Source organism: Carassius gibelio, chromosome A6 (assembly GCF_023724105.1).
Source record: "Carassius gibelio isolate Cgi1373 ecotype wild population from Czech Republic chromosome A6, carGib1.2-hapl.c, whole genome shotgun sequence".
Taxonomy (NCBI): domain Eukaryota; kingdom Metazoa; phylum Chordata; class Actinopteri; order Cypriniformes; family Cyprinidae; genus Carassius; species Carassius gibelio.
The window spans coordinates 4,288,373-4,360,461 of record NC_068376.1 but is presented as its reverse complement, the minus strand read 5'-3'; the positions used below and the strand labels follow the sequence as shown (position 1 = coordinate 4,360,461).

The window sequence follows — 72,089 nt, the reverse complement described above, 5'->3', positions numbered from 1 at the left end:
AGTGAGAGGAGCATGAGCAGTGAGAGGAGCATGAGCAGTGAGATATGCAGTGAGAAGAGCAGGAGCAGTGAGAGGAGCAGGAGCAGTGAGAGGAGCAGTGAGAGATGCAGTGAGAAGAGCAGTGAGAGGAGCAGTGAGAGGAGCAGGAGCAGTGAGAGGAGCAGTGAGAGGAGCAGGAGCAGTGAGAGGAGCAGTGAGAGGAGCAGGAGCAGTGAGAGGAGCAGGAGCAGTGAGAGGAGCAGTGAGAGGAGCAGGAGCAGTGAGAGGAGCAGTGAGAGGAGCAGGAGCAGTGAGAGGAGCAGTGAGAGGAGCATGAGCAGTGAGAGGAGCACTTAGAGGAGCAGGAGCAGTGAGAGGAGCAGTGAGAGGAGCAGGAGCAGTGAGAGGAGCAGTGAGAGGAGCAGGAGCAGTGAGAGGAGCAGTGAGAGGAGCAGGAGCAGGAGCAGTGAGAGGAGCATGAGCAGTGAGAGGAGCATGAGCAGTGAGAGGAGCAGTGAGAGGAGCAGGAGCAGTGAGAGGAGCAGGAGCAGTGAGAGGAGCAGTGAGAGGAGCAGGAGCAGTGAGAGGAGCAGTGAGAGGAGCATGAGCAGTGAGAGGAGCACTTAGAGGAGCAGGAGCAGTGAGAGATGCAGTGAGAGGAGCAGGAGCAGTGAGAGGAGCAGTGAGAGGAGCAGGAGCAGTGAGAGGAGTAGTGAGAGGAGCAGGAGCAGGAGCAGTGAGAGGAGCATGAGCAGTGAGAGGAGCATGAGCAGTGAGAGGAGCAGTGAGAGGAGCAGGAGCAGTGAGAGGAGCAGGAGCAGTGAGAGGAGCAGTGAGAGGAGCAGTGAGAGGAGCAGTGAGAGGAGCAGGAGCAGTGAGAGGAGCAGGAGCAGTGAGAGGAGCAGTGAGAGGAGCAGGAGCAGTGAGAGGAGCAGTGAGAGGAGCATGAGCAGTGAGAGGAGCAGGAGTAGTGAGAGGAGCAGTGAGAGGAGCAGTGAGAGGAGCATGAGCAGTGAGAGGAGCAGGAGCAGTGAGAGGAGCAGTGAGAGGAGCAGGAGCAGTGAGAGGAGCAGGAGCAGAGAGAGATGCAGTGAAAGGAGCAGTGAGAGGAGCATGAGCAGTGAGAGGAGCAGTGAGAGGAGCAGTGAGAGGAGCATGAGCAGTTAGAGGAGCAGTGAGAGGAGCATGAGCAGTGAGAGGAGCAGGAGCAGTGAGGAGCAGTGAGAGGAGCATGAGCAGTTAGAGGAGCAGTGAGAGGAGCATGAGCAGTGAGAGGAGCAGGAGCAGTGAGGAGCAGTGAGAGGAGCATGAGCAGTGAGAGGAGCATGAGCAGTTAGAGGAGCAGTGAGAGGAGCATGAGCAGTGAGAGGAGCAGGAGCAGTGAGGAGCAGTGAGAGGAGCATGAGCAGTGAGAGATGCAGTGAGAGGAGCAGTGAGAGGAGCATGAGCAGTGAGAGGAGCAGGAGCAGTGAGAGGAGCATGAGCAGTGAGAGATGCAGTGACAGGAGCATGAGCAGTGAGAGATGCAGTGACAGGAGCATGAGCAGTGAGAGGAGCAGGAGCAGTGAGAGATGCAGGAGCAGTGAGAGGAGCAGGAGCAGTGAGAGGAGCAGGAGCAGTGAGAGGAGCAGGAGCAGTGAGAGATGCAGGAGCAGTGAGAGGAGCAGGAGCAGTGAGAGATGCAGGAGCAGTGAGAGATGTAGGAGCATTGAAAGGAGCAGGAGCAGTGAGAGATGCAGGAGCAGTGAGAGATGTAGAAGCAGTGAGAGATTGTTTTTATTTACCCCCCCCCCCCCTTTTTATCTGGGCTTTTTGCTGTTGTTGTTTTTTTGTTCAGAATGCTCTTGTGTGTTTCATGGATATTTTGTTCACTGTAGGCAATACTGTCAAACCTGTTCTGTTCTATCATACCGTGTTTCTACTGTACTGCCTCCTGCAGTAAACAGTAAAGGGAAAAATAGCTTTTTACTGGAATGCTTTTGAATGTGAACATTACTGTGCATTTGGACATACAGTTCCTAACCAATAAATTTAGTGTAAAACAGTGAATTGCATGTTTAGCATGCAAATACCTGTAAAACTGAAGCATAAAAGTCTATGCAGTTTTTGTAATATCAACAATATCCAGTATTTTGAAACCTGGTGTACTTTGATTGACTGCATGTATCTTTTGAGGTGAAAACAAGTGTTATTCTTTGACAGGATAATTTAATTTTGAGTCAGATTTCCAGTGTTTTGGTAAAGTTGGTGTGTGCAGAGAAAGATGTGTTCTATTTTGAAATGAAGATTTAGTATATATTTAACAAAATGTGTTTTTGAGAAGAAAATTATCCATTTGGCCAATTGTGTTTTGTAGGTGTGAGTCTGTGTTAAGAGTTTAGAAAAAGTATCTGAAGTATGGTTAAGCGCTTGCTAGCAATTGAAAAAAACTGTAACTCTGAATCCACACTGTGTGTGTGTTTGTGTGGTGTGGTGTATGTGTGTGTGTGTGTGTGTTTGTGTGTGTGGTGTGTGTGTGTGTGTGTGTGTTTGTGTGTGTGGTGTGTGTGTGTGTGTGTGTGTGGTGTGTGTGTGTGTGTGTGTGTGTGTGTGTGTGTGTATGTGGTGTGTGTGTGTGTGTGTTTGTTTGTGTGGTGTGTGTGTGTGGTGTGTGTGTGTGTGTGTGTGTGTGTGTGTGTGTGTGTGTGGTGTGTGCGTGCGTGTGGTGTGTGTGGTGTGTGTGTGTGTGTGTGTGTAGAGTACAGGGTGTGGGTTCTGGAGCCGCGGCTGGTCCAGCAGTACACAGCCAGTGTTTCCATCCTGAATAAGAACTTCTCTGTGAGTCTGTCGAGTCACGAGAGCTCAGAGTTCAGAGCGGCGGCTGCGTCTGTGCAGAACATGGTGAGTCTGTCGTCCTCTGATCAAACCTGCAGCACACAGCTGGAGAACCAGCACGGTTTAGTCACCCATACAGTTAACTCTGAGTTTGAATGCATAGATGCAAACAGAACGTGGTTCATGACTGGATCTCTGTCTGACAGGTGGAGAAGCTGCTGAAGTCCACGGATCTGTCCAGATACTTCAACTCCAGCGCAGTGTTTGCATTCGGGTGAGGGTCTCTGCTCTCCGAGCGTCTGTGTGTCATGAGCGGAGATCTGCAGCATCTTCACCTGTTCCTCTGGTGTTCCTGTAGGAACGGCAGTGTGGTGGCTCATCTCTGGCTGCGTCTGTCGGTTCCTAGCAGCCGTGTGGAGACGGTGAGCGTCCAGCGTCTGAACGAGAGTGTGTTCAGAGAACTGCAGCGCTTCAGCGACGCTCAGCTGATCAGCAGATACGAGGGTTTCCATCTGCTGCTGCCCTCGCTCAGCTTCACCGGTAACACCGTCAAACACACGCTTGATGACTTCTGTCCTGCTTTTGTTCACTTGTTTTCACTGCTTTGTGTTGATTTGTGTTTTTCACTTTCCAGAAACCAACCCCAAAGTTATAGAACTTTTTAAAGCTACATTTGGTATGATTTTGATTCTCTTTTTCTTTTTCTAATTTTGCTGTGTGGTTTTTTAAATAATTCTTTTTTTTATTTTAATTCATTTTCATGCATTTCGATCACATATTTATATCAGTTATAAAACAATAAAGAGGCATAAAACAGTATTAAATCAACTTGAAAATAATTTATTAGATCACAAAATACACATCAGGGGCCCTATCTTGCACCCAGCGCAATTGACTTTGTACACCAATGCATGTGTCATTCCTATTTTGCACCCGCGCAAAGCGCGCTTTTCCCTCCACAGAAGCACGTCGCTAAACTAGTGAATGAACTTGCGCTCCCTGGGCGGTTCAGCGCAAAAAAGGAGGCGTGTTCCGGCGCAAACAATCCCTGGTGCTATTTTGCTGTTCCATTAAACAATTGCGCCACTGACCAGAAAAAACCTAGTCTAAAGTCAGTGGCGCGTTGCGCGTTGTTCATTATGCTATTTTAAGGGCGCATGCTTGACCATAATGTATAGCGTGCACAACGCGCATACACTTTGCTCGTGTAATCTACACAGATGCAACAGTTATTTTTGCAAATCATAAACTGTTACACTAAAAAAAAAAATATTAACACATGAGATGACGGAAATCATTGTGGTGTGCCACGAAGATGTGAAAAAATAGGCATAAATCTAGCTTACAAATGATTCAGGCTAATTGTAGTAATTAAGGATCAGACCTGTTTGCCCAATAGTGGCAAGACATATAGGCTATGTAAGGACATCTGACAAATATGTTTGTCCGTCAAGAACCAGGAAAAAAATCGATGAAACAATTGTGGCTATTTCCTCCCACGCCTGTTTAACCGACGCAATTTTGGGTGGGTTTCTCCCATCCCCATACAACACAACTTCTCTGTCTTTCACTGCTCTTACAAGAACATCAGTCTCCTCGGCTGTGAACCGCTCCTGGCGTGCGCCTGGTAAATACGCCATAATAATAGCAATCCATAATGGAACTTGCGCACCTGCTTTTAAAGGGAATGTTGGATGAAGTTCTGATTGGTTTATTTCAGGTTACGCCCAAACCACACCTATGAATAATGAAGCTACTTCAGACCAACCCATTTTAGATTTGCGCCGGGCGCAAGAGCCATTTATCCCGCCGGGAAAATAGCAACAGCGCCGAGACCCGCCCACAAACTTACTTGCGCTTCGCGCTTTGACACTTGCGTTTCAGATCGTTAAAATAGGGCCCCAGGTGTCATTTACTGCAAAGAAAGATAACAAACACACTTTAAGAAATTTGGCTTAATATATCCAGTAAATGTATGTTCATAGGAAAATATTTGTAGAAATGTAGCACTGCATCAGTGTCTCATCAATGGATGCTCTGCAGTGAATGGGTGCCGTCAGAATGAGAGTCTGATAAAAACATCACAATAATCCACAGCACTCCAGTCCATCAGTGAACATCTGGAGAAGACAAAACCTGAAACACATCCAGCATTACAGTTTTTTTTCAGTCGCTAACAAGCAATTGTCCAAGCAGTTGTCACATTTTCAAAACTCTAAACACAATTAGCGCAGCATCCGTCTATTGCGGCCATACCATTCATACATTTCATGTCGTTTTCACACAATATGGAGTCATTGAACACATTTCCACAATGCTTACATTTTCTGAACAGACAAGCTATACCTCCCAACAAAATTATGGATCTTTTTTGTAGTATTTACAAATGTTAACACACAACATCCCACAATAGCAAAAACAATGTTCCAAACCTTAGATACAGTATAAAAACCTCTGCTTCTGCAATGATATCAGTTCAAAAACAATATATCTTAGCTGATTTATGTTGTGTAAATTGGGCCAACCACAACTGATTCCAATCTGGCTTAGACTCAATGGCAGGGGTTATTTTTTTCTATTACATTGACACTTATACAATAAAAGGAGGACTTTCAAGAGTGATGTTTTTGGAAACAGAAACAGAAAAAGACAAACACTGTGTGAGAGGAGCAGGAGCAGTGAGAGATGCAGTGAGGGGAGCAGTGAGAGGAGCAGGAGCAGTGAGAGGAGCAGGAGCAGTGAGAGAAGCAGGAGCAGTGAGAGATGCAGGAGCAGTGAGAGGAGCAGGGGCAGTGAGAGGAGCAGTGAGAGATGCAGTGAGAGGAGCAGTGAGAGGAGCAGGAGCAGTGAGAGGAGCAGTGAGAGGAGCAGGAGTAGTGAGAGATGCAGGAGCAGTGAGAGGAGCAGGGGCAGTGAGAGATGCAGGAGCAGTGAGAGGAGCAGGGGCAGTGAGAGGAGCAGGAGCAGTGAGAGATGCAGGAGCAGTGAGAGGAGCAGGGGCAGTGAGAGGAGCAGGAGCAGTGAGAGGAGCAGTGAGAGGAGCAGGAGCAGTGAGAGGAGCAGTGAGAGGAGCAGGAGTAGTGAGAGATGCAGGAGCAGTGAGAGGAGCAGGGGCAGTGAGAGATGCAGGAGCAGTGAGAGGAGCAGGGGCAGTGAGAGGAGCAGTGAGAGATGCAGTGAGAGGAGCAGTGAGAGGAGCAGGAGCAGTGAGAGGAGCAGTGAGAGGAGCAGGAGTAGTGAGAGATGCAGGAGCAGTGAGAGGAGCAGGGGCAGTGAGAGATGCAGGAGCAGTGAGAGGAGCAGGGGCAGTGAGAGGAGCAGGAGCAGTGAGAGATGCAGGAGCAGTGAGAGGAGCAGGGGCAGTGAGAGGAGCAGGAGCAGTGAGAGGAGCAGTGAGAGGAGCAGGAGCAGTGAGAGGAGCAGTGAGAGGAGCAGGAGTAGTGAGAGATGCAGGAGCAGTGAGAGGAGCAGGGGCAGTGAGAGATGCAGGAGCAGTGAGAGGAGCAGGGCAGTGAGAGGAGCAGGAGCAGTGAGAGATGCAGGAGCAGTGAGAGGAGCAGGGGCAGTGAGAGGAGCAGGAGCAGTGAGAGGAGCAGTGAGAGGAGCAGGAGCAGTGAGAGGAGCAGGAGTAGTGAGAGGAGCAGGGGCAGTGAGAGGAGCAGGAGCAGTGAGAGGAGCAGAAGCAGTGAGAGGAGCAGGAGCAGTGAGAGGAGCAGGGGCAGTGAGAGGAGCAGAAGCAGTGAGAGGAGCAGGAGCAGTGAGAGGAGCAGTGAGAGGAGCAGTGAGAGGAGCAGGAGCAGTGAGAGATGCAGGAGCAGTGAGAGGAGCAGGAGCAGTGAGAGGAGCAGTGAGAGGAGCAGGAGCAGTGAGAGATGCAGGAGCAGTGAGAGGAGCAGGAGCAGTGAGAGGAGCAGGGGCAGTGAGAGGAGCAGGAGCAGTGAGAGGAGCAGTGAGAGGAGCAGGAGTAGTGAGAGGAGCAGTGAGAGGAGCAGGGGCAGTGAGAGATGCAGGAGCAGTGAGAGGAGCAGGAGCAGTGAGAGATGCAGGAGCAGTGAGAGGAGCAGGAGCAGTGAGAGGAGCAGTGAGAGGAGCAGGAGCAGTGAGAGGAGCAGGGGCAGTGAGAGGAGCAGTGAGAGGAGCAGGAGTAGTGAGAGGAGCAGGGGCAGTGAGAGGAGCAGGAGCAGTGAGAGATTGTTTTTATTTTAACCCCCAAGCCCCAACTTTTTTTATCTGGGCTTTTTGCTGTTGTTGTTTTTTGTTCAGAATGCTCTCATTGATATTTTGTTCACTGTAAGCAATACTGTCGAACCTGTTCTGTTCTATCATACCATGTTTCTACTGTACCTCCTGCAGTAAACAGTAAAGGAAAAAATTGCTTTTTACTGGAATGCTTTTGAATGTGAACATTACTGTACATTTGGACATACAGTTCTAACCAAGAAATTTAGTGTAAAACAGTGAATTGCATGTTTAGCATGCAAATACCTGTAAAACTGAAACATAAAAGTCTATGCAGTTTTTGTAATGTCAACAATAGCCAGTATTTTGAAACCTGGTGTACTTTGATTGACTGCATGTATCTTGTGAGGTGAAAACAAGTGTTATTCTTTGACAGAATAATTTAATTTTGAGTCAGATTTCCAGTGTTTTGGTAAAGTTGGTGTGTGCAGAGAAAGATGTGTTCTATTTTGAAATGAAGATTTAGTATATATTTAACAAAATGTGTTTTTGAGAAGAAAATTATCCATTTGGACAATTGTGTTTTGTAGGTGTGAGTCTGTGTTAAGAGTTTAGAAAAAGTATCTGAAGTATGGTTAAGCGCTTGTTAGCGATCGAAAAAAACTGTAAGATGATTTTAACTCAAACACATAGAGTCTATAATCCATAATATCACTTCCTCCAGTGAAAAAGTGTTCTGGTCTGAATCAGGAGAGAAATCTGCACAGATCAAGCAGTGTTTAAACAGATCTAAACTAATCTGTGAGAGACAACAGCAGATGCACTTGATTGACTGGAGTGCTGTGGATTATTGTGGATTATTGTGATGTGACTCTAACTAATCGTGCTGATCTGTATCAGTGGTAATATTTTGACTGTCCACCTGAACATCTGGACACTCGTCTGTCCGGAGGGTTATTTCTCCTGATGTCTCCTCACAGACTGTTATCACTACACGTCTCTGGACTCGGCGGAGCCGGTGGTTCTGGAGGGGCCGAACATGCAGCGCTCGTCGTGTCTGTGGCACCTGAGGGCCCCGGTGGGCTCCCGGCTGGAGCTCAGGGTGGAGTGGCTCCTGAGCGAGTGTCGCGATCGTCTGATCATCTACGACTCGGTCACGCCGTCAGACTCTCGCCTCATCACCTCGTGAGACTCGTACTCATCTCTGGTTCTGATCCTGAGTGTCAGACGCACAGATTCTGATCCTGTGACTGTCTCTCTCTCAGTCTGTACGGCTGCAGTCGATATGAACAGACGGTGCAGCTGCTGTCGTCTGCTGACTGGATGACGGTGGTGTGGAAACAGGGTCTGTACAGTTACAACGATCCGTTTTCACTGAGCGCACGAGCCTGGCCGGACCAGGGTAATCCATCACTAATCAATGAAATATTTCTGCATTTTTATTATTGTTTAATTTTGTATTTATATTTTAATAATTGTATTTGTTATTTGTATTTTTATATTTATATTTTCCGTAATACTCCATAGTTTTTGCAGGTTTTTTATCTGTATATTGCATTGCATTTTGGTGTGTTTTAGGGTTAAAGGAAATGTCCAGTTTCCACAACTCTACAGATTTGTTTCTTATAACGTGGAATTGATGCAGCTTGAATAGATATTTCATTAAATCACTGTAACTATTTTGTTGGAGGTTTTGTTAAGCGATCATGTTTTTGTGTATCAGATTGTTCCTACAGTGTTGTGTTAGAGACGACAGATGGCATCCAGGGCATGTTACAGACACCCTTCTACCCCAGTTATTACCCTCCCGACACCAACTGCACCTGGATCTTCACTGTAAGACTCTCATCAGACAATTCAGTGCATTTAATCATTCGGATCATTCACCCAAAAATGAAAATCCACTCACCCTCAAGTCATTCTAGCTGTACTGTATATGACTTTCTTCGTTCAGACGAATACAATCTGAGTTAAATAAAAAATGTCCTGGCTCTTCCAAGCTTTATAATAGCATTGAATAGGTGTTGAGATTTTGAAAGCCCAAAAAACTGAATCCATACATCATAAAAAAAGTGCTCCACACGGCACTAGGGTTTAAAAAGGCTGCTATCCTTCAGAATGTCTTTATTAACCCTCTGGAGCCTTGTGGAGCACTTTTATCTGCTTCAAATTCTAGATCCCCATTTATTGCCATTATATATTTTGGAACAACCAATAATAAATCATGGGTTATTTTCATTTTTAGGTGAACTATCCTTTTAACTGTACTTGCAGTCTTTAAAGTCGAAATCAGAATTGGCACTATTCATTTTCTTAAAGGGCTGAAGTGTAGCTTTCCTGTAGCTCAAACAGTTTGTCACTAGCAACACCAATTGGTTATAAAATTATTTTCAATCAAAAATTCCTTACATTTCACAAATTATTACAAAGAAGCAGCAAGTAACTTTGAATTAAATATGACATTTTGAAGAAGAAAGATTCAAGTATTTTTTTTTTTTTTTTGGAAACCATACCTATATAACATATGCAAAACTTTGAAAAATAATTTACAATGCAGTGAATGTAGACTGAGGCTTCAAGCTTCCAAAAGCACACAAAAGCACATTAAGTTAATTTGACTCATGCACTATTTTGCAGAGTATATGATGCTTTTCCAGTTGTTTTAATATGCATGATCTGTAACTGTATATGATGAGGGAATCGGCACAGTGTTTCACATCCGCGACTGTGTATCTGTGTGTTCAGGTGCCGTCGGTGGAGTTCGGCCTGACTCTGTTCTTTGAAGGATACGAGCTGAACCGTGCCAGTTACAGTCAGATGTGCACACAGGGCAGATGGAGCATCCAGAGCCGCAGGTCAGTCCATCAGAGCTCATCAGTACGGTGTGTGTGTGTGTCCATGTGTGTGTGTGTGTGTTGTTACGGCTGGCTCATATACCGCAACATAAAAAGGCAAACAAACAATTCTTCAAACAAAAAGAAAATAAATATTAGGGACAAAAAGATGTATAAGAGAGAGAAACATTGAAAGAGACTTAGGCTAATGTGCACCAATCTTTTATATGAACACCAGCTGATGGAATGCACCTGTGGCCCAACTAACATCTGCAATGTTTAGCCGAGCCAACAGGAGAAACTGGAAGGCGTAACAAACTTCCCCGCAAAAGTATTGCTCTAAGGAATTCAAATGAGGAAAAAAAAATCAGACCAGACATTCCTCACTTCACTTAATTCTGGCTTCCCTGGCCCTAGGAAACAAGACAGAAAGAAAACAACTGAAAAAATGGGGAAAAATATACATTCTCATTCTCGAGACTAGAGATGCTCCACTATCGCTGGCATCCACAGCTAAAGGCTGAGAAAAATCTGGTGCAACAAGCATGGGAGCACTAGCCAACAAGGCTTTGGCTCCATCAAATGCCTGTTGAGAAACAGTGGTCCACTCAAAAGGTACTTTGGTACTAATCAGATCGATCAAGGGTGCCACAATGGATGCAAAATTTGGGCAAAACCACAATAATCCCCAGCCATTCCCAGAAACCTACGCAATTCCCAATGGTTTGTAGGTACTGGAAAAGCACAGATAGACTCTATGTTTGCTTCAATTGGACGAACCTGTCCATTTCCCACTATTTTACCCAAGCAGTTGACCATAGCTTTTCCAGATTCACATTTTGCCAGATTTAATTTTAAAGAAGCCTCTGTCAAACGACAAAATAGCTCTTATTTTGACTAGGTGATCTGCCCAAGATGAACTAAACAAGACCACATCATCAAAATAAGCCTCACAACCAAACAATCCAGACAACACTTTATTAACAAGGAGCTGGAAGGTGGCTGGAGCATTTCGAACCCTGAATGGCACACGGTATTGGAGGAAATCATCAGGGGTCACAAAGGAAGAAAGTTTCCTTGCCCTAGCAGTCAGTGGAACCTGCCAGTACCATTTTAAAAGGTCAAATTTGCTCACAAACTTTGTAGACCCCACTCTGTCCACACAAACCTCTATGCGGGGTAATGGAAAACAGTTGGGTTTGGTGAATTTAGCTCACGATAGTCTGTACAGAATCTGTCGGATCCATCTGGCTTATTTACAAGAAGACAAGCTGAACTCCAAGCACTAAAACTGGGCTCAGCCAAGTTGTTATCTAATAAGTAAACAACCTCCCTTTTCATCAGTTCACGCTTCATAGGATTTACTCTATAAGCATGCTACTTAATTGGTAAAGCGGTATCCACATCAACATCATGTTCAATAACTGTAGTGCAACTAGGCACATTAGAGAACAAGTTAGGAAAAGAATGCACTAACTTAAGAATTACACTTTTCTCAGACAGAGAGAGATGGGGTAAATGATGGTCCAACTTTTCAAACATCTCAGAATTATTAAATCATCCCTCAATAACACCATGAGAAGGAAGATTAACTTTGTCATCCCCAAAGCAATCCAAGGAAACACTCTTTGAAGAGGAAATCCCCTTCCCACTCAAATGTGAAGAATCATCTGACACAGTAGTTACAAACCCAACAGAAGATGTAAGAGGAAAATCAGGCTTTAACAGATTTATATGGAAAACCTGTACTACCTCATGTCGTTCTGGGGTTTTCAGCAGACAATTCTGTCCAGGGAGGCATTTAAGGAGGGAATAAGAACTTGCAAAACAGCCTTAAAAGGGTTTTATTTACTAGAGGCAACAGCTAATACTTGGTCTCTAACCACAAAATTCTGAGACACTGCTTTTTTATTAAACAACCTCTCCATCTTACTCTATGACTTCCCCCAGTTTTCTCTGGGCAATTGCTCGAGCCTCATTCAGTCGATATCGAAAACCACTGACATTAATCCAGAAAATTTTTGGAGGGTTCAGTGGGGATCCAGTTATCAGCAAGAACCGCAGTGGGACCACGAACTTCATGTCCAAATACTAATTCATTTTGACTAAATCCAATTCTCTCCTGAGTAACCTCTCTAACACCCATAAGCAACCAAGGCAGCCTGTTCTCTCAATCAGACCCAAGTTCCACACAATATGACTGCAGCAATGACTTCAGGGTCTGATGAAATCTTAAGGGCCCCTTGACTCTGAGGGTGATATGCACTGGAAATGTTATGATTGATTTTCAATTGTCGGAAAAGCTTTAGTGAACTGACGGCTCATCAAATTAGAGCCCGGGTCCGACTGGATAATTCTAGGAATGGCAAATGTTAACAAAGTCAGTTAAAGCTTTGATGATAGATTTTGACCAGTCCTTGATTGAGGTAAAGGACCTACACAATCAACAAGCAAATACTCAAATGATTTTGACATTGCTGGAATAGGTTGGAGGGGAGCCACAGGGATTTTCTGGTTTGGTTTACCAGTAAGTTGGCACACATGACAAGTTTGAATAAACTTGGCCACATCTCTTTTTAATCCAGGCCAAAAGATTTTACTTTGCAATGGATCATATGCTTTCCTCACCCCCATATGTCTAGCCCGTCCATCATGAGCTAACCTGATCACAGACTGTCTAAATTTAAGAGCTACTACCACTTGAACATAAGCTTTAGCGACTGGTTCATGTTCGCTGACCCACTGTCTAAGCAACAACACTTCTATTAGAAAATAGCAGGATGGTAGCAATATCTCCTTCAATATGGATCATTGAAAACAAAGGTTAGAGTGTTACATTAGCTATCTGCTCTTGAATAAAATTCTACCTGAGGACATTAAAAACAGAGGGCAAAAAATCATCTGATACACCTTTCTGCTGAGAGACAAACTTCTCAGAAAAATTGTCAGATGAGTCCGAAGTAATGTTGTATGTTAAAGTCATACCAAGTGGTTAACCTTCAGCTCTCCCACCACCAACTTCATCTGATCAAAGACCACTCTCGCCCACATCATTTTCAGAATGAACAGGTAAAGTTTCCTCCATGGTTACCTCACTGTCAGGGTCTAAAGAAACTTCACCTTTCACACAGTCGGTCAGCTTTAAGTTGTTTTCTCTTGGCTCGGGTGACCACACAGGAAGGAAACACATGGGGCAATCTCTGGCCACATTCATCAGCACAATCTGCAGACACAGGTTAGGAAACTACAACGGTAGATGGTATAGGTTTTGATGTTCCCCAGACATTTCCCTGAGCAAGATCATTCCCCAGGATAAAAGCAACACCTGGCACAGGAAGAGAATATCTCACTCCAACAATCACACCAACGCTTACAAGATCAGAGGTAAGATGGACCTTGTGTAAGGGAACTTTTAATAAAGTAATTTCTATCCCTCTAATCAATACATCCTTCCCTGTTCCAGTCTAACCTGAAAGTGGAAGAACTCCCTTTAAACAAGAATAATTGAGCAGCCCCCGTGTCTCTCAGGATTTGCACAGAAAATATTCCCTCTTGTCCTGGCATAGACATGATGCCAGTATTGATAAATGGAGCATACTCTGTATAATTATCCCCAACATCTACTCATGTTATCACCTTCTTACCCACAGAATTCTGTTCATGAGGATTAATCATCAGCGGTCCAAGCCCAACTAATCCAACTGGTTTAGCTGACTTCTTTAAAGTGGTACATTCAGAAATTTTATGTCCAGCTTTGTGACAATAAAAGCAGACCACCTTACCTTTCCTATCTGATGAAAAATTCTGACTCATATAGTGTCGTCTGCCGCTGATCTGAAGAACCACGTTCAGTCTTGGGGTTTGTTTCCAGAAGAAAAGACTTTATTTCAAGGAGAATAAAACTGAGAGTTCTTTTCAAAGAATATCTTTCGAATGTTAGGTGCCTTTTCCTTTTATACAGTTTTTCTGTTTATACAGAGTCGTTTTCCATATATTTCATATAGTTTCCTTATGCTTACAACTCGATTCCTCCGTAGAGAGAAGGGGCCCCTTAGACTTGTTATGGTAAAGAACAAGGCCCACTTGTATGTTTTTCAGATGTTTCTCATCTGAGGGTCTGTATATTTCTGCCAGGCAGGGACATTTTTTTTACACAAAGGCTAGATGATTATAATGGAACTCTTACAGTATATATAAATGGGTAGATTCACCTTGATTATACCCGGGTTCGAATCCACTGTGAGACACCAATGTGTCCCTGAGCAAAACACTTAACCCCTAGTTGCTCCAGAGGCGTGCAACCTCTGATATATATAGAAATTATAAGTCACTTTGGATAAGAGCATCAGCTAAATTAATAAATGTAAATGTAACAAAAATCTTCTACATTCACAGGGGGCATACTTAACCCTTATGCATTGTTGGGGACATTTTCGTCCACTAGGGGATAAAGTTGAGTCTTATTTTGGCCACAACTTTCTGTGTGTTTGAGCTGTTTTGAAATTTTTCAAAAACTCAACAGTACACTGTGGGTAAATTCACTACCCTTTCGGTATGTATGTGGATGAAAACATCCACTCAATTAAACTGCTGTAAAAATGTATCAGATATTTTTTTTTTTCATAAATCTATTAATCAACCTCAGTCCTGATCAAAACTACCAAATGTTTAAAAAAAAATCCAAGATTTTAACTCTTTAATTACCAAGTTCATAAATCGCGGATCGCGGATCGTGAATCAGAATCCACTGGGAAATCGCGCGGCGGCGGGACATGCTTTTACATCAATGAACGGTGGTGTACAGATGTAACTGTGTTAAAGAAGACGTGCTGCTCAAATCTCGAAACACTCTTCATTAACTGCAAGCCGTTCTATTCGCCGCGGGAGTTTCACTCGTTCATTCTGGTCAGTGTTTACATCCATCCTCAAGCGCATGTGAGCTCAGCTTTACAGAAACTCGCTGATCAGATCACAGAGACAGAACAACAACACCCTGACTCTGTTTTAATCATTCTCGGGGACTTTAATAAAGCCAATCTGTCCCGTGAACTGCCAAAATACAGACAGCATGTTACATGTCCCACAAGAGACAGTAATATATTGGATCACTGTTACACCACAATAAAGGATGCATTTCACTCTGTTCCACGAGCAGCTTTGGGACGTTCTGATCACCTTCTGGTTCATCTTATACCGTCCTACAGGCAGAAACTAAAATCAGCTAAACCTGTATCAAGGACTGTAAAAAGATGGACTAATGAAGCAGAGCAGGATTTACAATCTTGTTTTGACCTCACTGATTGGAGTGTTTTTGAAGCTGCTGCCACCGATCTGGATGAACTCACAGAGACCGTAACATCATATATCAGTTTCTGTGAGGATATGTGTATTCCTACAAAGACTCAACTAATTTACAATAATGACAAACCGTGGTTCACTGCAAAACTCAGACAGCTCCGTCAGGCCAAAGAAGATGCTTACGTGAAGGGGGACAATGTCTTGTATAAACAGGCTAAATACACATTGGAAAAGGAGATCAAAGTGGCAAAGAGGAATTATTCTGAAAAAATAAGGACTCAGTACACTTCCAACGATTCCGCATCAGTGTGGAAAAGTCTAAAGAAGATCACCAATTACAAGACACCACCCCCCAGCACCGTAGAGAATCAACGACTGGCAGACGATCTGAACGAGTTTTACTGCAGGTTTGAAAGAACACCCATCACCTGCCCTGAACGCCTCCCCACACAACCATTCACACCCTTCACAACTCCTGCAACCAGCCCTGAATGCCTCTCCAAACTACCGTTCACACCATTAACAGCTCCTGCAACCCATCCTGAACACCTCTCCAATCAAGCACTCTCACCATTCTCACCTCCTGCATCCCCCCTCTCCCCCACACCTGCAATTCAGATCAGCGAGGATGCGGTGCGCCAGGTCTTCCGGAAGCAGAAAAGGAAAAAAGCACCAGGCCCAGATTGTGTTACACCAGCCTGTCTGAAATCCTGTGCTGACCAGCTGGCCCCCATCTTCACACAGATCTTCAACAGATCGCTGGAGCTGTGCGAAGTCCCTTCATGCCTCAAACGTTCCACCATCATCCCCATCCCTAAGAAACCCAAAATTACAGGACTAAACGACTACAGGCCTGTGGCTCTAACGTCTGTAGTCATGAAGTCATTTGAAAAACTGGTGCTGGCCCACCTGAAGGACATCACTGGGCCTTTGCTGGATCCTCTTCAGTTTGCCTACAGAGCAAACAGGTCTGTGGACGATGCAGTAAACATTGGACTGCATTATGTTCTGCAACACCTAGACAGACCGGGGACTTATGTGAGGATCCTGTTTGTGGACTTCAGCTCGGCCTTCAACACGATCATCCCAAACCTCCTCCTGTCCAAACTAAATCAGCTCTCCGTGCCCACCTCCGTCTGTCAGTGGATCAACAGCTTCCTGACAGACAGGCAGCAGCTAGTGAGGCTGGGAAAATACACATCCAGCACCCGTACAATCAGCACCGGAGCTCCCCAGGGCTGTGTCCTCTCCCCACTGCTCTTCTCCCTGTACACCAACGATTGCACGTCTAAGGACCCCTCTGTCAAGCTCCTGAAGTTTGCAGATGACACCACACTCATCGGCCTCATTCAGGACGGTGACGAGTCTGCTTACAGACAGGAGGTAAAAGAGCTGGCTGTCTGGTGCAGTCTCAACAACCTGGAGCTTAACACCCTCAAAACAGTGGAGATGATCGTGGACTTCAGGAGAAACACCCCTGCACTCCCCCCACTCACCATCATGAACAGCCCTGTGACTGCAGTGGAGTCATTCAGGTTCCTGGGAACCACCATCTCTCAGGACCTGAAGTGGGACATTCACATTGACTCCATCGTAAAAAAGGCCCAGCAGAGGTTGTACTTTCTCCGCCAGCTGAGGAAGTTTAACCTGCCACAGGAGCTGCTGAAACAGTTCTACTCCACCATCATCGAATCCATCCTCTCCAGAGTCTCAGAAGACTACAGAGAGTAGTCCGGACTGCTGAGCGAATCATCGGTTCAACTCTCCCATCTATTCAAGAACTGTACTTATCCAGAGTGAGAAAAAGGGCTGTCAAAATCACTCTGGACCCCTCACATCCAGCACAATCCCTCTTTGAACTGTTGCCATCTGGTCGACGCTACAGAGCACTGAGCACTAGAACGACCAGACACAGGACAAGTTTCTTCCCTCAGGCAATCCATCTTATGAACAGCTGACAATAATGGCGAACACACTACACTTTATATTTATATACACACACACTTTATTTATCTAACACACATACTTAGTATACACTTAAATTTTGCACACAATATATATGTACATACATAACTTCACTTTGTAATATACCTGCCTACAATTGTCATTTGTATATTGTCATTCACTGTCTACATATTTGTATTTTTTATTCTTTTATTATGTGTTTTATGTTCTGTCGCTGTCATTCTGTTGTACTGCGGAGCTTCTGTCACGAAAACAAATTCCTCGTATGTGTAAACATACCTGGCAATAAAGCTCATTCTGATTCTGATTCTGATTCTGATTCTGATAAATGATGTCACTGATTTGGAAAAAAACCCCCCACAAAATTGTTGTCTTTTTTTTTACCTTTTATCACAGTCTTGAGCATGTCAAAGATTAGTAACAAGATTGACTTTGCTGCATTGTTAGTTTTTGTGCAGCATTAGATTTTAAATTTTTCTCCCTCATTTGTTGTTGGTGGCTGTTTTTGCCCCATTGACTTCCATTATAACGACATTTTTTGATTGCAAAGTCATGACACCATATAATCATGTATTCTTGATTGTTTGTGGTTTTCCCTTTTGGGAAGATGTAAAAAAAATATTTTTACAGTTGATCACTAGGTGGGACCATTAACCCTTTAGATAGAACTGTGCAAAAAAAAGCTTAGTTTCTGACTTGTATATGGAGTTATATGGAGTATAAAAGCAAATTATAGTGTTTGTGTGTGTGTGAGATTCTTGATTGTTGGTGTTTTTCCCTTTTGGGAATAGGAGGTAACATTTGTTAATTTTTTTTACAGTTGATCACTAGGTGGGACCATTAACCCTTTAGATAGGCCTGTGCAAAAAAAGGCTTAGTTTCTGGCTTGTATATAGAAATATATGGAGTATAATAATAAATTATTGTGTGTGTGTGTGTGTGTGTGTGAGAGAGAGAGAGAGAGAGAAAGAGAGGGTGTGAGAGAGACCTTTGTGCCTTGATGTACAGTATCTGAAAAAATCAAAATATGCAACTCATGCTCTCAGAACTACATGGAGTAAACAATAAAAAAGAAGTGTGTTTATGCACCTGCTGCCTTTTGATGGTGAAAAGTACAGATGGCCTATATGTGAAATGCTCGTCTTTTCTTGATGGTAAAGCCAGTTTAAAACCTTAAAATCCTGTAAAAAAAAAAAAAAAAACTTTGCATCAAATTTATGAACAATCTATTATGAACCAAAATGCAATACCAACTTCAAATAAGCTGCAGCTCGCTGGAGGGGTCAAGCTGCATAATCATTTCTAAAACTTTGGTACAAGTCAAGCCCTTTCTCATGTTGCTTGCTGCTCTTCTCACCATTAAATATCCAGCATGACGGCATGCAAGTGCTTAAATCCACGTACTTTGCTTTTGTTTAGTCTATTCACTTGTTAAGTCTGACGTCACGTAGCAGCGCTTCCGTGTCCAAACGTTCTATCAGTTACCACGAGAAAACAACAAAAGGTGCTAACAAAAACTCACAATGTTATAGAATACTAGCGAAAAAGTTATAATCTTAACCTTTAACTCTATACCGAAGTCCCAGATAGCCAGACAATGAAAATATAAATATAAAAAAAATATATAAAAATTATTTGTGTTTGGGACTGTAGTGTATATCGTAAGTTTGAAAGCGTTTAGCTTAAATTATCAATATGAATAAACAGTGTTCATTAACGGCTCCTGAGGTCATATTCCCAAGTGAAGGGAGTTGAGGCCTGGACCCAGAAACAGCGCTTCTTAACAACCGAATACTTTCACCACCATTAAAAGGCAGCAGGTGCATAAATACACTTTTGTTTACTCCATGTAGTTCTGAGAGCTGAGGTGTACATTTTGATTTTCTGAAATACATCAAGGTAAGTGCACAAAGGTCTCTCTCACATAAACTTGTTAAATCATCTAAACCAACAACATGTATGTTAGACCCTATACCATCTAAGCTCCTAAAAGAGGTGCTTCCAAAAGTCATAGATCCTCTTCTGACTATTATTAATTCCTCATTGTCATTAGGATATGTCCCCAAAACCTTCAAACTGGCTGTTATTAATCCTCTCATAAAAAAAACACAACTTGACCCCAAAGAACTAGTTAATCTCGAATCTCCCTTTTCTGTCCAAGATACTAGAAAAGGTGGTATCCTCACAATTATATTCCTTCTTAGAGAAAAATGGTGTATGTGAGGATTTCCAGTCAGGATTTAGACCGTATCATAGTACTGAGACTGCTCTCCTTAGAGTTACAAATGACCTGCTCTTATCATCTGATCGTGGGTGTATCTCTCTATTAGTTTTATTGGATCTTAGTGCTGCGTTTGACACAATTGACCACAGCATTCTTTTGCATAGACTTGAACACTTTGTTGGCATCAGTGGAAGTGCATTAGCATTGTTTAAATCGTACTTATATGACCGTCATCAGTTCGTAGCAGTGAATGAAGATGTATCATATCGATCACAAGTGCAGTATGGAGTACCTCAAGGCTCAGTACTAGGGCCGCTACTCTTCACGCTTTATATGTTACCCATGGGAGATATCATCAGGAAACATGGTGTTAGCTTTCACTGTCATGCTGATGATACTCAGCTCTATATTTCTTCGCGGTGCGGTGAAACACACCAATTTGAAAAATTAATGGAATGCATAGTCGATATAAAAAATTGGTTGACGAGTAATTTCTTACTGCTAAATTCAGAAAAAACAGAGGTGTTAATTATAGGACCTAAAAACTCTGCTTGTAATAACCTAGAACACTGTCTAAGACTTAATGGTTGCTCTGTCAATTCTTCGTCATCAGTTAGGAACCTAGGTGTGCTACTTGATCGCAATCTTTCCTTAGAAAGCCACGTTTCTAGCATTTGTAAAACTGCATTTTTCCATCTCAAAAATATATCTAAATTACGGCCTATGCTCTCAATGTCAAATGCAGAAATGTTAATCCATGCATTTAATGGATTACTGTAATGCTTTATTGGGTGCTTGTTCTGCACGCTTAGTAAACAAACTACAGCTAGTCCAAATTGCAGCAGCAAGAGTTCTTACTAGAACCAGGAAGTATGACCATATTAGCCCGGTCCTGTCCACACTGCACTGGCTCCCTATCAAACATCGTATAGATTTTAAAATATTGCTTATTACTTATAAAGCCCTGAGTGGTTTAGCACCTCAGTATTTGAATGAGCTCCTTTTACATTATACTCCTCTACGTCCGCTACGTTCTCAAAACTCAGGCAATTTGATAATACCTAGAATATCAAAATCAACTGCGGGCGGCAGATCCTTTTCCTATTTGGCGCCCAAACTCTGGAATAACCTACCTAACATTGTTCGGGAGGCAGACACACTCTTGCAGTTTAAATCTAGATTAAAGACCCATCTCTTTAACCTGGCTTACACATAACATACTAATATGCTTTTAATATCCAAATCTGGATTTTTAGGCTGCATTAATTAGGTAAACCAGAACCGGAAACACTTCCCATAACACCCGATGTACTTGCTACATCATTAGAATAATGGCATCTACGCTAATATTTGTCTGTTTCTCTCTTGTTCCGAGGTCACCGTAGCCACCAGATCCAGTCTGTGTCCAGATCAGAGGGTCACTGCAGTCGCCCGGATCCAGTACGTATCCAGACCAGATGGTGGATCAGCACCTAGAAAGGACCTCTACATCCCTGAAAGACAGCGGAGACCAGGACAACTAGAGCCCAGATACAGATCCCCTGTAAAGACCTTGTCTCAGACGACCACCGGGACAAGACCACAGGAAACGGATGATTCTTCTGCACAATCTGACTTTGCTGTAGCCTGGAATTGAACTACTGGTTTCGTCTGGTCAGAGGAGAACTGACCCCCAACTGAGCCTGGTTTCTCACAAGCTTTTTTTCTCCTTTCTGTCACCGATGGAGTTTCGGTTCCTTGCCGCTGTCGCCTCTGGCTTGCTTAGTTGGGGTCACTTCATCTACAGCGATATCGTTGACTTGATTGCAAATTAAAACAGACACTATTTCAACTGAACAGAGATGACATAACTGAATTCAATGATGAACTGCCTTTAACTATCATTTTGCATTATTGACACACTGTTTTCCAAATGAATATTGTTCAGTGCTTTGACGAAATGTATTTTGTTTAAAGCACTATATAAATAAAGGTATTAAGGACAGTCCAGATATATTCTGGCCATTTTAGAGAAGCAACTCTTTCAAAATGGGGTAAATACTAGTCTACATCTCGCTCACCAAATGGAGGAACCATCTTAAGGTTTTGACCAACATTAGAGGACATCTACTCAACCTGTACAGATTTAGAATCTTCCGCTTTCTTAATTCCAGTTCAAGCTCTAGCTTCCTCATCTCATACTTCCTCCGTTCACATTCACTACGCTCACACTCCTGTTCAAGTTCAAATTTTTTTTAACTGAACCTGTTTTTCCCTTTCTTCAGTACCCTCAAAAGATATTCTCTCTTCCGTTCTACACAAACATCCAATTAATTCCTCCTTTAAAGTGGCATAACTAGCACATAGTACCAACACGTGGAAAACATGCTCTCTTTATAATATTTAACAAAGAACAGGGAGAAAAATAGAGAACTCACCAGGATTTCCATTGGCTTCACAGCTCCGATATGCCTGCTTGTTGAAACTATCCTAACTACTCTTCACAGTGCTGCTGGGCTCGAAGAAACTTGAAAAGCTGAACTTCATAATAACCCTTGTCCAAATGAGTTCAGCTGCACGAGAAGCCAAGAACAGGATTTCCTTCCAAAAACTCCAAAGAAAATACAAAGAAAATCAGCAAAACAACAAACAGTGTTCCTGATGGAGCGCTTATACGCAGCCCAGCTGAAACACTCTAACTAACCGGCGTGCAAGCCAATAATCACAGGAAAATACTGAAGAGACAAAAATAAAAAAAACAAACGCTCAAAACTCTGAGATAAACTCCCATTTTATTTTACGGCTGGCTCATATTCTGCATCTTAAAAGAGGCAAACAACCAATTCTTCAAACAATAAACCAATTTATTGTTACAAAACAAGAAAACTATGATTAAACAATCAAAAAATAACTGACCTCTAGGAGGGAAAAACATGCATGTGAGGTAACAAAAGATGCAAATATTCTGACTCTAAAAATCTATAAAAGGAAAGAAATATTAGGGACAAAAAGTTGAGAAAATTGAGAGAGACTTACACTAAGGCACACAAATCTTTTATATGAACACCATCAGTGGTCTAATTACTGATGGGATGCACCTGTGGCCCAACTAACATCTGCACTGTTTAGCCAACAGGGAGACACAAGAAGGCGTAACAGTGTCCATGTGTGTGTGTCCATGTGTGTGTGTCTGTGTGTGTGTTCCCATGTGTGTGTGTGTCCGTGTGTGACACTGGTGTGTTTGTGCACAGGCTGTGTGGTGTCCGAGGCTTACAGCCGTATGCTGAGCGAATCCACCTGCTGTCCAACACTGTCACTGTGTCCATGACCTCTGAGGTGTCTCTCACCGGCCCGGGCCTGCAGGTTCACTACAGCATCTTTAACCAGTCTGATCGTTAGTACACCTCTGCATTTAACTTTCTTAGTACATGTTTACAGGGGCCATGAAATGCAGTTTCTGATTTTTATCTTGTTTTAGTTTACACTATAGTTGCACCAAGAAATGCCAAATATTAGTAATCTTAATTTCAAGGTGTGATTCCTCTCACAGAAACTTAAGTAAACGCCCACTGCTGTGATTGGCTGATTCATTGCACAGTAGCCACGCCTCCTTCACAGCATGTGGCGTGTTGTGATACTGGAGATGGTGAGCTCTGTGACAGAACTGTATATGTTTAAAATAACTCGACCACAATGATTACAACAGTCCGTTTCAGCGTGGAAATGGCTTTTGCTTACATGATTGCGTCATTTTCAGTAGATAATGTAGTTTCGAAAAGTACTATTATTATTTGTTGTGTTACAAAACAGATTAAGTAGGTTTAAGAAAAGACTTTGTTTCTCATTCATTTGTCAACAGTTTAACATTTATTTTGGTTGCAACTTTCATGCTTAGTCACAAACTCTGAAACTTAAAAAGTTTTCACCCCTGGCTCTAAATGCATGGCGTTTCCTTCAGGAGCATCAGTTAATGTTTGAACCTTTTTTAATAGTTGTGTTTGAGTGCCTCAGTTGTCCTCAGTGTGAAAAGATGGATCTAAATTCATACATTTACTGCTGGAAATGGTTCAGACAGAAGATTTAGCATTTCTTAAAAAAATATACAGTTATAAGTGTGTATTTATATATAAATATAACCACAGGTAAGAAAGAACAGTAGTTATGCTTTGGTTTACAGGTGAGCACCACTAATCATTTATACTTTAAACTGAAGGAGTTAGTTTGGAGTTCTGAAACTCAGATGTGTAAAAGTCAAGATGGTTTTGATTCTCATCACATGACTGTGTGTGTGTGTGTGTTTGGTCAGCGTGTCCCGGTCAGGTGCTGTGTCATGTTAACGGTCTCTGTGTGCCGGCGTGTGATGGTATCAGCGACTGCCCCAACGGACTGGATGAGAGAAACTGCGGTAAATCCCTGTCTTCACTGCATGATGCTCGAAAACACTTATGACTAATAGAAAATGACATTTTCTTCTGAATTCTAAAAAAGGAAGTGAACAAATATGATCAGAAGAGTGTGTGGGCTCAGAGATATGAAGATCTCAGTCCAATGAAATTGTGAAATGCAAAAGAAAAGCAGTGAATGGAAAAACCTTCTAACTGAAACAAGAAACAGCTCCAGCGATCATAACTAAAGGTGTGTGTGTGTGTGTGTGTGTGTGTGTGCAGTGTGTATCGCTCAGTTCCAGTGCTCAGAGGACAGTCAGTGTGTCGATCACTATAAAGTGTGCGACCAGCATCCAGACTGCATCGAAGGCAGCGACGAGGACAACTGCACTCACGGTACCTCACACAAACAATCACTTCTGTAGTTTCTGTACTGAGCTGAAGATATTTCCTCTCCCCTCACCATCACAGAAACTCTCACATATCAGGATATTCATTCAACAAATATATGTGTGTTTCTAAACCTGTATTCTTTGACATTTGTTTCCCTCAATATAGATGAAACCTGTACAATCTTTATCTCACACACACTCATATATGGATGAAACAAATATTATCATATTCATATTCTACCTCAAAATCGAAAGAGAGAAATCATATTTTACATAAAATTAAGTCTTTTTCAGAAAGAGTTTTTGCATTGTGACATTCATTTCCTGATGATTCAACACATTCAATTCCTAAAATTGAAATTGAGCTTTATTTATCATCTGAAAACTGAATATAATATATTTTCATTGACGTCTGGTTTGTTCGGAGGACAATATTTGTCTGAGATACAACTATTTGAAAATCTGGAATCTGAGGGAGCAAACAAAAATCTAAATATTGAGAAAATCATCTTTAAAGTTTAAACATTATCTTTACTCAATATCCTAATAATTTTTGGCATAAAAGAAAATTTAAAAAGATCATTTTGCCCCTACAATGTTTTTTTTGTGGCTATTGCTAAAAATATACACCAGCGACTTAAGACTGGTTTTATAGTTCGGGGTCACATTTATGTATTTACATAAGCATGAATTTAATGCAGTAAAAAATACTAAGTGTAGAATAATGTGTGTGAGAGAGATGGACTGAGCGAGTGTGATTACTTCATTCATTCTTCAGCTCAATCTCATTTTCACAATAAAACATGAGTCTGAATGTCGGCTGAGGAAAGCGATATCTTTGTTGTACTATCCTTTCATCTGTTAAAGGTGATTTCTGATGACAGCGCTGGTCTGTGCATATGTTAACCACGTCTTACAAGCTGTTATTAAAAGTAAAAATAATTTCCGTTTCAGTCTCTTTCAATATAAAAGTCACTTGTTCGTCTAATGGCGGAGTAATGTCACAAAAATCACCATCACGAACACACACACACACACTGTTTCCCAATACTAAACACTACTATGTATATAAAATATTATTTATTAAATAATAAACAACAACAACAACAGCCAACATTAAAGTTACATAAAATATAACTTGATGAGATTTTGCCTTCAGTCGAAACTATTTGCTTTGGAACAAAAAATTGATTAAAGAGACCAAAGACTGTCAGTCAGAATTACCCAAAACAAATGATATGTTTATCCACTATAGAGAGATCTGAGCCAGCTGCAAACTTCAGAAGATCTGCTGCTCTCGACGGTTTCATGAGTCCCAAAACGCATGTGCAAATAGACTTTATCTTTATTAACAAACCTTGTATATTTGAAGTCCAAACAAGTACATTCTCACCTAAAAAACTCTGATACAAAAACAGTATTATTTAAAAAAATTTAGAGGATTTGGGCGTCCGCTATGACGCTCGCTGTGAGAAATACTGGAAGTGGAATAATACAATTGGGGAAGGGGCGTTCCTGTGGTGATACCAGTACAATATCTCACCCTTCTCAACCAATCAGATTTGAGAACCAGAACGAACTGTTGTATAAATATGTTTATAACTAGCTATATATATATATAAATAAATAAACAGAGGTCTGTGGAATGTACCCAGTAAGCAAAGTGAACATGTGTGTGTGTGTGTGTGTGTGTTCAGGTATACCATGTTCTGACTGGACGTATGTATGTGGGGATGGAACATGTCTAAAGAAGCCAAACCCAGAATGTGACTTTATCACCGACTGTCCTGATGAATCTGATGAGAAATACTGCAGTAAGAGCATCACATTGTGTGCGAGTGTGCGTGAGTGTGTGTGTGTGCGTGAGTGTGTCTGTGTGTGTGTGTGTGCTCTTGTTTTTGTATCATATCAGGACACAACTCTGTATAATGACATGGGTATGACACAGGTATTACAAGGAGAGGGTGACTTATGAGGACATAACCCATGTCCCCATTTTCAAAACACTTATAAATCATACAGAATGAGTTTTTTTGAGAAAGTAAAAATGCACAAAGTTTCGTGTCTATGGAATGTCCCCATTTTTCACAAAAACAAATGTGTGTGCAAATGTGCGTGCATGTATGTGTGGGTTTGTGTTTGTGCGTGTGAGTGTAAAATAGTATGTGTGTGTGTGTGTGTGTGTGTGTGTGTCTGTGTGTGTGTGTGCGTGAGTGTGAGCTAGTGTGTGTGTGAGTGAGTGCATGTATGTGTTTTGATCACGTTCTCTCTGCAGACTGTGGACTGAGGCCGTTCAGCAGTCGTGTGGTGGGCGGGACCGATGCAGTGGAGGGGGAGTGGCCATGGCAGGCCAGCCTGCAGATCAATGGGCGGCACATATGTGGGGGGGCATTAGTCTCCGCCCAGTGGGTGGTGTCTGCGGCTCACTGCTTCTCTGATGACAGGTGAGCGTCTGCATCTGTCTGTCTGTGGTCGTTCTGTCCCGCTGAACGCGTGTCTGTCTGCAGATTCTTCTCTCCATCTGTGTGGACCGTCTATCTGGGTAAACTGCGTCTCTATGGCAACAGTCAGACGGAGGAAGCCATCCGTGTGTCTCACATCCACCTGCATCACTACTATGACGACGAGACGCACGACTATGACGTGGCTCTGCTGCGGTTGGTGCGGCCCGTGTGGTCGGGGACTCTGGCTCATCCGGTCTGTCTGCCACCACAGACGCACCAGCTGGAGCCAGACGTGCTGTGCTGGGTGACGGGATGGGGAGCGCTGCGGGAGGGAGGTATCACATCCCAATAACACCTGCAGCATCTCAACAGAGACACCCTGTAGCCACTGTTCTTGTACACTTTGAAATGGATAGTTCTGAATCTGGATGTGAAGAGATGAGCTGTGGTGAAGTGTAGACACGACCTAAACTAACACGCCAGGTACCATGTAAATACAGACTGTTGCTAAAACCGAAGGGTGTAGTTCACTTAAAGCTGCGGTAGGGAACTTTTGACGCTCGAGCGGTTAATAAACAGAACTGCTTGCGTCTTGCTGAAGAACATCGTAGCCGGATCTACTTCTCTCTGTTTATGTCTATGAAGAATCACAAAGGTACTGGGTTACTCCGCCGCGGTATCCCCGAAGCAATCTAAAATAGTCCGAATATAAACACTTATTATAGGTGCACCCTAGTGATTCAGGACAAGCCAGAAACACGGTTTGGAAAATGGATTCATGGTGTACTCGCTTATTATATACATTTTTTTACATTTTGAACACAAACAAAGTTACGGACCGCAGCTCTGATTGGTTGTTTCTTACCGGGAGCGATGGAGTTTCTGCAAATGGCAATAGGACACTGGGAGGAGCCAGAGGAGCTTGATTTATACACAGATTATCTGTCTCATATTCTACTGTCAGGACATAATGACAGGTTTAATAAATATGTAAAAAATATTTTTTTACAAAAGTTCCCTACAGCACCTTTAAAAGAGAAAAACCTGTCATCATTTACTCACCCTCAAGTGGTTACAGACATGAGTTTATTTTTTCTGCTTAACACAAAAAAAGAAGTGAAACCAGACGGGTGACGGCAGACTTCCACCGGACATTAGTGGCTACCAACAAGTTTGGTTACTAGCATTCTTCAAAACACCTTTCTTAAAAATACTCACACTGAGTAGATTGAATATTGAGATGTGGGCGTGGCTCTCGGCGTGCAGGGGCGGAGTTTAAGAGCTTTAAATGATTGGAGAAATCCTGCAGAGAGAATCACTGAAAGATCCAGTTAGGAGATTTGAGTAACGATTACGAGCCAGAAAAATAAAAAATTAGAAAAATAAAACACATGCAGAGATCTATAACATGCGAAATGTCTGTTAAAATTTTCATGCCGAGTTTAAGGCCTCCCTGCAGTTTCCCACCAAAATAAAAGCTGTGGTTAACATTTAACAGCAAACAAATCAGACAGCCATGCGTTAGTATTGTAAATACTGTTGTTCTGCAAAATGAAATGATTACTATTATTTCTATAGTAATAGTATTAGTAATATTCGTTTAATTTTTAATAGTTTTTTATTATTTCTTTAGTTTAAATATTCCGTAAACGTGATGTAAAGTGTGATTGATGTGTTTGAGGGACCTGTAGAGTTTAGCTCCAACCCAAATCAAGTCTCGTCTTTTCCACCCTGGTGAATTTGCAAAACATGAATCCACCAAAACTGAGTTATGAGGAACAGAATCACGAGGTGTCCTGATTGTTGTGTGTCTGTCTCAGTAAGAGTGACTCCATCGGCTTCGAGGAGTGATGGTATTACTGTATCTCTCCGTCTCCTTCATCTAGGAGCGGTCAGTGATGTTCTGCAGAAAGTAGACGTGCGATTGGTCAGTGAAGATGCCTGTGTGCGTTCCTATGGTTACATGATCACGCCCAGAATGATCTGCGCTGGGTATCGCAGCGGAGGGAAGGACGCCTGTCAGGTGACCGTCTCGATCGTACGCTGTAACCCTGATGATGTGTGTGAGCTGCTGAATTACACGCGTGTGTGTGTGTGTGTGTGTTTCTCTGTCAGGGTGACTCCGGCGGGCCGCTGGTGTGTCAGGAGCCGTCTGGACGCTGGTTTCTGGCCGGTGTGGTGAGCTGGGGCCGAGGCTGTGGGCGTCCAGACTATTATGGGGTTTACACGCGCATCACCAAACTCAGCGGCTGGATCAAACGCCTCGTTTCCTCCTGAGCTCATCTGGGAACATTAAAGGGAAAACCCTCCAGCGTTCGGTCGCTGTGCTCTAAGCTTCATGGGAAATGTGGTTTGATGATTCAGCTGGATTAGCTGCTCTCCAAAGGACATGCTTTTATTTGTAGTTATTTAGATAAAAAATAGTCCAGATTAGTGTTTTAAGATGACCGTTCACCCAAAACTGAAGCCTCTGTCATCATTTTCTCATGCTGACCCAAACATGCACGACTTTCATTCTTTCGTAGAAACTGAAGCGAGAAATTCTGTAGAATTTCACAGCATCCGGGAGAATCAATGATGATGCAGTTTTATTTCACTTATTTCAGTTCTTTTCCTGTAAAGCAGAGCATGTAGAGTAGCTGACAAGTGGAAAGCAATGAAATGAATGTATGAGCAATACAGATTCATATTTGCTGGAACAAATAAAGCCTTTGTACAGAAACTCTGGTGGAGGTTTTCTGGGTGAGATCTGGAGCTGAACACAGTGATAAAGAGTTAACATTACGTGTAGTAATAACCTTTATAATTCCATTATAATGAAGAAAGTGTGGACACGATGTGAGTAATAGATCAGTGTGCTCTAGTAGTTCTTGGGAAGGTTTGAAAAAATAGTAATAACTGATTAGCTAATAGTGAATCAGATTTGACTAAGCACTATTACTAATTCATTAATCAGAGCTTATTGTTAGATACTAGTAGTAACTCAATACTCGTGTGTACTTGTGTGGTTATTCATTAATGAAGGAACAATATTATAATATAGCTGCAAGCAGCGATGGCGGGCTCAAGCCGTCAGTGCAACACCACCCCGGTGGCATCGGGAAAACTGTGCCCAGCGGGCATAAGCATTTACAGTTACCCTCTGGCAATCAAATTTTAAGGGATATGGCAGTTAAAGGGTTAATCTGACCCATCTAGACTTTGAAATCACATATACAGAACAATATATATAACTTTAGTAACACTTTATTTTAATATATATAAAAAATGTATAAGTCGTAGCTGAAGCCTAAATGAACACATTACAATTGTTTATGACTGCAAGTCTTTTTCCTCAAATGCTATTGAGCTTCAAATTTGCGTTTGAGCCCATTTGAAAAAGTAGCATAATTTACATATGACTTACAGTTTGTTTTAATAAATATCAAACATTCAATTTAATTGTGCATTATAGCTGTCACCTAGATGAACAATTACAGTTGTTTTTATGACTGTAAGTCATTCTCTTCAAATGCTACTGACGTTAGAAAAATGTATAACAATATCACATGTAACTTTAGAGACGGTCCCTAAATTTGAGACTCTCGAATGTCCAATGTCAAGCCAACTTTATGCCTGTTTTTGTTTTGTTTTTTACTTTCTTTTTCTTTTTTCTGTGCCGGATTGCTGATGTCCTTTACCCGGGCATAGATGTCCATCCATCAATTACGAACATTCATCCGCAAATGTCCGAGCGGTCGCGAGCGCGGATGGGAGAATGGCGCGTTTTTTTTGTTTTTGTTTATTTTTTATGAGCAACTGGGATGGTGACCCCTCTGGGAGTTGGTGCCCTATGAAGACTGCGTACTCTGCATATAGGGAGTGGCGGTACTATCTGGAAGATATATTCCTCAAACCGTCGTACAAGAGGTGATGCTAGTACTTCAAGAATCTCTCAAAACCTATCTGTTCATAAAGCCTATATATAAAGTCTTAATATAGTATTCCACAATATGTTGTGCTATTCTAATATTATTGTGTTTTTTATTGACATTGTTATTTGCCGTTATTTTTTGTTTTAATATTGTTACTGTTGTTACTTGCTGTACGGTGACCTTGAGTGGTTTGAAAGGCGCCTCAAATAAAATGCATTATTATTATTATTATTATTATTATTATTATTATTATTATTATTAGCTGTACACTTGATAACAAAATTTAATATAAACTTTTGCAATTTTATATATATATATATATATATATATATATATATATATATATAGTGTAAAGTTTTCTTTCATTGCATCTTGAAATAATTGTTTCTGAGTTCTGTGTTTGTTTGTTTGTTTTTTTTTTGTTTTTTTTTTATTAATTTATTAATTTTTTTTTTTTTTTTAGGAAGATTACAGCCTTTAATCTCCTCAAAATAAATGTGCATATAAACCATGAACAATTTAATTATAGCTGTATTTATAAAATGCTTACTAATGACTATTAATTTTAGGAGAAGGCTATATAAAGCAGCAACTGTTGATGTTGAGGCCTAAGATATTTGCAGTAATGATGAAAAAACAACAACAACAACACAAAATTACTTATTTTTTTCTGCTGGTGATTAAAGAGATGTTAACTCTAAGATGTTTCTCTCTCTCTCTCTCTCTCAATAATTTATTAGTGTTTTGTAATGATTTTATTGACCTATAATTCTGGTGATTAAAGAGATGATTCAGTCTCCCTCCCTATCTCTGTCTCTCTCTCTCTCTCTCTCTCTCTCTGACACATAGCCCATCCCCTCTCCCACACATTCACACAAACTCAGCACACACACTTAACACACAAACACACACACACACACACACACACACACACGCACACACACACACACACACACACACTACCCACAGTGACAGAGGGACAGTGACATCAGATGTATGATAGTTTTTTAATTTTCTATCATCCATATAGTGTTGTATAGTCATGAAACTATGCATATTTTCATCAGCATGACTTGTCTTCTATGTGTAAATTTTTTTGAAGTGTTTAGAAGCTGCACTTAAAAAAATAAAAGACATTTACTGGTTCCTTTTTTACTGTTATTTCAAAAAATCACCATGACAAAACCATTCAAGCTATCCAAAATTCATTCGCAACTTTTCTGTAAGATAAATTCTTTAAACAGTGGTAAAAGAGGATGTGGTGCTGAACCTTCAAGAGTCACTCAAAACGTATCTGTCCATAAAGCCTATTAAGAATTATTCTTAATACACAGTATTTCACAATACTTCAGCATGTTATTCTAATTAAGTGAGGGTCATTTTATCAGTAAAATACATATTATTTTTCTTTGAAAGATTTCTATAAATAATTTAAATCATTCTCGTTTCTACAATAATTATTTAAAAGTAATCCTATAGCTCCATCTGGTGGCCATTATTGGTACTAAGAATTGCAAGCTTGATTTATAAGTTATGATAGTTTTAATTTTAAGCTGGCTCATGGACATGATAAAGCTATGAAACTTACTGTGCTTGTTTCAAATGATGACTTCTACATATATAAAAAATATGAAGAGTTGGAATGAAGAATGTTAAAGATATAGTAAAATAACTATTGTATTTTTTTTATGTTACTTTCATAAATCGCTATGGCCACACCATTTAAGGTATCCTAAACCCATTCGCAATTTAACATCTTCAGTATATTGGCATCATGTTGAAAAAGTTTGGTGTGAACTACTTGTGTCTTCTTGGAGTATGAATTCATTTACAGGCTGATTTTATCATAAATCCACAATAACATTTCTGAGTTCTGTATCAATCTGTGTTGTTGTTTGTTTATTTTTATTTTTTTATTTTTCATAGGTAGATAACTGACCCTTTACTCTCCTTTTTAATAAATGTGCTTATAAACCAAGATCAAGCTATTTATAGCTGTATTTATAAGCTGCTTATTAATGACTATTTAAGTTGGGACAAGACTTTATAAAGCATGAACTGACTATTTACCAATGAGTGCAGTTATTATAAAGTGTTACCAATGCATTTACTAATGTTAACAAATTAGACATTATTTTACAGTGTTATAAAATCCTTTAATGACTTATAAGCATTTGTGAAAGTTCTGCTTGCATTACAGCTTAGTCTTCATCTGTGAGCTGAACAGTTTTAATGTTACATCCATGAGATTTTGTAAATTAAGATAAATGTCATGTCACAGGATGGAATAGGTCAGTATCAAATGAGTTTGAAATTATTATTTGCAGCACAAATAAGTATTTTTAGAATTTTGTTTTTAATTCCTGAAACTGTCAGAAAAGGATAAGGCCTAAGAGATTTCTTAAGCTGTAATGAAAACAGCAATGTTAGCAACAGCAACAAAAAATAACAATTTAAAATACTTTTTTTTTTTCTGGTGATTAAAGAGATGATTAAGTCTCTCTCTCTCTCTTTCTCTCTCTCTCTCTTTCTCTCTCTCATTGTGTCTGCCACTCAGCTCATGCCCATCCCCCACTCACACACACACACTCAGTCAGCACACATACATTCCTCAAACAGAGGGACAGAGTGAGTTGAGATGTCTGACAGTTTTTTAATTTTCTTTTAATCATACAGTGTTGTAAAGTCATGAAACTATGCATATGTCCTCAGAATGATTTGATCTCTGTATGAAATTTTTTTAAAGTGTTTGGAAGCTGCAATTTAAAAATACAAGATAATTAATGATTCCCTTTTTACTGTCATTTCAAAAAATCACCACGACAAAACCGTTCAAGCTAACCAAAATCCGTTCGCAATTTAAGTTCCTCAATGTTTTTTCAACATGTAGACAAAGTTTGGTGAGTATAGTGAACATTTCCTGTGAGGAGTATGCATTAAATCAGAGCTCCATTTAAATATTCAAATCAAAATAGCCGACTTCCTGTTTGTCGTAGCTGATGACTGTGAATTAGAAAGTTGTCCGTCTTGAAAAGAACAATTTATGTACCAAGTTTGGTGTCTGTAGCTAAAACTAACCCCCCCACTTTTGACAAAAGGTGGCGCTATAGAGTGCCTCCTTCACGCCCTTTTAAAAGCTTTTGCCATTGTCTAGCTATCACTAATACTGATATGTGTTTTGAGTTTCATGTAAATCTGAGCTTGTTGTCTGCCTCAAACTCACCATAACAGAACATTCAAGTTTGACACGTTGTCATGGCAACACTATATCAGATATCAATATCCCCAAAACAGATTTACATCGGCCGTGTTTTGTCATTATTCTGATGAAGTTTTAAGTAAATTGAGTAAAAATAAGATGCTGAATTCAAAGCATTTGGAAAATGACACACTTCCTGCTGCCAGTTGGTGGCGCTATAATGTTGACTCTTAATAGTGACATATATACGATCGACATCATACAACGAACAAACCCATGAAGTTTGATCAAATTCAGGAAATGTATGTGGATGTTATTAGACATTTCCTGTTTCTCATTTCTAGCCATAATTTCCACGCCTCGTCACGGGCAAACCATTCGAGATATCAAAAATCCCCTCGCAATTTTTCATCCCCAATGTCTTGAGATCATGTTCACCGAGTTTCGTGGCGAACGGGTTGAAAACCTCAGAGGAGTATTTCAAATTCCAGAGCATGCTTTTTTTAAACAGCCCTGAATAGCTGACTTCCTGTTGGGTGGAGCCTATGACATAAAGTGTGAAAGTTGTTCGGCTCAATGACATCTATAAGTGTACTGAGTTTCATATAAATACATGCTAGTGTGTGTGAGCTATGGTTCAAGATTTCTGACTGTGTTCCAGGGGGCGCTGTAGAGCCCCTGTGCCACGCCCGGGTCCCAGTCTCTGTGGCGTCCTGATGGCCGCAGATTCCAATGTGTGTGCCAATTTTCAAGAGTTTTTGAGCATGTTAAGGCCCCCAAAAACCCCCGGAAGGTTTAATAAAAAATAAAAAAAATAATAAATATAGCTGCAAGCAGCGATGTCGGGCTCAAGCCATCAGTGCAACGCCACCCCGGTGGCATCGGGAAAACTGTGCCCAGCGGGCATAAGCATTTACAGTAACCCTCTGACAATCAAGTTTTAAGGGATGCGGCAGTTAAAGGGTTAATCCGACCAATCTAGACTTTGAAATCACATACACAGAACAATATATATATAACTTAAGTAACACTTTATTTTTATATTTATAAAAAATGTATAAGGTGTGCATTGTAGCTGACACCTATATGAACACATTACAATTGTTTTGTGACTGCAAGTCTTTCTTCTCAAATGCTATTGAGCTTCAAATTTGCATTTGAGCCCATGTGAAAAAGTAGCATAATTTACATATGACTTACAGTTTGTTGTAATAAATATCAAACATTCAAATTAATTGTGCATTATAGCTGTCACCTAGATGAACAATTACAGTTGTTTTTATGACTGTAAGTCATTCTCTTCAAATGCTACTGACGTTAGAGAAGTGTATAACAATATCACATGTAACTTTAGAGACCGGCCCTAAATTTGAGACTCTCGAATGTCCAATGTCAAGACAACTTTATGCCTGTTTTTTTTTTCTTTAGTTTTCTTTTCTCTGTGCCGGATTGCTGATGTCCTATACCCAGGCATAGATGTCTATCCATCAATTACGAACATTCAGCCGCAAACATGAGGTGTGAGCGGTCGCGAGCACAGATGGGAGAATGGCGCATGTTTTTTTTTTTTTTTTTTGAGCAACTGGGATGGTGCCCCCTCTGGGAGTTGGTGCCCTACGAAGACTGCATACTCTGCATATAGGGAGCGGCGGTACTATCTGGAAGATATATTCCTCAAACCATTGTACAAGAGAAGGTGATGCTAATCCTTCAAGAATCGCTCAAAAGCTATTCAAGTGTACAGTTTCCTTTTATTGCATCTTGAAATAAATATTTCTGAATTCTGAATCAAACTGGGTTGTGTTTATTCATTTATTTTATAAGACAACTGAGACTTTAATCTATTTTGTAATATATGTGCTTTTAAACCAAGAACAATTTATTTATAGATGTATTACTGCTTAATAATTACTATTATTAAGGGAAAATACTTTATAATCATGAACTATTTACTAATGCTTAGCTAATGAGTGCAGTTATTATAAAGTGTTACCAATGCATTTACTAATGTTAACAAATTAGACATTATTTTACAGTGTTACCAAATCCTTAAATAATTTATTAGTGTTTTGTAATGATTTTAATGACCTATAAGCATTTGTGAAATAGTTTTGCTTGCATTGCAGCTTTATCTGTCAGTTGAAGAGTTTTACTGTTACATCCATGAGATTAATAAATGTCATGTCAAGTCACAGGTTGTCATAGGTCAGTATCAAATGAGTTTGAAACTATTATTTGCAGCACAAATAAGGATTCTTAGGATGTTTTTAAATCCCTAAAACTGTCAGAAAAGGATAAGGCCTAAGAGATTTCTTAACCTGTAATGAAAGGAAAAAACACCACCATTAGCAACAACAAAAACAATAACAATTTAAAATACAGATTTTTTTTCCTGATTATTAAAGGGATGATTAGGTCTCTCTCTCTCTCTCTCTCTCTGCCAGACAGCCCCTCCCTACAATCCACACACACTGTCAGTCACCAAACATTCACAGTCACCAACCCCCTCACACTCCCCCTCCCTCTCCCCCTCCCTTTCCTCACACAGACAGAGTGGCCAGAGTGAGATCATGTCAGTTGAGATGTCTGACAGTTTTTTAATTTTCTGTTATCCATACAGTGTTGTAAAGTCATGAAACTATGCATATTTCCTCAGAATGATTTGATCTTTGTATGAAAAATTGCTTTGAAGTGTTTGGAAGCTGCAATTTAAACATACAAGACAATTAATGTTTCCCTTTTTACTGTCATTTCAAAAAATCACCACGACAAAACCGTTCAAGCTAACCAAAATCCGTTCGCAATTTAAGTTCCTCAATGTTTTTTCTTCATGTTGACAAAGTTTGGTGTGTATAGTGTACTTCCCCTGTGAGGAGTATGCATTAATTCACAACTGTAAAATCTCAAAAATACACATTCAAATCAAAATAGCCGACTTCCTGTTGGTCGTAGCTGATGACTGTCAATTAGAAAGTTGTCCGTCTTGAAAAGAACAATTTATGTACCAAGTTTGGTGTCTGTAGCTAAAACTAACCCCCCCACTTTTGACAAAAGGTGGCGCTATAGAGTGCCTCCTTCACACCCTTTTAAAAACTTTTTCCATTGTCTAGCTATCACTAATACTGATATGTGTTTTGAGTTTCATGTAAATCTGAGCTTGTTGTCTGCCTCAAACTCACCATAACAGAACATTCAAGTTTGACACGTTGCCATGGCAACACTATATCAGATATCAATATCCCCACAACAGATTTACATCAGCCTTGTTTTGTAATTATTCTGATGAAGTTTTAAGTAAATCAAGTAAAAATAAGATGCTGAATTCAAAGCATTTGGAAAATGACACACTTCCTGCTGCCAGTTGGTGGCGCTATACCGTTGACTCTTAATAGTCACATATATATGATCAGTATCATACAACGAACAAACCAATGAAGTTTGATCAAATTCAGGAAATGTATGTGGATGTTATTAGACATTTCCTGTTTCTCATTTCTCGCCATAATTGCCACGCCTCGCCACGGGCAAACCGTTCGAGATATCAAAAATCCCCTCGCAATTTTTCATCCCCAATGTTTTGAGATCGTGTTCACCGAGTTTGGTGGCAATCAAGTAAATAACCTATGACAAGTATATCAAATTCCAGAGCATGCTTTTTATAAACAGCCCTGGATAGCTGACTTCCTGTTGGGCGGAGCCTATGACATAGAGTGTGAAAGTTGTTCAGCTCAAAGAGATCTATAAGTGTACTGCGTTTCATATAAATATATGCAAGTGTGTGTGAGCTATGGTTCAAGATTTCTGACTGTGTTCCAGGGGGCGCTATAGAGCCCCTGTGCCACGCCCGGGTCCCAGTCTCTATGGCGTCCTGATGGCCGCAGATTCCAATGTGTGTGCCAATTTTCAAGAGTTTTTGAGCATGTTAAGGCCCCCAAAAACCCCCGGAAGGTTTAATAAAAAATAAAAATAATAATAAATATAGCTGCAAGCAGCGATGGCGGGCTCAAGCCACCAATGCCATCACCACCCCGGTGGCATCAGGTAAACTGTGCCCAGCGGGCACATGCATTCACAATATCCCTCTGGCAGTGAGGTTTTAAAGGATAGAGGGGAGCGTAGAGGGGAGCGTGCATTTGCAGTGGCTGGGCCACGACTCTGGAATACCCTGCCTTTAGAGATCAGACTGGCCCCTTCCTTGTCTATTTTTAAATCTTTGCTAAAAACTTTTTTATTTTCCTTAGTGTACTGACTACTGTGTTATGCTACATTTTGAAATGGGTGGTTTTAAATTTTTTGTCTGGTCTATTTTTATGTATGTGTAATATTCTTGCTCTTATGTTAAAGCACTTTGGTCAGCCAGGAGGCTGTTGTAAATGCGCTATAGAAATAAATTGAACTTGAACTAGAACTTGAACTTGATATGGCAGTTAAAGGGTTAATCCGAATCATCTAGACTTTAAAATCACATTCACAGAACAATATATATATATATATATATATAACTTTAGTAACACTTTACAATAAGATTTCATTTCTAAACATTATGTTAACATGAACAATATTTATATAGCATTCATTCATGTCAGTTAATATTCCAAACTTAAACATTAAAACATTGTTTTATTGTGATTTTTTTCCAAGCACATTTTACCAATTCCAAACCATATCAATCTTAATAACTACCATTATTTTTTATTTAATCATTTATGAGTGCTATACAATAGTCCAGGAAAGCTGGAAGAGAAAAACAGGTCAAGAAGAACTGACAAAAGAATTGCAAAAGAATTAGGAATTAATGTGAAGATTAATTTTTAGTCAATTCTGCAAGACAGACTTTCAGGAAAGGAGGTGGAATAAAAATGAGCTCCTAAATCTTAAGGAGAAGGTGGTGCTGGTCCTTCACGAGTCACTCTAATCTGTTCATTAAGCCTATATATAAAGTCTTAATATATAGTATTTCACAATACTTCATGGTATTCTAATTAAATCATTTTTTGGAATCTTTGATTTCTCAGAACCTGACACATTGTAATTCTGAGACTCCAGGAAAGTGGCAGTTCTGTAAAATGTTGGCGCTGGAGACTAAATGCTCACTGATAGTTTCACACCTAATTCACTTAAAACACACACACACAGTGACAGAGGGACAGAGTGACATCAGATGTATGTTTTTTAATTTTCTGTCATCCATATAATGTTGTATAGTCATGAAACTATGCATATTTCCTCAGAATGACTTGTCTTCTATGTGTACATTTTTTTGAAGTGTTTAGAAGCTGCACTTTTTTTTACTGGTTCCTTTTTTACTATTATTTCAAAAAATCACCACGACAAAACCATTCAAGCTATCCAAAATTCATTCACACCTGTTCTGTAAGATTAATTCTTTAAACAGTGGTAAAAGAGGATGTGGTGCTGAACCTTCAAGAGTCACTTAAAACGTATCTGTCCATAAAGCCTATTAAGAATTATTCTTAATATACAGTTCACAATACTTCAGCTTGTTTTTCTAATTAAGTGAGGGTCATTTTATCAGTAAAATTCCTAAAATACATATTATTTTATTTGAAAGATTTCTATAAATTATTTAAATCATACTCGTTTCTCCAATAATTATTTAAAAGTAATCCTATAGCTCCCTCTGGTGGCCATTATAGGTACTAAGAATTGCAAGCTTGATTTATAAGTTATGATAGTTTTAATTTTATGCTGGCTCTTGAAAATGATAAAGCTATGAAACTTACTGTGCTTCCTTCAAATGAGGACTTCTACTTATATAAAAAATTATGAAGAGTTAGAATGAAAAATTTTAAAGATATAGTAAAATAACTATTGTATTTTTTATGTTACTTTAATAAATCTCTATGGCAACACCATTTAAGCTATCCTAAACCCATTCACAATTTAACATCTCAGTATATTGGCATCATGTTGAAAAAGGAGTATAGAGTAGTATGAGGAGGAGTATGAATTCATTTACAGGCTGATTTTATCATAAATCCACAATAAAATTTCTGAGTTCTGTATCAATCTGTGTTGTTGTGTTTGTTTATTTTTATCTTTTATTTTTCATAGGAAGATAACTGACCCTTTACTCTCCTTTTTAATAAATGTGCTTATAAACCAAGGACAAGCTATTTATAGCTGTATTTATAAGCTGCTTACTACTGACTATTAATATTGGGACAAGGCTTTATAAAGCATGAACTGACTATTTACTAATGAGTGCAGTTATTATAAAGTGTTATCAATGAATTTGCTAATGTTAACAAATTAGACATTATTTTACAGTGTTATCAAATCCTTAAATGACTCATAAGCATTTGTGAAAGTTCTGCTTGCATTACAGCTTAGTATTGATCTGTGAGCTGAACAGATTTACTGTTACATCTATGAGATTATGTAAATTCAAATAAATATAATGTCACAGGATGTCATAGGTCAGTATCAAATGAGTTTGAAATTATTATTTGCAGCACAAATAAGTTTTTTTTAGGATTTTTAAAAATCCCTAAAACTGACAGAAAAAGGTTAAGGCCTAAGCTATTTCTATGTGAGTGGCTAAATTTATTTTTGTTTTCATAATTGTAATACACAAACTATGAAATTATACAAAATGTATAAAAAGGTAAATAAATAAATACGCACACATTAAAAAAGCAGCCAAGTCGAATGAGTTTCCTTTTTTATATAGATTAAAATTGAAGACAGAAGCAAGTGGTAAATGTGGTCACTTTAATATTCAAATCCAGTAGATCCAGTTTATGTTCACGTGGCTGTTTTCGTTTATATTAGCCAAGCTATTATGTATTTTGAAATAATCTTGTCCGTGATGTGTTCGTTCGTACGACGAAAGCCAGAATCCTGCAGCTCGAGAGATATATGTAATTCTGCCAGTCGCGCTTTCAAATAGTCTCGCACACTTAAACTGGTCACAAACACCTGCATTTACCTCTTGTTGTGTTACAGTGGGTTTATTGTGTGCATTTGTGGTAATATTTTATTTAAAAAAGCTCTTAAACAAGAATAAATTCGTTTGTTTTGAGCTCGACACTGTACGCGCTGATCGGAGGCGTGATTTCAGATAGGCAGCCACAAATATTTCATTTTCACACAAACAGTTCAAAAACATCTGAATTTAGCTCTTGGTGTGTTCTAATTGGTTGATTGTGTGATATCGCTGTAATAATTTATTTTTAAAAGCTTTAAAACAGGAATAAATTAGTTTTTTCTGAGCTCTTTACTCCAGACGCTCGTGATCACAGCGGTGATTCATCTCTCCTATTTCTCACGTATCTCTGGCCAGAAATAATTTATCCATGAGCCCTGAACCGGTAATAATCAGATATGTTGGTTTAGCTTGTCAGTGTGAATTAAATCTAAGTATTTATTTGTATTTTTAACCGATTTAAAAGTGAAAGTAAAAGTTCGGGAATTGAACCTGTAGGGGCGCTATTTCTCTCAGACAATGGAAGTCTGAAGCACATATACTCAAACAGAGGGACAAAGTGAGATGAGATGTCTGACAGTTTTTTAATTTTCTGTTATCCATACAGTGTTGTAAAGTCGTTAAACTATGCATATTTCCTCAGAATGACTTTTTCATCTGTATGAAAAAATTATTTGACGTGTTTGGAAGCTGCAATTTAAAAATACAATAATGATTCCCTTTGTAAGGTCATTTAAAAAAATCACCACGGCAAAACCATTCAAGCTATCCAAAATCCATTCACAATTTAAGTTCCTATCAGAAATACTGATGTGTGTTCAGAGTTTTGTGAAATTCTAAGTATGTTATTTGCCTCAAAATCACCTGAGAAGTATTCCAGTTTGACATGTTGCCACGCCAACAAAATTTTAGATATCAATATCCCCCTTGCAGATTTATATCGGCTGTGTTTTAACATTATTCTGATGAAGTTTGAAGCAAATCGAGTAATAATAAGATGCTGAATTCAAATCATTTTGAAAATGACACACTTCCTTCTGCCAGTTGGTGGTGCTATAACTTTGACTCCTAATAGTCACATATATGCGATCGACATCATACAACGAATAATCTGATGAAGTTTGATTAAAATCAGGAAATGTATGTGGACGGTATTAGACACTTCCTGTTTCTCATTTCTCGCCATAATTTCAACGCCTCGCCACGAGCAAACCGTTCGAGATATCAAAAATCCCCTGGCAATTTTTCATCCCCAGTGTCTTGAGATCATGTTGACCGAGTTTGGCGGCAATCGAGAAAAACACCTATGACAAGTATTTCAAATTCCAGAGCATGCGCTTTTTACATAACTCTAAATAGCTGACTTCCTGTTGGGTGGAGCCTATGACATGCAATACGAAAGTTGTTCGGCACGATGAGATCTATATGTGTACTGAGTTTCATAAGAATATGTGCAAGTATGTGTGAGCTATACATCAACATTTCTGACTGTGTTCCAGGGGGCGCCGTAGAGCCCCTGTGCCACGCCCGGGTCCCAGCCTCTGCAGGCTCCTAAAGGCCACCAATTCCAAAGTGTGCGCAAATTTTCAAGAGTTTTTGAGTATGTTAAGGACCCCAAAAGCCCCCACAACTTTGACGAAAAATTTGAATACTAAACCCTAAATAGCCAACTTCCTGTTGGGCGGAGCCTATGATATGCAATACAAAAGTTGTTTGGATTGATGAGATTTATATGTGTACCGAGTTTCATTCATCTACGAGCAAGAATGTATGATATATGGCCCTCCATATTCCAGGGGGCGCTGTAGAGCCCCTGTGCCACGCCCGTGTATCAGTCTCTGCCCGGCCCTAATGGCCGCAGGTTCCAATCTGTGTGCCAATTTTCAAGACTTTTTAAGCACGTTAAGGGCCCCAAAAGCCCCCGAGACGTTGGAAAAAAAAAATAATAATAATAATAATAATAATAATAATAATAATAAAAAATAATCCTAAGGAAAACAATAGGCCTCTCGCCCTTTGGGCTTGAGCCCTAACAAGAATAATCCTTAGAAGAACAATAGGGCTCTTCGCCCCTTCGGGCTTGAGCCCTAATAAGAAGAATAATCCTTAGAAGAACAATAGGGCTCTTCGCCCCTTCGGGCTTGAGCCCTAAAAATGTTACCCCCCAAAATATATACATTTAAAATAAATGTTATTCTATTTCTATACTAGAAAATATTATTTCTATTTTTCTGTGAATCCTGAAAAATAAAATGTATCACAGTTTCCACAGAAATATTGAGCAGCACAACTGTGTTCAACATTGATAATAATCAGAAATGTTTCTCGAGCAGTAAATCATCATATTATTCTGATTTCTGAAGATCATGTGACACTGAAGACTGGAGGAATGATGCTGAAAATACAGAGAAATTAATTACAGTTTAACAGATATTCAGATAGAAAACAGATGTCTGCTGTTTTTTCATTTGCTTTTGTTGTCGTTGTTTATTTTTAGTTAAATAAATAAATGCAGTCTAGTTGATCAGAAGAGAGAAGTTTAAAAAAACATTTAAAATCTTACTGATCTCAGACTTTTAAACAATGTACACACACACACACACACACACACACACACACACACATACCAAGCCAGGGGAGATCCCCAGGAGGATATGAAACCATGTGTGTTTTAACTTGAGATTTATTTTGTGGTAAAAGAAGAATGTGGGAATTTTAGAGATTAGATCATTTGAATCTGAAACAAAAATAAACCAAGAGAGAGAGAGAGAGAGCAAGCACGAGAGGTTTACAAAACTTTCTTTAAACCGTTTAGACTACCTAGAAAAGCGCCATAAAAATGTAAGGAATTATTTATTATTAAGGAATTATTTATTTAAAACAACACTAAATCTTCAACAATTCACATTATATAGAAAAAATAAAAATATATATATTTCCAAAACCAGATGTCCATCAAAAACAACACATAAAAACTCATTAACACACCACAGATCATTGAAACCTGTCTCATTGTTTACAAGACTATCGTATGCTAAATCTTTAGTCTGCCGGCTACTAATTTCTTAAACATCCCTTCAACATTAATACTATTTAACTGTAAACCTTGATTTTTCCTGGTTTTCTATATTGCCAATTTCGCAGTTCCTATTAAATAATTTAACAGACACATCTTCCTTCTTTTTGAAAAATTATATTTCACATCCCCTATAAAAATTCCTCTTGGAATTCTTCACCAAAAAAAAAAAAAAACCTTCCAATCTTTTACATTTTAAAAACAAAAGTTCTAAATTCTCTTCTTCGCCACAGAACCTAGTTCCACACCTACTGATGGGTTCAGGTGTGCCGTGTGTTTGACCGTAGCTATTGCACCATGAATTATTCTCTATTAAAGATCCGCTGTTCTTTTCTCGACTGGAGGTTTACTCCATCTATCTTTAACGAGAAATTCTGGCTTCAACAAATGGCTTTCACTGACCCCAACTAAGCAAGCCAGAGGAGACAGCGGCAAGGAACCGAAACTCCATCGGTGACAGAATGGAGAAAAAAACCTTGGGAGAAACCAGGCTCAGTGAGCTGCGCTAATCACTCCGCCCAAGTAACGTTAGCTGTGCTCCTACGCCTAGTGAGAATATAGTTCCCAGTATTTATACGATTAAAAATGGTCTCTGTCTCATATAGCCTTGTTATTTGTACATGCTGTGACTATACAGATCACAACATGTAAATTATTTTGTCACTTATTGGGATTACTATGCTACCATTATCCATTTACATCCAGTCTTTGTGCTAAGCTAGGCTAGCGGTGGGTGCGTCTAATAACACTTACAGAACGCACAGAAATGAAAAAGGTATGTATGGACTTATCTAACTCTGGGGGATACTGTGAATAAGCTAAAGTCACAAAAAATCGGAGTGTTCCTTTAAGTCCTGGTGATGCAGTTTTGCCAGGTATTACTGCAGTAACAAACAAAAATTAGCCCCAAATGCCAAACAAACTAAAATAATCCAAATCTTGTGTTTTGAAATTAAGTTAACTCCCTAAAAGGTCACATTATCTGGGAAAAACAAGTGCAAAGCCGCTTATAATAGCTGGATCTGGCAACACACAGCTCACAGCCGGCTTGGACCTGCAGCTCAGAAAGACTATAATCTTATTACTCAGATCAAGTCAGTTCAGTGCTGACTCATTTGAGCCTGATTCCATGCGTGTGTTTGCTCTCGTCTGATGGCGTCAGTGTGCTCATGATGACAGGTTTCTGAAAGTGTACTGTGGCTGATGAATGATGTCATAACTGATGCAGTTTCTTCTCAGAATGGTTTTACTATGAAAACTGGTACAGTCGATACCAATTTAGACTCGTATTTACATTGCAGGCTGTAATTAAACCACATCATGTTGGTTTGGTCCGGTCAGAACTGACCCCTGACTGAGAATGGTTTCTCTGCCTTTGTTGCCTTAATTTGGCTTGCTTAGTTGGGGGTACAATTTCTGGCAATATTGTTAACTTAATTGCACAGACAATTAATCAACTATTATGTTCTATTGTCCTTTTGCAATTTCGTCACACTGTTTTCCTGTTTTACACTGTAAAGCTGCTTTGACATGTCAGTACTGTATACAGCACTATACAAATAAAGCTTGTAGACTTGACTGAAATGTTATGATTGTGTACCCCTGTGTTTTTATGCCCCTTTAAGAGACCCATATAAATATTTCCCCTTTAAATTTTGATTTTAGTAATGGAGCTCTGATAATAAGAATCACGGTGATATTTGGTGATAATACTGTTGTGATGTATTTTTAAAAAAAGTGTTACTGTAATGATACTCGGCTTCACCGATAGAGGGCACCCTGAGCTGTACACTCGAGTGAGGACTGGTCACTGACGCTAGTGGAGTGAAAGAGTGGTCAGGAACGAGTGAGTTTGAGTGCACACCCTACAGAGAGTGTTCCCGATCTAACCTGTCTTTTCATACTTTCATACAGGTAAGCTGATGAGATTCACCTTCTAGTAAATCACAGCGGAAACGTGTGCTTCTAAAACTGTAGTTCTTGCGAAAAATATATTGAGATGTTCAATGTTACACTGGTTCAGAAGTTTTGCACCCAAAATGGTGGTCGATCATATTAACAATCCTGATAAAAGAACATAACTTTCTGCATGAGTGAAAATGAGAAGTAAGTGTGTAAAAATACCATGATTCACACAAAAATGTGAGATAAGTGATAGGTGATGCACTAAATCGATGTCGAAGAACCTGAAGTAGTGTTAAAGAAGTGAAGTGTGAGTAGGCCTAAAATCATCCACTCACGTGTTAACTTTATAGAGAGTCATTCCATCATGAGCCATTAACTGTAAAAAGGGCATTTCATGGTGTATTATTAATAAGAAATCAGACTCAATGTGTTAATGATTTTATAATCAATTTCCTGAGAATGTAATGTTAAAATATAGAAACCGTTACTGGGTTAAAATTGTGATTTAAAGTATTTAATAAAATCTTAAAAAGAGTAATAAGAAAAGTGTATAAAGTTTATAAATGCTGGAGAAATGTAGCTATATACTGAATTGTGTAGAGTTTGCACCGTGCTAACCTGCATTGAGTCTAATGTGATTCTTTAATGTTATTTACTATTCTTGTCTCTGCACAGTGTAAGAGTGAGTATTGAACATGTTTAGATTTATTGTGTTATAGTTTAATGGGTTTAGAAAAGGTAACTTTAAAGATATTGTAATGGTGTGTCCACTCAGTGTCATGAATATGCATGAATGCTTGCACTTTGAGACATTATTTTTGATACTCTTGAGAATACTGACGCTAGTAGAGTGAAAGAGCGATCAGTATGTAACGAGTGAGTTTGAGTGCACACGCTACAGAGAGTGTTCCCGATCTAACCTGTCTTTTCATACTTTCATACAGAAATAAATGTGTTGCATCAAGGAAGAGCACTGCCTCATCTTTGGAAAGTGTAACACGTGTGTTTGTGAAGTCTGACTTAATTCTTGTGAGTGATAAATAAACTTTACTTAAGAGCACCAGGCCGTGTTTGTAGTGAACAGACACATTAGCTGTAGCTCGATTCATTCACTGGAAGATTAGTGTTTTAATGCACCGAGTTCAGCAGCTGTTTGTGTCTCTCGTCGCCTGTGCTTCTGTCTTTCTACATTAGGATAGCAGCATATAGACGAGAAGAGACCATCTATATTTATTCATGTTGAACCAAAAATGCATTCGGCTTCACAGAAACAGATTAATCATACAGCTACTGATGGAGTTTTGTTTTCTGAAAGAGTAAAATGAGAATATCTGTTTCTGCTGCTCAGTCTCACACCGACACGAGAGAAAAATAACAGGTGCAGCCCCTCAGATGTGCGGGAACCTTCAGACACAAGAACACAGAGAAGATAGACAGAACCATACACTGTGTGCACAATTATTAGGCAAGTAATTATTTTGACCATATCATCATTTTATCCATAAATTCCAAGTCCAAGCTGTATTTATTTATGATTTAATGCATATCAGGTGATGTGTATTTGTGTAACAAGCGAGGGTGTGGCCTAAGGAGATCAACACCCTATATCAAGGTGTGCATAATTTTTAGGCAGATTCTTCTCCTCAGGAAAAAGGGGCCAAAAAAGAGATTTTACTCACTCTGAAAAGTAAAAAATGGAAAAAAAATATTTCGCAGGGATGCAGCACTCTTGAAATATCTAAGATATTGGGAACCATCAAATGTTTGGTAGCAAATAGTCAACAGGGTCGCAAGGAACACGTCGAGAAGAAAAGACACAAATTAACCGCCAAAAATTTTAGAAGAATCAAACATGAATCTACCAGCAACCCATTATCCTCCAGTGCTACCATATTCCGCAACTGAAACCCACCTCTAGTGTCAAGAAGTATGAGGTGTTCAGTTCTCAGAGACATTCCCAAGGTAAGAAAGGCTGAAACCCGACCACCTCTGAACAAGACACATGTTGAAATGGGCCAAGAAATATCTGAAGACAGATTTTTCTAAGGTTTTGTGGACTGATGAGATGAGAGTGACTCTTGACGGACCAGATGGATGGGCCCGTGGTTGGATTAATTAATAATTCGGGTGGTGGGGGTATGTGGCGGGAGAGGCGTGGTTTAGCGAAGTCTGCAACGGGAGAGCGAATGAAGAGACGAGCGGTGGTAAGTGGTTCAGGTGAGAGACAGGTAACAGCTGGATCTCGTTGCAGTGATTGGCGTGGGGAACCGGTATTTAAGCCGCACGACATCCGGAGGAGGACGAGAGAGCTGAGGACTCGTGGGACGGTGAAGCCAGGCAGATGAGAAGGACCGTGAATTGCACAGCAGTGAATTAAGTATATGCACATGTGGTGCGATTGTTGTTTATGTTGTTGAGTAATAAATTCCCACGATCCTCAGAACGCCGACCCCGGTCTCCTTCCTCTTTGATCCTCTGAACCTTCACTACCACTGCCATCACCACAGAGCTGCTTTGGATGATATTACACTTTATTGCGTGTTGTACACACACCAGGGATGGAAATTAACTTTTTTGTCCAATGGCCAGGTGAAACAGAATGCTATTTTTATTTACCCGCCACGGTGGCCAGTAGGTGAAGCGAGTTTACCCCCGCCACAACACAAAATCACCGGGCGGGTAAACTCGGGTGCTAATTTCCTCTATTTTTCGGGGCTGCTCTCTTTAGGGTGCGAGTATGCTCATTATACCATGGTGTCAAACTGTTTTCCTTAACCTTCCTTAAGCGTAAAGGAGCAACTTTATTTAAAGTGCTAGAAGAGAGAGTCCATAGTTTCTGTTACATCATCAAGTTATTCTGAGGTTTTGGATATGCTAAGGAATTTGGATACATCAGGAAGATAACTTACAAAGCACTCTTTTGTGGTAGAAGTGATGGTTCTTCCATACTTGTAACAAGAAGCAGAATTTACAATTTTGGCTATATGAAGTTTGCACAGAACTAAATAATGATCTGAGATATCATCACTTGGCTGAATAATTTCAACACTATCAACATCAATTCCATGTGACAGTATTAAATCTAGAGTATGATTTCGACAATGAGTAGGTCCTGAAACATGTTGTCTAACACCAATAGAGTTCAGAATGTCTATAAATGCTGATCCCAATGCATCTTTTTCATTATCGACATGGATATTAAAATCACCAACTATTAAAACTTTATCTGCAGCCAGAACTAACTCGGATGTAAAATCACCAAACTCTTTAATAAAGTCTGTAAGCTCCAGTCTGGATCCAGAACACCTGAGAAGAGATGATGCTGACCCTCAGAGGACCTCAGATGATGCTATCCCTGAATCAACAACAGAACTAACAAATATTGCTACAAGTGTGACTGCATCATATAATAACTGCTGTTAATAATGTTCATCGTTTGGTTGACTACATCTTGTATTAGTTTTTCTGAAAATTCCTGCCACATGCGCATAAACTGAAAGTGACCACTGATAAGCTACTACTGAATATTGTAGAAATGTTATCTTCTGTAAAGTTGCTTGGTAATGATTTGTATTGTAAAAAGTACTATAAAAATAAACTTGAATTGAATGAAGCACCATTACTTCAAACGAGTTATACTTGAAGCCTGCCCTCTGAGAAAGCAACACCCCCCCCTTTGCCTTTTGGGATCTACGTGACAGGAAGGGCTGAGCTCTTTTACCCTGGTGTATGAGTGACATTGGAACGCTCAGAGCTGGGACGTCTCCGCTCCACACGTATGTAACACACTTTTATTCGCTCTGAGTCTCTACACACATGTGTCAGCTTGAAGCTTCTGCTTGAACACTTGAGTTTTTAAACTTAAATCATATACGCCTATGTATGAGCTCTCTGTACAAAACTCTATTTTGATGGAGATGATGACATTTGAAATGAATGAACATCTGATGTAATGAAGCAGCATCATACATTTCCCTTCTATGGTGATTAAAGATCAAATATAATATGATAAAATATTTCCATTCCATTCGTGTCATTTCCAAGTTTTGACATTTATTTGAAATATGAGTGTGTTGATTTAATAGTTAACCTTAACCCTAAAGACTTGTTTTTTTTCTTTTCTCCATTTTATTGATGATTATTATCTACAGTTTAAACAGGAAGAAAAGAAAATCAAAGACTTTCAATCAAAGATATTTGAGAGCTCAAGTTATAAGGCTTCCCATCGAGTCTGTCACACTTCTCCATGCGTTTGTTCAGTCATGTGGTTAACAGCCGTTTATCTTATTAACATGCTCTGAATCACACATTAAAAGCTCTGTGTCTCATATCTCTGAGTCTGTGGGTGTATGACCTGTGTATTTGCTATTTTCTGTCTGTGGCTTTGGGTTTTTCCACCTGTTGAGTGTGTGAACGTTTGCTGGAGGAAAATGAATGCATGCACTCTTACCTGCACTATAATAAAATCCATAAAATAGGACACAATGTACTGTTTTTTTTTAACAGGTGATTTACCTGCATTTTGAATTTTGAACTTAATTGCATTGCATTTTAGGCTTCACAGAAATGTCTGTAAAATGCCTATGCTTTATTGTATGACACACTGTTCACTGTTGTTCAGTTGCTTTGACACAATCTTTTTTGTTTAAAGCGCTATATAAATAAAGGTGACTTGACTTGACTATTTGTCTATGCATTTGCCTAGAAATTAACTGACAATTACACGTTATAAATGTAGGTCTCTCTGTCTCCCACAGATTTTCAGATGCATACTGGGATGAAAACTCTGGCGATGATGATGATGATGATGATGTCGTCATATTCAGCACTTTCAGATCAAAGTAAGAACTCCTGATGGGCTTTGTGTTCGAGTTGTGATCTGTATGTGTGTGTGTTTCTAAATATGTCTTGTTAGTTCTGACAAAACCAGCTATACCGCCGTACATGATAAAAAGTAACGGTCCTACTACTGAGCCTTGTGGTACTACATACTAAACTTGAATCGTGAGTGAGTGAAGTGACATTCAGCCAAGTATAGTGACAGTCTGCATTTAACCCATCAGAAATGCACACACAGAGCAGTGAACACACACACACACACACACACACACACACACACACACACACACACACACACACACACACACACACTGTGTGCACACACCCGGAGCAGTGGGCAGCCATGTATGCTGCGGTGCCCGGGGAGCAGTTGGGGGTTCAATGCCTTGCTCAAGGGCACCTAAGTCGTGGTATTGAAGGTGGAGAGAGAGCTGTACATGCACTCCCACCCACAATTCCTGCCGGCCCGGGACTCGAACCCACAACCCTTCGATTGGGAGTCTGACTCTCTAACCATTAGACCACAACTTCCCCGTACTGAATCGTACTGCTACAAATAACAGTCAGATAAATATGATTTGTTAAGATTGATCTCTTTTGATATATTTCTAGGTATAGGGTCTAATACAAGTGAAACACACACATACACACACACAATTAAAATGTGTGTGCTTTTCACTTAAAAACAAAGGTTCTTAATTGGTATTGATGAATCCATAGAAAAAAAATACTCAACATCCAAAAAGATTTCCATTGCAAAAAAAAGGGTCTCTAAAATGTAAAAAAGGTTCTTTAGTTTAATAAAATAAGCAGGGTTCTTTTATGAACTATTTCCTGTATGGTTATTTGGTGAACTAAAAATTGTTATTCTGTGGCATTACTGTGAAAACAGTCTTTTGCAATCTTTATTTTTAGGTTGAATTGCTCAAAAGTTGCTCTTTCTCTAGGTTTAAAGTGTTATAATGATTTTTACAACACCTTCACATGTGTTTGGGACACCTCAAATCTGGACGTGATCCCTCCGATCCGACCCGAGACCGAATGCTGGATTACAGTATCAGTTGAGAAGAGGTCAACTCGTTTGAGGTATATAGCTTGTGATTAAACAATCAGCCTTTATATCGTACATGATCCAGAACTCGTGAATGTGGAACAGTTTTCTGTTGCTTCTTTAGTGTCTAAAGAGTTTTATGATTGATTTCATGATTAGTTTGTGAGGTAAAAGTGGAAAAATGTATGTGTATGTGCTTCATTTTTATATGTGAAATCAATTCTTCAGTTTCTATGATTTCAGTAATTTGGAGAAAAAGGAAGCAGCTTTGATTGCAGACCCGATGCAGCCTCACATACGCTCTGCAACCGTGGTCTTTCAAAGCAAGGTGACTGATGCCACTTAAGTTAATCTGACGTCTTGTTGATCATCCAGCAATGAGTTGAAAACCAAAGCAAACTTGTGACGTGTCATACAGATGCATTATTTCTTTCTTTTCTGCTGCAGAGAGGTATAATTATTTCAATAGCCGAATTGCATGAAGAAGTCCGGTGTAAAAACTACACAAATCCTGTGGCTGAAATAGCAAAACATAAAGCAGCAGTTAGTGGTGAGTCAAATATAATAACTCATGAACACATTCTTGAACCGAAGCTAGAGAGTGTGTCAGTGTGTGAATGATGAGTTCATTAATGAGCGAGAGACACTTTGTTATGCTTCTGTTCCTCACAAACCGGTTCTGGCTCCAGTCTGAAATAAACTGTTTGCTTGAGCGATCGTGTTGTGTTTCTGTGTGCAGCTGTGAAAGTGGCTCCTCCTCAGAAAGTGGACGTTCTCGGGGGCAATGTTTCTTGGAGTTGTGATTCTTTAAAACCCTATTTAGATGCTGAGTTTGGGGTCCAGTACAGATCTGCTGCTCAGAGCTGGAAGGTGAGAACATCAGCCTCTCCTTTAATTCCACAACAGAAAGTTCATTTTTGACAGTTGCTTATACATGATTTCTGAAATCAGGGCTTATTTTTTCTAAACTTTACACATTAAAAAAAAAACAATATTTCACTCTCCAGTTACACACCGATGCCAAACACGAGAATCTTGTGCATGTCCAGTGTGCTCATAAATACTGTTTACAGCACATTCAGCAATAACTAAAGAGCTGTAAGTGTTTTCTGATGTGAGCTTGATCAGGAAATGAACGGCAGTGTTTTCCAGAACTCATGAGCTGTCAGTGCTGAGTGTCTCATGTTGAGAAAAGTGTTCAGTGTTTTTCCAAAATGTCGTTATACAGTTGCAAACTGATAATGTGCTTGAGGTTTTGCAGACTTGGTTTGAAGAGATGTGTTACTAGGAGTGTACTTTAGTGTATAAGTGATTGTAGAACATCAAGTTAGGCACATCAACCATAACTCCTTCAAAAACAGCTAGAAGCCTTGGTGTTATGATTGATGATCAGCTGACTTTCTCAGACCACATTGCTAAAACTGTCCGATCCTGCAGATTTGCTTTATTCAACATCAAGAAGATCAAGCCCTTTCTTTGGGATCATGCTGCACAACTCCTTGTTCAAGCTCTTGTTCTGTGGCTGGACTATTGCAATGCTCTCTTGGCAGGTCTTCCAGACAGTTCTATCAAACCTTTACAATTAATCCAGAACGCAGCAGCAAGATTAATTTTTAATGAGCCTAAAATAATACACATCACACCTCTGTTTATCAATTTGCACTGGCTTCCAATAGCTGCTCGCATAAAATTCAAGGCATTGATGTTTGCCTACAAAACTACCACTGGCTCTGCACCCATTTACCTAAATTCGTTACTTCAGACTTATGTGCCTCTAGAAGCTTGCGTTCTGCAAGTGAACGTCGCTTGATTGTTCATCCCAAAGAAGCACAAAGTCACTTTTACGGACTTTTAAATTAAATGTTCCTCCTGGTGGAATGACCTCCCCAACTCAATCCGAGCAGCTGAGTCCTTAGCCATCTTCAAGAATCGGCTTAAAACACATCTCTTCCATCTTTATTTGACCCTCGAACTTTAACACTCACTATTCTAATTCTATTCTTAAAAAATCTAACTACCTTTCTAATCTTTTTGTATTCTATTTTCTTTTAATTTATTATGCAATTATATATATATATGTGTGTATGTGTAGAGACCTCTAACTAGCTTGCTCTATTCTTTTATTCTATCAGTTTTCTTTTTATTTATTATATTAGTTCAAATCCCATGCTACGTGTACTGTGTTAACCTAACTGAGACTTGTTATAGCACTTATATATCATTGCTCTTTTTGTTGTTTTTGATTGCTTCCACTGTCTTCATCTGTAAGTCGCTTTGGATAAAAGCATCTGCTAAATGAATAAATGTAAATGTAAATGTAAATGTAAAACAAACTGTTGGATGTGTAGATGATGTGCATCTGAAAGCAGATTCTGTGTTTTGTGACTCTATCAGCGTTCATCACAGCAGAAATGATTGATTCTGTCAATGTCTGTGTAGGATGTGGAGGAGATTATCGTAAAAACTACAGAACTTGAATTGGAGCTGCCAAAGGACGATTTACTCTTAAATCATCAGTATGTGATCAGGGTGAGAGTCAGGTATGATCTGCCCAATGCTGTGTGGAGCGACTGGAGTGAAGAGTACAGCTGGACGTCTGATGTGGGTCAGACACCCCAAACAGCAGGTAACACACACCTGTCTGACATCATCGTGTAGAGGATTTGTCTTAGTGGGTTTGTGTGATGCAGATGCAGTCACAAAAGACCACTTCCTGTTTCTTTTCACTAAAATTCTACCATTCATTTTACATGGAACGACTCTAAACTATATGTTTAGAAAACTATTCCTTTCAGATGAGATGATTTATAACATTCTTCTCCCTGAATATTATCGTAATATATCATTTCTATTTATAAGATGTTTGGCAGCAGGGACATTAAGGCTAAAATGAGACCGAAACAAGTGAAACGTTCTTTTGAGTTGCTTGCACTTATCAGTTATTGGCTTATTGTTTATTATATTTTTATATATAATTTCATGTCATGTGTTTGATTTCTGCATTGAAATGTTTGTTCAAAACGATGTCTGCTGTTTTGTTGAATGTAAGAGAAGCCAGTTCTCAATGATTGCAGTTTGCTGCTAAATAATACCGTACAGACCAAAAGTTTGGACACACCTTGTCATTCAAAGGGTTTTCTTTATTTTCATGACTATGAAAATTGTAGAGTCACACTGAAGGCATCAAAACTATGAATGAACACGTGTGGAATTAAATACATAAAAAAAAAAAAAAAAAAAAGTGAGAAACAACTGAAAATATGTCATATTGTAGGTTCTTCTTTTGCTTTGATTACTGCTTTGCACACTCTTGGCTTTCTCTTGATGAGCTTCAAGAGGTAGTCACCTGAAATGGTCTTCAACAGTCTTGAAGGAGTTCCCCGAGAGATGCTTAGCACTTGTTGGCCCTTTTGCCTTCTGTCTGCGGTCCAGCTCACCCTAAACCATCTGGATTGGGTTCAGGTCCGGTGACTGTGGAGGCCAGGTCATCATCACGCTCCTTCTTGCTCAAATAGCCCTTACACAGCCTGGAGGTGTGTTTGGGGTCATTGTCCTGTTGAAAAATAAGTGATGGTCCAACTAAATGCAAACCGGATGGAATTAGCATCTGCAAGATGCTGTGGTAGCCATGCTGGTTCAGTATGCCTTCAGTTTTGAATAAATCCCCAACAGTGTCACCAGCAAAGCACCATCACACCTCCTCCTCCTCCATGCTTCACGGTGGGAACCAGGCATGTAGAGTCCATCCGTTCACCTTTTCTGCATCGCACAAAGACACGGTGGTTGGAACCAAAGATCTCAACCTGGACTCAGACCAAAGCACAGATTTCCACTGGTCCACATTCCTTGTGTTTTTTAGCCCAAACAAGTCTCTTCTGCTCGTTTCCTTTCTTTAGCAGTGGTTTCCTAGCAGATATTCAGATTGTACACAGTACACGTAGCATATTCAGACAGTTGTTCTAGAGATGTGTCTGCTGCTAGATCTGTGTCTGTCATTGACCTGGTCTCTAATCTGAGCTGCTGTTAACCTGCGATCTCTGAGGCTGGTGACACGGATGAACTTATCCTCCGCAGCAGAGGTGACTCTTGGTCTTCCTTTCCTGGGGCGGTCCGCATGTGAGCCAGTTTCTTTGTAGCGCTTGATGGTTTTTGTGACTGCACTTGGGGACACTTTCAAAGTTTTCCCAATTTTTCGGACTGACTGACCTTCATTCCTTAAAGTAATGATGGCCACTCGTTTTCCTGTACTTAGCTGATTTTTTTCTTGCCATAATACAAATTCTAACAGTCTATTCAGTAGGACTATCAGCTGTGTATCCACCTGACTTCTGCACAACACAACTGATAGTCCCAAACCCATTTATAAGGCAAGAAATCACACTTATTAAACCTGACAGGGCACACATGTGAAGTGAAGACCATTTCAGGAGACTACCTCTTGAAGCTCATAAAGAGAATGACAAGAGTGTGCAAAGCAGTAATCAAAGCAAGAGATGGCTACTTTGAAGAACCTACAATATGACATATTTTCAGTTGTTTCACACTTTTTTGTTATGTATATAATTCAATATATAATTCCACGTGTTAATTCATAGTTTTGATGCCTTCAGTGTGAATCTACAATTTTCATAGTCATGAAAATAAAGAAAACTTTTTGAATGAGAACGTGTGTCCAAACTTTTGGTCTGTACTGTATATTAAAGCATATTTGTGCTCAGACTGTTTCTGATTGGTTGACTGACAGTTAGCCTAAAGCTGGTTAGTGTGGGTTAGTTAAGACTGAGTAATGCTGTAATGCTGTTATAAGTGCCACTAAGAATAAAGATGACAATAGATAGATTTCCCCTCTCTTAGGTATTACCAAAGTCCTTTTAGGCAAGTCGTGCCACTCGGCCGCCATCTTGGCAACACCTCCAGGCAGCTATTTCAGACTAACAAGACCAGGCTCCTGTCTAAATGAATGGGCAGAGAATCAGAACTGCACTTTCACTGGTCACCGGGACATAAAATCTGCATGTATAGAAACAGCAGTAAAATATTATAAAAATCGCTGAAAAAGTTTGATGACTTTGCCCCAAAATAAGGTTTAAAACGCCTTTTTCCCACAGGTTATGCTTTTACTACGCATGCGCAAGGGTTCACGACACCAACTTCATTTACGTCTCTATCCAGAATGCCGGTGTTGTGCCAAGCACTTAAACAAACGCTCAATGTCATTTGTTTTATCAGTGTACAGTACAATATTTTGAATTATTATTTTTTATTTACCCTTCTATGTGGATTCCATCTGATCTTGCACACACCACAACTCGCTGTCACCAAATTGTCTCCGCTGTCGCAAAACCTCAGCTGTGTGCATGCATCAGTGGAACCAGACGATAGGCTTAAATGTTTCCCGGTTTGACTGTTAAAAGCAGATGATTGGCTTTCCAGTGGGAGGGGCGGGACATGTGCATACAAACGCCATCTTTGACGTTACGGGTTTTCCTTATATCATTGTATTGAGGATTGAGGAAGTGGCATGCCTCTTATAAATTGTCTCTGGTATTACACACCTGTGAGTGTTAAGTATTATAGTCTATAAAAGTAATATAGACCAGACTGTATGGGGTAGGGCAAGAAGTGTGTTTAATAATAAATAAATACATAAATAAAGATCTTTGTTGCAAAACAGAAATAGAAATTGTAATAACTGCTGACGGCTTTGTGTTTGAGTTGTGATCTGTATGTGTGTGTGTGTGTGTGTGTGTGTGTGTGTATCTAAATATGTCTTGTTAGTTCTGACAAAAGCAGCTATACCACCGTACATGGTAAAAAGTAACGGTCCTACTACTGAGCCTTGTGGTACTACATACTAAACTTGGACCGTACTGCTACAAATAACAGTCAGATAAATATGATTTGTTAAGATTGGTCTCTTTTGATATATTTCTAAGTATAGGGTCTAATACAAGTGAAACACACACACACACACACACTGTAAATGTGTGTGCTTTTCACTTAAAAACAAAGGTTCTTAATTGGCACTTAATGAGTCCATGAACAAAAAAAAACTCAACATCCAAAAAGATTTCCATTGCAAAAAAGGGTTTCTATTAAAATTTAAAAAAGGTTCTTCAGTTTAATAAAAGGCAAGGTTCTTTTATGAACTACTCTTTTCTGTACAGTTATTTGGGGAACTAAAAATGTTTGTTCTGTGGCATTTCTATGAAAACAGTCTTTTGCAATCTTTATTTTTAGGTTGAATTGCTCAAAAGTTGCTCTTTCTCTAGGTTTAAAGTGTTATAATGATTATTACAACACCTTCACATGTGTTTGGGACACCTCAAATCTGGACGTGATCCCTCCGATCCGACCCGAGACCGAATGCTGGATTACAGTATCAGTTGAGAAGAGGTCAACTCGTTTGAGGTATATAGCTTGTGATTAAACAATCAGCCTTTATATCGTACATGATCCAGAACTCGTGAATGTGGAACAGTTTTCTGTTGCTTCTTTAGTCTCTAAAGAGTTTTATGATTGATTTCATGATTAGTTTGTGAGGTAAAAGTGGAAAAATGTATGTGTATGTGCTTCATTTTTATATGTGAAATCAATTCTTCAGTTTCTGTGATTTCAGTAATTTGGAGAAAAAGGACGCAACTTTGATTGCAGACCCGATGCAGCCTCACATACGCTCTGCAACCGTGGTCTTTCAAAGCAAGGTGACTGATGCCACTTAAGTTAATCTGACGTCTTGTTGATCATCCAGCAATGAGTTGAAAACCAAAGCAAACTTGTGACGTGTCATACAGATGCATTATTTCTTTCTTTTCTGCTGCAGAGAGGTATAATAATTTCAATAGCCGAATTGCATGAAGAAGTCCGGTGTAAAAACTACACAAATCCTGTGGCTGAAATAGCAAAACATAAAGCAGCAGTTAGTGGTGAGTCAAATATAATAACTCATGCACACATTCTTGAACCGAAGCTAGAGAGTGTGTCAGTGTGTGAATGATGAGTTCATTAATGAGCGAGAGACACTTTGTTATGCTTCTGTTCCTCACAAACCGGTTCTGGCTCCAGTCTGAAATAAACTGTTTGCTTGAGCGATCGTGTTGTGTTTCTGTGTGCAGCTGTGAAAGTGGCTCCTCCTCAGAAAGTGGACGTTCACGGGGGCAATGTTTCTTGGAGTTGTGATTCTTTAATACCCTTTTTAGATGCTGAGTTTGGGGTCCAGTACAGATCTGCTGCTCAGAGCTGGAAGGTGAGAACATCAGCCTCTCCTTTAATTCCACAACAGAAAGTTCATTTTTGACAGTTGCTTATACATTATTTCTGAAATCAGGGCTTATTTTTTCTAAACTTTACACATAAAGTAAAACAACAATACGTAAAGCATCACACATCTCTTGCATCATAACATACAACTGTAACCGGCCTGTCTATGGCACGGTTTCGATCTGCGTTGTGTTATAAATGAAGACACGGATCACAGGAACTGCTGCTGATGGAGGGTTTATTGAAATGGGGCATGCAGGTGCTGGATGGAGCAGAGAGAGTACAACAATGAGAAAGGTTTTCGTTCTGTGATTTTTCCACCTCTCCTCAGCGAGCTCAGCGCGGTCTCAGTGAAAATCACAATGATAACATCAAAAATACAGTGCCAGATAAATCGTTACAGACATTTATCCAGATATGATATAATCTTCTGCAGCAAATTTTTAAATCAAACATGAATTGGAATTGATGGATTGAACAAAGTGATACAAAAATTAATTGAAGATTAAATGAACAATTATCTATACCTGGATGGAGCAGAGAGAGTACAACAATGAGAAAGGTTTTCGTTCTGTGATTTTTCCACCTGGACAGATACAACACCAGTTAATTGATTCACTAAAATCACTGTGTCCTACTGACGCACATACATACTCAACCCGCTGTACTCAATGATAAACCATTAGATGTCATCCATCCACACATAAAACAATTTTCAATACGTTTGTAACACTCTTAACAATAATATTTTAGCATATTAAGTACTTACTAACAATTCTAGTAACTTTTACAACTTTATATTGGCGGAGCACCGCTAACTGCTTACCTCTCCTCAGCGAGCTCAGCGCGGTCTGAGGACGCAGCGCGGGCTGAACAGATATGACGTCACAACGTAAAATCAATATAAAACTCTTTTCCCAAAAATGACTCAAATAAAAGGACAAACCTAAATTATCACATTTTCGTGAACGGCAAATACAAAATAAATACATGAAAATTGAAAGGAGGGATCATTAGTGAAATACATTAATATAGATTGTGAGTACACACCCTTATTAACATCCGTCACATTCACCCCTCCTGAATTTCACTAATATCCTGACCAAAATGACAAAAGCAATTGATCCAACAGAACCAGATTTTCAACGAATCTCATTCGCAGTTCAACATTGTAAGTTATCTACTTAAAAGATTAAGAAAAGTCCAAGATTGATCAAGTCTTAGACATTCTCAGAACAGCATGCTGCCTTGTACAACACACACAAATCTGGTCTATATTACACTTAATGAAATTCATACGTCACACACCCCTTCACAGTACTGTGACAGAAAAATAACATATTAGATTTTTAAAATAAAGAAAGAACTGATCCTGATCTCTTGCCTAATGATGACCCCACCATCTGACTGTAAAATGGTCTCTGTGTCATGGATTCAATCAAACGGCTAACTTTTTTGACAACCCTTCCTGCACGAGTCCTAACACCCTGTGTGTCAGTGGGAATTTGTGCTTGTGTGTCAGGAATACTGTTAGCATGAGAGTCATCCACAGTCTGTATTTGTGAGTTAGTGTTATTATCATGAGATTCAGTTTCTATAGCAGAAACTTCATCAGAATAACCACCCACGGCCTCATTTTCTCTGGGATTTTGATAACAGACACTTCTTCGACTTTGGATTGAATTATCAGATTCCAAATCACCATCATCACACAAAGGTTCTTGATCTTTAACTTCATCTCGTTCATCAAGCACACATTCCTTTGTTCCATCATCAAGACTCTCTTCTTCTGATGAATCAGATAACTCAGACATACAAGACTCTGTCTCCATAGTCTCAGCATTTAACTGGATGTCCTTGCCATCTTGAGGTGGTTCAATTGGTAGAAAGCTGACATCCAAAATCAAATTTCGATGCACCACCTTGGATTTCCCAGCATAATCAATCAGTTTGTAGATGTTAGTTTGAAGGTTTCGATCCTTTACAATATAGACCGTTGGATCCCACTTGTCAGCAAGCTTTTTCTTTCCTCTTTCACTTTTGTTTGCAAGGAGCACTCTGTCTCCAATGTTCAAACATGTACCCTTGACTTTCCGATTATAAGCCTTAGCCTGCTTTTTCTGTTCTTTTTCAGTGTGTTTCTGGGCAATGTGCGCTGCTTCACGAAGGTAAGACATAAGTGTTTCTGCATAACTGTCATGGTCAACAATCACAGGGTCATGCAACACCTGCCCAAAAATGACATCAACAGGTAGCTTTGGAATGCGACCAAACATCAACTGAAATGGGGCGTAACCGGTGGTCTCGTGTACTGTGGCATTGTATGCAAATGTCAATGTCTGTATCTGCTCAGGCCACTTGTGTTTCTCCTTGAGAGGCAGAGAACGAAGCATACTGCCCAGGGTCCGATTGAACCGCTCTGTTCCACCGTTTCCCATCGGGTGGTACGCTGTAGTGTGTGACTTCTTAATACCTGCCAGCTTGAGCAGTTCTGCAATGAGGGTACTTTCAAAGTTGGTCCCTTGATCCGTATGAATGCGTGTCGGGAAACCATATATGCAGAAGACATGATCCCACAGCTTCTTCGCAATTTGTTTTGCTTTCTGGTTCACACATGGAAAAGCATGAGCCAACTTTGTAAAGTGATCTGTCACGACTAATACATCTACAGAACGCTGCTTGCTGTCCTCAGCACTCCAAAAGTCCAAACACACTAACTCCATAGGGGCCGAAGTCCTGATGTTCTCAAGTGGGGCTCGAGCAGATGGCTCAGGTGTTTTGGCCAATATACACCTCTGACAACATTTGACATACTCCCTTATGTCACGCTCCATTCTAGGCCAGAAAAAGCGTTGTCGAGTTAGCTGAACAGTTCTTGACTGTCCCTGATGTCCAGCGAGATCGTGCACACCACTTAAGGCTTTAGCCCTGAGACTAAAAGGAAGTACAAGTTGGAACTTCTTATGATGGCTCAAAGGATCTTTTGAAACACGATAGACTATTCCATCTTGAACCTTCAGTCGATCCCAATGCTTAAGAAGATCTAGAGCCTTGGTATCCATTCTAGCCACTTCTCGCCTTGACGGACGTTTATTCTGACTCAGGAAGGGTATAACCTTTGAGATTACTGGGTCTGACTCTTGGCCCTGTCGGATCTCATCGAGAGGGATTACTGCAATTGTGTCGTTTCCAGGGATTGCTGCATTCTGAATGGACTGGATTGCCTGCATGGCCCGTAGCTCAGTTACAATCTCCCATTGATCGTGGAGGCTCAAAAGGGTCCTGACCGTTGTGTGATCACAAGACACTGAGTTTGACTGAGACAATACATGAAGGGTGTTCACTTGTAAACGGAAAATGTCCTGAACTCCATCTTTATCTACACTTTCAGCCTCAGACAGTAGACTGCTGTATTGCTCTGTGATAAGCCTGCGACTTACAGTTTTTGTGAAAGGATCACGGCTCAAAGCATCAGCTACTGTGTTCTTACTTCCAGCAATATGCTTGAGATCAAAAGTATAAGCAGCAAGCTTAGACACCCAGCGCTGTTCACAAGCATCGAGTTTAGCCTTTGTTAGGATATAAGTGAGTGGATTATTGTCTGTCCATACAGTGAACGTGTGGCCCTTTAGCCAATGACTGAATTTTTCACACACACTCCACTTTAAGGCTAAAAACTCGAGCTTGTGTGCTGGATATCTCTTCTGAGAGTTACTCAATGACTTGCTTGCAAATGCAATCGGGCGTGCTTTTTCCTCACCTGCTGGTATCTGCGATAGCACAGCGCCAAGCCCTTCCAGAGAAGCATCGATTGACAAGACTAATGGAAGGGAAAAATCGGGATGTGCCAATACCACACTCTGCAGCAAGCTCTCTTTCAGCTTAGAAAGGGCATCGTCACACTCTGGGGTCCAGTCATCTGGCTTCAGCTTTCTGTAAGTGCCTGCCTTAGCCTCAGTTTTGACCTTTGTCCTCCTCTTCTGTCCAGCAGTTAGGGAGAAGAGTGGTTTGGCAATGGAGGAGCAATTAAGGATAAAGTGCTGGTAATAGAGGATCATCCCCAAGACTGATTTAATCCTCCGTACAGATGGAGTGCACCCATCTTCTTCCATGAGGTCAGCTTTTGACAGTTTTGCTATGGCTTCAACCTTTGAAGGATCAGCGGAAACACCATTCCCATCGATGATATGACCTAAAAACTTAACGGACGCTTGCATCAGATGGCACTTTTTTGGGCTTAATTTGAGATTGTGGCTCCTCAATCGTTGGAACACTAGCTCTAACCGCTCCAAAGCTGAAGTCTCATCAGGTGCAAACACCAATAAGTCATCCAAATAACACAGCAGACTGCTAAAATTCAGGTCCCCGAAGATACTTAACATCATACGCATAAAAGACGCTGGGCTATTACACAACCCTTGAGGCATCCTGTTGTACTCATGGAGACCTACTGGAGTTGCAAACGCGGTGTACTTTTTATCTTCTTCAGCCATGGGGATGTTATAAAAGCCTGACGTTAAATCCATAGTACTGAAGAGAGTATTTCCACCCAAAGCAACGAGACAGTCTGATTGGTGTGGGAGCGGGTGCGCATCCTTAATGGTCCTAGCGTTCAGCCATCTAAAGTCTGTACAGATCCTTAAGCTGCCGTCCTTCTTCCATACTAAAACCAAAGGTGAGGCATACTCACTCACTGATTTACGGATTATTCCTTGCTCTTCCATTTCTGAGAGAACTTGGCGTAATTTTTGATAGTGAGCAGGTGGTACCCGACGGTATGGAAGTCGAAAAGGGCGTGTGTCAGTTAAGTGGATGCGGTGAACAAAACCTCTGACCTCCCCACAATCCAGAGCATGTTTGGAGAATACATCATTGTAGCTCTCAAGCAACTGGACAAGCCTTTCCTTTGCCGCATCACTGGCAGAACATGAGTCAATGTCAATGTCATTGAGGCTTACGGCCCTAAGTCTCTGTTTAAGATCTCCTGTGACACCAGGTTGGTAAATTTTCTCGGATGTGGGCACCTGAGCATGACTGACACCCTGCAACAGCTCAAAATCTTCCACAGCAAGACACGGGAATACATCAGCTAGTTTACAGTTCCTTTTAAGGGTGACCGGCTTGTCCGAGAGGTTGGTAACTTTTAAAGGAACCCAACGATCTCCCCACAGAGGTGTAACAACACGGCCTATGATGATGTCCCGTGGCATAGTTCTGGAAGAAGTGGCCTCCACGACTACAGTGCTCCCTGGTGACATGATAGTATTACTCGGCAGCCGTCCCCAGACAAGGTGTTCTTGTTTGGCCATTAGGGTGACTGACTGTTGGAGCTTAGCAGTCCCAACCTTGTCTGGTGGATCTCCACCTCTCCAGCGGCAAGTATTTGCCATGACATCCAAGAATCGTTCACAAGAGAAAGATGGCTCTGAAACACTGTTAGACAAAATCCTCCAGTAATCATCACTGATCTTCATTCGGTGCATGAGGAACTTAATTACATTGGTACCGATGATTAAATCATCCCGTTGCCCTGGCACGACTAAAACAGGGACTAAACATCTCTCACCATACACTTTCAGCTCAACTTCATACATGCATTTTGGCTTGGTTATTTTACCTCCACATCCTATTAACATTATTTCTTGTGTCAATGGTGTGGGTTTTGGCAACACATCTTCACTGAGCATTCTACTCTCTACTGCTTCACTGAAAGTGCATGCCATAGATCCTGAGTCCAACATTCCCTTCATCTGGAATCGGTCATTCACATATACAGGGGCATAAAATAACTCATCAAACACTTCAAGAGTTTGCGTATTCTGTGCAATCACTTTGACTTCAGCTGGAGCTTGTGCACATGCAGTTTCATAAACTTGCTTAATATCTGCATTTTCGAGGGTTTGTTCCATTCCACCCACACGTCCCCTCTCCAGGTGTGGGTCGACTATTTTAAAGTCGGTGAACCCTGAAGTGGCTTTGTGAACTGATTGCCAGTGCTGGGTTGACTTTCTGTACAATTCTTCTTTATGTGACCAGGTTGGAAACAGGCGAGACAGAGTCGTTGTCTCCGACAGTGCGCTAAAGTTGAATGATCATGAGAACGGCATACCTTACATGGTCTCATAGGTGGTTGGCTTGGTCGAGGACACCTAATCTCCGCTTGACTATTCTGGAAAAGAGCACGGTCAAGTAGACTGATGAGTGTCTTCATACAATTATCATCATTCTGTGGAGGAGATGGAGTGCCAGCATTAAGATTATCGGACGGCACAACAGGGAAACCACTAGTTGCAATCTCATTCTCTGTAAATGACTGAGTATGAGCTGTAGCATTCCTCATAACAATGTTACGCTTGAATTTGACTGCTAACTGTTCCTTTTGTTCAGTATGATATCTGTCGAGATGCTCTTGTACTTCACTCGCCGTCCACTTATCTGGTGCTTTCAAGCGGAAAATTGCTGACAATGTTGGGTCTGGGCAGTATTTGACAAACATCATAGCTGCCTCCTGGCATGGGTTATCCATCTGCCGCCCAAGTCTATTTAAAGCCTCCTCTGCAACATCCACAGCCTTATTTAAACGGACCCAATACTCAACTGGATTTTCCCCGGCAACAGGTACTGTGCCGTAGAAATCCGCTAAAGGCATAGAGGAGAACCTGACCTCACTGAAATGCTGTTTCAGAATATCAAATATTACTCTGGGGTTCTCAGAGGGTCTTAGGGAAGTGTTACTACGAAGGGTTATTCGAACAATGTCTTTGGCTTTACCCATCAGCCTCGAAAGGATTTCATGATGATGCTCAGATACTGGTAGGCCTCTTTTCCGCAGGTAAGTGTCCACTAAATCCTCCCACTCATGCACACTGAACTTATCAGTTACATCTCCTCGGAAAACAGGGGGCTCCCTTACTTCAGACTGCATGACCAGTTTAACTCCTGTTAAATTTAGTGAGGGTGCCTCTGAGAATGACTGACCTGCACCTAAACTTTTTGTCTGTGCATTACTGGCTTCTCTTTCCCCACACCTTTCCCCACTTTGAGCAGAAATTATAGTCTGTCCTACTTCCTGAGCAATGTGTGTTATGAGGTTATACCATGCTGCATCATTTAAATCAGGGCTGACTGATAATGGATTACTCCTTAACTGGCTAGGTGTTTGTTCAGTTACTCGAGTAGAACAAAATTCAGGTGTTCGTTCTACATTACCCCTCCCTACAAAAGGAGTAAATGAATGATCACTGAGGTGTCTTCCTCTTGCAAAACTTGAATCTGACATGTCCCTATCAACATTGAAAGTATCTGAATTGAAACCATATGCCATTATTCCTGTTTAAGTTATCAAAACACTGAATAAAGAATTCAAATGGCAAAAACACCAGCAGAACAAAATCATTAAATAAACTAGAGAAAGAAAAATAAAACTAGTAGTGCTAATTGTATAGTAAAGTGTCCAGTTCTTTGAAAGTGCATCACTTTGTGTTACTGCTCATCAGAACCTGGTCGGAAGTGCAGCATCCACCGGTGATCAAACGGCATTGACTCTTGGACGAAGATCCGAGGTGAGCTGATCTTCATCCGGGTCACGGCACCACTGTAACCGGCCTGTCTATGGCACGGTTTCGATCTGCGTTGTGTTATAAATGAAGACACGGATCACAGGAACTGCTGCTGATGGAGGGTTTATTGAAATGGGGCATGCAGGTGCTGGATGGAGCAGAGAGAGTACAACAATGAGAAAGGTTTTCGTTCTGTGATTTTTCCACCTCTCCTCAGCGAGCTCAGCGCGGTCTCAGTGAAAATCACAATGATAACATCAAAAATACAGTGCCAGATAAATCGTTACAGACATTTATCCAGATATGATATAATCTTCTGCAGCAAATTTTTAAATCAAACATGAATTGGAATTGATGGATTGAACAAAGTGATACAAAAATTAATTGAAGATTAAATGAACAATTATCTATACCTGGATGGAGCAGAGAGAGTACAACAATGAGAAAGGTTTTCGTTCTGTGATTTTTCCACCTGGACAGATACAACACCAGTTAATTGATTCACTAAAATCACTGTGTCCTACTGACGCACATACATACTCAACCCGCTGTACTCAATGATAAACCATTAGATGTCATCCATCCACACATAAAACAATTTTCAATACGTTTGTAACACTCTTAACAATAATATTTTAGCATATTAAGTACTTACTAACAATTCTAGTAACTTTTACAACTTTATATTGGCGGAGCACCGCTAACTGCTTACCTCTCCTCAGCGAGCTCAGCGCGGTCTGAGGACGCAGCGCGGGCTGAACAGATATGACGTCACAACGTAAAATCAATATAAAACTCTTTTCCCAAAAATGACTCAAATAAAAGGACAAACCTAAATTATCACATTTTCGTGAACGGCAAATACAAAATAAATACATGAAAATTGAAAGGAGGGATCATTAGTGAAATACATTAATATAGATTGTGAGTACACACCCTTATTAACATCCGTCACACAACCAACAGATGATTAGCTTATTCACTCTCCAGTTACACACCGATGCCAAACACGAGAATCTTGTGCATGTCCAGTGTGCTCATAAATACTGTTTACAGCACATTCAGCAATAACTAAAGAGCTGTAAGTGTTTTCTGATGTGAGCTTGATCAGGAAATGAACGGCAGTGTTTTCCAGAACTCATGAGCTGTCAGTGCTGAGTGTCTCATGTTGAGAAAAGTGTTCAGTGTTTTTCCAAAATGTCGTTATACAGTTGCAAACTGACAATGTGCTTGAGGTTTTTTTTAGACTTGGTTTGAAGAGATGTGTTACTATGTACTTTAGTGTATAAGTGATTGTAGAACAAACTGTTGGATGTGTAGATGATGTGCATCTGAAGGCAGATTCTGTGTTTTGTGACTCTATCAGCGTTCATCACAGCAGAAATGATTGATTCTGTCAATGTCTGTGTAGGATGTGGAGGAGATTATCATAAAAACTACAGAACCTGAATTGGAGCTGCCAAAGGACGATTTACTCTTAAATCATCAGTATGTGATCAGGGTGAGAGTCAGGTATGATCTGCCCAATGCTGTGTGGAGCGACTGGAGTGAAGAGTACAGCTGGACGTCTGATGTGGGTCAGACACCCCAAACAGCAGGTAACACACACCTGTCTGACATCATCGTGTAGAGGATTTGTCTTAGTGGGTTTGTGTGATGCAGATGCAGTCACAAAGGACCACTTCCTGTTTCTTTTCACTAAAATTCTACCATTCAGTTTACATGGAACGACTCTAAACTATATGTTTAGAAAATGATTCCTTTCAGATGAGATGACTTATAACATTCTTCTCCCTGAATATTATCGTAATATATCATTTCTATTTGTAAGATGTTTGGCAGCAGGGACATTAAGGCTAAAATGAGACCGAAACAAGTAAAACGTTCTTTTGAGTTGCTTGCACTTATCACAGTTATTGGCTTATTGTTTATTATATTTTTTAAGGCTGCTCCGATCATGATCGACCGATCATTAATGCGCATCTCGTCAGTAAAGCCGGTTCTCTAATCAGCGGTAAATTCCCTCAGGTGCGTGATTTCACATAGAGCAGCTGTTACTACACGTAAGGCCGTTGTTAACAAAGAAGCTGCACAAATCCACGTTCATTTTCAGCGTTTATTTTTGTATCTTCTCAGTTAACAATGGCTCTCTGTAGTAACAGCTGCTCTATGTGAAATCACGCACCTGAGGGAATTTACCGCTGATTAGAGAACCGGCTTTACTGACGAGATGCGCATTAATGATCGGTCGATCATGATCGGAGCAGCCCTAATATTTTTATATATAATTTTATGTCATGTTTTTCATTTCTGCATTGAAATGTATATTCGAAACGATGTCTGCTGTTTTGTTGAATGTAAGAGAAGCCAATTCTCAGCGATTGCAGTTTGCTGCTAAATAATATATTAAAGGATATTTGTGCTCAGACTGTTTCTGATTGGTTGACTGACAGTTAGCACTAAAGCTGGTTAGTATGGGTTAATTAAGTCAAGTCAAGTCACCTTTATTTATATATCACTTTAAACAAAATACATTGCGTCAAAGCAACTGAACAACATTCATTTGGAAAACAGTGTGTCAATTATGCAAAATGATAGTTAAAGGCAGTTCATCATTGAATTCAGTGATGTCATCTCTGTTCAGTTAAATAGTGTCTGTGCATTTATTTGCAATCAAGTCAACGATATCTCTGTAGATGAAGTGACCCCAACTAAGCAAGCCTAGCAAGTTTACTTAATTAATGCAGCCTCAAAATTAACGGATTTGGATATTAAAAGCATATTAGTATGTTATGTGTAAGCCAGGTTAAAGAGATGGGTCTTTAATCTAGATTTAAACTGCAAGAGTGTGTCTGCCTCCCGAACAATGTTAGGTAGGTTATTCCAGAGTTTAGGCGCCAAATAGGAAAAGGATCTGCCGCCCGCAGTTGATTTTGATATTCTAGGTATTATCAAATTGCCTGAGTTTTGAGAACGTAGCGGACGTAGAGGAGTATAATGTAAAAGGAGCTCATTCAAATACTGAGGTGCAAAACCATTCAGGGCTTTATAAGTAATAAGCAATATTTTAAAATCTATACAATGTTTGATAGGGAGCCAATGCAGTGTTGACAGGACCGGGCTAATATGGTCATACTTCCTGGTTCTAGTAAGAACTCTTGCTGCTGCACTAGCTGAAGTTTGTTAACTAAGCGTGCAGAACAACCACCAAATAAAGCATTACAGTAATCCATTAAAGGGGGGCTGAAATGCTCGTTTTCACTCAATATCCTGTTAATCTTGAGTACGTATAGAGTAGTACTGCATCCTTCATAACTCCAAAAAGTCTTTAGTTTTATTATATTCATAAGAGAAAGATAGTCTCTACCGATTTTTCCCGGAAAAACACGAGCGCCTAGAGGCGTGACGTGTGGGCGGAGCTAAAGAATCACGAGCGCCAGTAGGCTTTTGCGTCGAGAGCGTTTGGAAGCTGTGACATTACCCAGAGCCATTGAAAAACATATTTAACAGCTCTGACATTGCCTTGAGGAAAAAACCATCATCCAAAATAAACCATGGCTAACAGTCAGATTCAGCCGTTTATTTATGATCCAGAATCAGATCCCGAGGCTGAAACTGAACGAGAGCAGCAGCAGCGACTCGCTCCGAGCGGGGCTCGAACCCGGGTCTCCGATGGGAGGGGACGCTCTAACAAGGAGGCAGAGATATTTGAAGCAGTTTTACTCACCGCCTGCGGTTCCAACACACGATTTCGTTGGGATTGCATCATCCTTTAGAATAATAAACGAAATAAACGATATGCAAATCCGTCGTCAAACTGGGCCTTGTTTGTAAAACAAGCATCTTAGAAATGCAGGGAACAAACACAAACACTTGCACAACTCCGTTGATGCTCTGTAAAAATAAACTCCGTCCACTGTTCCCTTAATGCTGTTTCTCTTTTGGTAATCTGTGCAGGGTTGTCTTGCCCTGGCAACCAAAAACACACTTCTTTTGTGACTTTTCGCGACGTTCTCGCTCTGATCAGTGAATATCTGTTGTGCTCTCTCTGCTCTGCTATACGGGAGCACGCGCTCTTCCGGCAGAAGTGCCTCAGGACCAATATAAGGAAATTCCGCTCCATCTAACGTCACACAGAGCCATACTCGAAAAAAACTTTCCGAAACTTGTGACAAACCGGAAGGAGTATTTTTGGAACAGAAATACTCCTTCAAACGTACAACTTAATTTTTGAAACTTTGTCCATGTTTAGCATGGGAATCCAACTCTTTAACAGTGTAAAAAACTCAGTATGCATGAAATAGCATTTCACCCCCCCCTTTAAATGCATGGATTAACATTTCTGCATTTTACATTGAGAGCATAGGCCGTAATTTAGATATATTTTTGAGATGGAAAAATGCAGTTTTACAAATGCTAGAAACGTGGATTTCTAAGGAAAGATTACAATAGCACACCTAGGTTCCAAACTGATGACGAAAAATTGACAGAGCAACCATCAAGTCTTAGACAGTGTTCTAGGTTATTACAAGCAGAGTTTTTAGGTCCTATAATTAAAACCTCTGTTTTTTCAGAATTTACTTGTCATCCAGTTTTTTATATCGACTATGCATTCCATTAGTTTTTCAAATTGGTGTGTTTCACCGGGCCGCGAAGAAATATAGAGCGGAGTATCATCAGCATAACAGTGAAAGCTAACACCATGTTTCCTGATGATATCTCCCAAGGGTAACATATAAAGCATGAAGAGTAGCGGCCCTAGTACTGAGCCTTGAGGTACTCCATACTGCACTTGTGATCGATATGATACATCTTCATTCACTGCTACGAACTGATGGCGGTCATATAAGTACGATTTAAACCATGCTAAAGCACTTCCACTGATGCCAACAAAGTGTTCAAGTCTATGCAAAAGAATGCTGTGGTCAATTGTGTCAAATGCAGCACTAAGATCCAATAAAACTAATAGAGAGATAAACCCACGATCAGATGATAAGAACAGATAATTTGTAACTCTAAGGAGAGCAGTCTCAGTACTATGATACGGTCTAAATCCTGACTGGAAATCCTCACATATACCATTTTTCTCTAAGAAGGAATATAATTGTGAGGATACCACCTTTTCTAGTATCTTGGACAGAAAAGGGAGATTCGAGATTGGTCTATAATTAACTAGTTCTCTGGGGTGAAGTTGTGTTTTTTTATGAGAGGTTTAATAACAGCCAGTTTGAAGGTTTTGGGGACATATCCTAATGACAATGAGGAATTAATAATAGTCAGAAAAGGATCTATGACTTCTGGAAGCACCTCTTTTAGGAACTTAGATGGTATAGGGTCTAACACACATGTTGTTGGTTTAGATAATTTAACAAGTTTATACAATTCTTCCTCTCCTATAGTAGAGAATGAGTGTAACTGTTCCTCAGGGGGTCTATAGTGCACTGTCTGATGTGATACTGTAGCTGACGGCTGAATGGTTGCAATTTTATCTCTAAAAGTATCGATTTTAGAAGTAAAGTAGTTGGGAAATGTCAACACTTGTTGAGGCTTTATTTTTCGTTAATTTAGCCACTGTATTGAATAAATACCTGGGGTTATGTTTGTTTTCTTCTAAAAGAGAAGAAAAGTAATCAGATCTAGCAGTTTTTAATGCTTTTCTGTAGGATAGGTTACTTTCCCGCCAAGCAATACGAAATACCTCGAGTTTTGTTTTCCTCCAGCAGCACGCCATTTTTCGGGCTGCTCTCTTTAGGGTGCGAGTATGCTCATTATTAACTGTATTTAAAGTGCTAGAAAAGAGAGAGTCCATAGTTTCTGTTACATCATCAAGTTATTCTGAGGTTT

At 40.1% G+C, this 72,089-nt stretch overlaps 2 protein-coding genes across 3 annotated transcripts in view; both read left to right on the top strand.

The window, feature by feature from the left end:
• LOC128015295 (transmembrane protease serine 6) overlaps positions 1 to 29,215 on the top strand; it is a 30,650-nt gene extending 1,435 nt beyond the window's left edge. The window contains exons 3-18 of the mRNA XM_052599007.1: positions 2,717 to 2,859; positions 3,000 to 3,067; positions 3,152 to 3,333; positions 3,428 to 3,469; positions 7,953 to 8,157; positions 8,238 to 8,374; positions 8,696 to 8,808; positions 9,718 to 9,827; positions 22,524 to 22,666; positions 23,579 to 23,677; positions 23,940 to 24,053; positions 25,747 to 25,863; positions 26,325 to 26,493; positions 26,557 to 26,828; positions 28,380 to 28,516; positions 28,609 to 29,215. Of these exons, the coding sequence (XP_052454967.1) occupies positions 2,717 to 2,859; positions 3,000 to 3,067; positions 3,152 to 3,333; positions 3,428 to 3,469; positions 7,953 to 8,157; positions 8,238 to 8,374; positions 8,696 to 8,808; positions 9,718 to 9,827; positions 22,524 to 22,666; positions 23,579 to 23,677; positions 23,940 to 24,053; positions 25,747 to 25,863; positions 26,325 to 26,493; positions 26,557 to 26,828; positions 28,380 to 28,516; positions 28,609 to 28,770 (2,213 nt within the window). The 3' untranslated portion in view covers positions 28,771 to 29,215. The remainder of the gene's footprint in view (positions 1 to 2,716; positions 2,860 to 2,999; positions 3,068 to 3,151; positions 3,334 to 3,427; positions 3,470 to 7,952; positions 8,158 to 8,237; positions 8,375 to 8,695; positions 8,809 to 9,717; positions 9,828 to 22,523; positions 22,667 to 23,578; positions 23,678 to 23,939; positions 24,054 to 25,746; positions 25,864 to 26,324; positions 26,494 to 26,556; positions 26,829 to 28,379; positions 28,517 to 28,608) is intronic.
• Positions 29,216 to 45,415: 16,200 nt separating this feature from the next.
• LOC128015301 (interleukin-3 receptor class 2 subunit beta-like) lies at positions 45,416 to 68,671 on the top strand. 2 transcript variants are annotated; one of them, XM_052599017.1, is made up of 13 exons: positions 45,425 to 45,545; positions 46,885 to 47,001; positions 50,294 to 50,377; positions 51,323 to 51,461; positions 51,670 to 51,754; positions 51,874 to 51,976; positions 52,166 to 52,296; positions 53,866 to 54,052; positions 57,699 to 57,837; positions 58,046 to 58,130; positions 58,250 to 58,352; positions 58,542 to 58,672; positions 67,657 to 68,671. In XM_052599017.1, the coding sequence occupies exons 2-13, from the start codon at positions 46,929 to 46,931 to the stop codon at positions 67,873 to 67,875; spliced, it is 1,479 nt and encodes a 492-aa protein (XP_052454977.1). In that variant the 5' UTR covers positions 45,425 to 45,545; positions 46,885 to 46,928; the 3' UTR covers positions 67,876 to 68,671. The 2 variants fall into 2 exon arrangements, with proteins under 2 accessions (XP_052454979.1, XP_052454977.1); XM_052599019.1 differs by lacking the exon at positions 46,885 to 47,001 and having other exon boundaries at positions 45,416 to 45,545.
• The last annotated feature ends 3,418 nt before the right edge of the window (positions 68,672 to 72,089 follow it).

Bases quoted from the DNA above. Each gene is read 5' to 3' on its own strand.
- LOC128015301 (XM_052599017.1), top strand. From the start codon at position 46,929: ATGTGCGGGAACCTTCAGACACAAGAACACAGAGAAGATAGACAGAAC. The intron at 50,378-51,322 runs GTAAGAACTCCT...CTCTTTCTCTAG, and splicing joins TTCAGCACTTTCAGATCAAA to GTTTAAAGTGTTATAATGAT. The intron at 58,131-58,249 runs GTGACTGATGCC...TTTCTGCTGCAG, and splicing joins CCGTGGTCTTTCAAAGCAAG to AGAGGTATAATAATTTCAAT.